Raw genomic sequence first — 72,089 nt, forward strand, 5'->3', positions numbered from 1 at the left:
TCGTCAAACGAAGAATATCAAGTCTGACGCAGATCTGGCCTGGCCATATTTCTCCACAACAGGTAGGCCTAGCCTAGGCTAAACTTCATCTGCATCGCTAACTTCAGCTAAATATGTTACGTTGGTTAGAGAGGTATTTTTTGTTTTCACTGTTTCCGTAATGTGTAGCTAGGTCATGGTTGGAGAAAGGTTAAAGCAGCTGCAGGTCAACTAACGTTAGCTAAGTCTTCATTACATCTGGCAACCCAGAAGAGGCTCGCGTCTGGTAGTCTTCAGAACGTTCACCAGTGTTTTGATTTTGGCCTACAGAACGTTCGGTAACAGTCATACAAATCGCACCTTTTAAGCTTTTCTCTGATATAAATATCTAGTTCTCTCAAAATACTCAAAAGTAGCCTACCAGGTTAAGGACACCTGCTTACATAATCCAATCTCTCTTTCTCTGATGATTTACAGACATAACTGCATAATTATAATAGGCCATAGGTATTGTAATAGGATGTTTACATGAGTTAAATGTGTGGACTTACCTCACTGGCGAGGCCTATGGATGCCTTTGCTGACGGGAAAGTTATGTCGTGCATGGTCAGTTTATAGCCCTGAGCTCTCAGTGTATGCCACAACTCTTGCACTTAACTTTACACACACACAAACACACACAAAGAGAGAAAGACAGATAGAGAGAGAGAGAACATACATATTAATACAAACACATACCTACATGGAGGGAAACATTGTACACTTATATTGAAGAGAGGAAAACAAGCAAGGGTGCGGGTGAGATGCTGAGAGAATACTTTATGGATTTAATTCACATCTCTAGTCAACTACATCATCATCAAAATGAAGCTCATTACACTAGACCTCAACAGTTCTCATGGCCTTGTCCAGGGAAAGGCCCTGGTGGGTGAATCAGTAAGGGAAATGTCTTGTTGGTGTGATGGCTGAGGCACAACCTCATGCATCTCCACCTGATTTTGGCCCTACTGGAAAAACAACGGCTCCTCAGGGGTCTGTGGTTGATCGGTTTGATGTATTTACTGCACTCACTCACTTTCATTTATTCATAATAGCCCTACAATTAGAATAGATGACTAATAACAATAGTTAACAAACATATTTGGGATACTGCACTGTCACTGAATACAGAAAAAATGCATTTCCAAAATACAGTATATTTAGTATTAGTATGGTAATTAAAAATTAGGCTAAACTTTTCAAACCCAGTTAACCTGTTGATTTAGCAAAAAAAGAGCTCTTAAAGTCTTTCCATTAATTAACAGTAACATTAGCAGGTTTAGGTTATGTAAGACCAAGTTGGTGGACACATCTCTAGTCCAGTGTGTCTGGAGAGTCAAGTATACTATAGTCACATACATGCTACACAGCATGAAGCAGACAGACTTAGCTTCTGCCTTTTTTCCCCCTCACGGACTGAAGATCTGACAACCTTGGATAAGGTAGACATGGCAACTGGACACAGGGTCAGTCATTAACATATGGAAGACACGCTGACACACACTGACGTTTTAAACAAGTTTTGCTCTACACTATACTTGTCCATGGCGATAGCACAAAAAATCTATGGAAAACAGTGGAAAAATACAGGTGAGTACGACTTCCATCATTCCAGAACATAGCAGTCTACCTGCACTCTGTACAGGTGTTAGGATAGGTTAGGCACACAATAGGGAAATCACTGGTTTACAGGTGGGGCTTTAGTGATGTAGCTAATTGGGTTAAATGAACACCTGTCCACACTTCAGGGCTCACAAGTAGTTAGTAGTTAGTTTTAGGCCGCCGCCTTTGTGAAGATAGCGTCCTGAGTTTTACTTTCGAGGCAAACTTGAACTCACTCCTGCTGTTTTCATTTATTTGGACTATCATACCACCACAAAGAAAAAACTGAACTTAACAAACAACTGATGCCAATATGCATTGAGATTTTTGAGGCCCCAGTTGAACTGGAGCACATTGCATGGTTATAAAGATTTACTTCCTAACTTTAGCTCTTTTTTTATTGTATCAGAGATAATGTTTTTAACTTCATGAGGGAACAATCCCTTTCGGACAGAATCTGTGCTGGGAACATTATGTAAAGTAGGAGAGTAGGATACTTTCATTATGGTACTGTACGTTTCTTTCTTAGCCTACTGAATGTACATCTATTCTGAACAGCCTACTTTTTCAAGGACATTTTCATAGTATTGGTTCATTTGAGATACTTTGTTTCATTCGACTGGCTCATGTCCTTTACAAGTCAAGTCAAGTCAACTTTATTTCTATAGCACATTTAAGAACAAGAACAAATCAGGGTGTGTTCATCTTGCTATACTGTATGAGCACTCTTTAATAAACCCATAACAACGTAGTTAACGAACCCAGAGTTTATTACCGAAGACTGTAATAAGCTCTGTAGTGGCTGATCAACGAAAAATACTCCACGGCTTATTTGATGTGTTTTAATGCAGAAAAACACCCTTGGGTAAATTTTCGCTGGAATTACACTTTAAATTCAGATTAAAGACAACTCTACCCTGGGTGAACCCAGATAAACCTGTTATCAAATTTGAATGTGTTCTGCAGGTCCGTCTGGAAAGGATCCCATTGACACCCATTTCTGACTTTCCCATTTTATGACTTCCAGGGTCGTTAAAAGCAGTAAAATTAAATTTAAATGTGTGCTTTAAAGTCTTACCAAATCATTTTAGAAGTGCAGCAAAAATAGCTTTCTTGTGAAATATCTAAATTCACTTGTTTATTCACTTCCAAAGAAGACTCATTCCTGGGTTTTTGGTGATGAAAATGGTCAGTGAGCCCCTTTCCAGATCGACCTGCAAAAAAAATTCAAATTCCTTAATACAAGCTTAATACAGACACAAGACATAAACCCATACATGGCCATAAACCTGGAACTGAGTGCAGGTGAGTGTGTTTGGTTGCAGTTCATGCAGGTGTGGCACAAAGCAGGCTTTCAAAAGGTTGTTATAGGGGAAGAGGAGAGAGCTCCTTTTTCACAGTTCACCCAAGCTAAGACAACTCAGCTGTTTAGTTGTTTTCATCAGGGTCACATGGCTAAATAAATATGTTCTGCATCCAAATATGTCAACTTCAGAGCAGTCTTGTTTGAGGCATTATTTATTATTCACAGCATCAAGTCACGGCATTAGTCATAATTTATGGTGCCACAAAATTTAATGCATCTAATATTTAAGTATATATACTCTTTTGATCCCGTGAGGGAAATTTGGTCTCTGCATTTATCCCAATCTGTGAATTAGTGAAACACACACAGCACACAGTGAGCACACACTAATCTCGGCGCAGTGAGCTGCCTGCTACAACAGCGGCGCTTGGGGAGCAGTGAGGGGTTACTGTAGATGCATTGCTCAAGGGCACTTCAACTGCTTCCTACTGGTCGGGGTTCGAACCAGCAACACTCTGGTTACAAGTCCGAAGCACTAACCCATGGCTGCCCTTAGGATTCACTCCTGCTTTGAAATATGTTTGAAGTGTGGATATTGTAGTTTTTTGCCGTGTGTGAGGAGAGCCAATTTTCTTGACATGACTCCAGATTATCCGAGTGCTACTGTCAGCAGGGCACAAACAAGGTACACACTGTATTGTTTTTACACATTCCAGAGCCAGGGATGTAACCAACAGGGATGTAATCATCAGTGATGACAGAGAGGACAGAGGAGGGAAGCCTATAAAATGCAGTTTGCATGGTTAGACTTGACAAGAATCAAGGGAGAGAGTTAATTTGAGTGGGAAGAAGAGAGTAAGGGAGAGACATATAGAGTGAGACAGAGATCTTCTCATAGAGTGAGACAGAGATCTTAGGGAGAAGGGGATAGAGAGAGATAAAAAGAGTGAGGTGTAGACAGAGAAGGAACGAGATAGAGGGATAGAGAGAGATAAAGGAAAGAAAGTGTAAGTAAGAGGGTGATACAGAGATTGAGAGAGAGACCACTGTCTGTGTAACCCTGTCCAGCAGAACCATGAGTGGATGCCCGTACTTCCAGAATAGAGATGTGTAAGTACTGTGAGGGGTCTGACCGGTTCAGACCTACTCTTACCTGTCTGTCATGTGACACTGATATGTGTGTGTGTGTGTGTGTGTGTGTGTGTGTGTGTGTGGACCGCTGTTCCTTTAGCCTGTTTCAGAGCCGCCTTCAGCAGAAGAACGAGGAGGAAAGGGATGACTCTCAGGAGGGAAACAACAAAGCCAGTAAAGGAGGGATCATCTATGGAGAATACCTGCAGGTACATCACACAAACACACACACACACACAAAGACTAATAAACCACAAGACATGCTCACAGTACTGTCAAGACTGTCCACTAGTGTTACAGTGTATTCCCAGTGTATTCTGCTTTCAAAGACATTAGACAAACTAATGTATAATGCTGATTTTTTCCCCAGCTGGATAAGATTGTGGCTGCTCAATCTCTCCAGAGTGAATTGAAAGGCAATAAGATTCATGATGAGCACCTATTCATAGTTACCCACCAAGGTAAATACAGTATACAGTATATCTGAACCAACACAGTTCTCATTTCTCTCCATCTGTTCTGAAGCACATTCTCCATATTTGCATTGATCATCTCTGCCATCTTTGCATTAGGTCCAATCATCTGTTGGCTAATGTGCCTTGCATATAAATAGCGAAAAGAATGCACACCCTCCGAGGTGCTGGCAAGGGAAAATAAACTAAGAAAAACTTGGTCGCCGCACACTCTATCTCTTAGTTCTTTTATTTAATTCCAACGTTTCGGCTAAAGGCTGACAGGCCGAAAAGTTGGAATTAAATAAAAGAATTGAGAGATAGAGTGTGCGGCGACCAAGTTTTTCTTAATGTGCCTTGCAATCAATCAACAACAGAAAATCCTGTTATGTCAATATGGGGTTAAGGGTCATAATGTGTAACTGCTTACTCTTCTTTTCTTGGGTGAAGCGTATGAGTTGTGGTTTAAGCAGATCTTGTGGGAGCTGGACTCAGTGAGGGATATCTTCATAAGCGGAGATGTAAGTCTTTTTAAAAAGTCTTTGTGTGCATTGTGGGTGTGTGTGCATTGCAGTGGCTAAGTTCGACAAATATTTGTAGATAATGCCTTAATTACCACCAGTCATTAATCATTCAGAAAGTTTTTCAACAAATTGAGTTTTTGTTTTTGAAAGTGAAGGCCCTTATAAGATTTAAAATAAATACTACTAAACATTTCTAAACCAGTGCTCTCTGATATAATGGATAACAGTGGATAGTTTAATTATTGGAGTACCATGTTTTAGTGGGTGTCCTAATGTTTCACTTGACTTCAGGTGCGAAATGGACGTAACATGTTGAAGGTGACCACACGTACCCACAGGATCATCACAATCTTTAAACTCCTGGTCGACCAGTTTGCTATTCTAGAGACTATGACTGCTTTGGACTTCTTTGACTTCAGGTCAGCAGATGATAATCTTTCATTATTTATTTGTTTGTTTGCCAAGTTATGTAACCTAGTTTATGACCACATTCCAATATTTTCATTCTGTAATTTGTGTCTTTCTGGCAATATGAATTTAGGTGCATGCATCTGTAACATATACTTAAATTGGCGTGTGTGTGTGTGTGTGTGTGTGTACATGTGTGTATTCTAAACCAGGGAGTACCTGTCTCCAGCCTCTGGATTCCAGAGCCTGCAGTTCCGTCTCCTGGAGAACAAGTTTGGCGTTCCCAATGACCGGCGGGTTCCCTACAACCGGCAGCACTACCGGGACAACTTCTATGGCCAGGACAGCGAGCTGCTGCTCTGCTCTGAGCAGGAGCCCACGCTGCTCCGGGTGGTGGAGGTGATGACCTGTGGAGCGCCACCATACACATCACATCACACAGGAACATTTGTGTGTTCTTGGTTGTGGTTTATATACATGCATAGTATTGTAAACATAGAACAAACACATGACCTATAGCTACTATAAGCCACTATAGGACATCTTCCATGCCAACACACCATACAGTATGCTACTTTAATAAGGTTTCCTGATGTTTAATTTGCACAGCTGTCCCAGTAGTAATGATATGGATATAGTGATACACATGGAATCATGATGTATGTTCTCCAGTATCAGGTATTGCCTGAGGCTATGGTGTATGAAACTTATATCCTGCTTTCTGTGTACTGCAGCAATGGCTGGAACGTACCCCAGGCCTTGAGAAGAAAGGATTCAACTTCTGGGGGAAACTGGAGGCCAACATCACTGAGGGACTGAAGAGGGAGAGAGAGAAACTAGAGGTTTGTTTATCACCTCCTGAAAATCATCAACTCTGCACAGACATCTGTGGTAATCATGGATTCAAATCATTATTATGCTGTCAACAATGATCTGCTGTGCTGCAACATTTGGGAGAGTCATTCATTCATTCATTGAGTTACATTCAGTCAGACTGTGCAATCAGACAAAAGGGCCATGGAAACAGTGGCATATATAATTTAATTGGACAGATGAGACCAGAGTCAGAGGACAAAGATGAACAGATGAAGGATTTCATAAAGCAGAGAGACCTATTTACATCCCTGTTTGATGAGCAAAGACATGATGACCTGATGAGTAAAGGTGAGGATTATCATTGCATACAGACAGACACGCACACACACAAACACACCATGCCTAAGTCAAAGTTTAGCTACTCACTCTCTCGCGAGATCAGGATGGTCTCACGAGGCTATAAGAATTGAACACCAGTCAATGTCTTGTTGACCAGTTGGACCACTTCAGTCCAATCCAGTTTTATCTCCACGTTTTTTTTTAAAATGTTCTAAACAGTCACATCCTTACAAAAATCCCATCCAAATAAAATGTCAAGATCCCATGCATTTGCTTTATACTGTCTTTGCTGTCCTTAGGTGAGAGGCGGCTCTCATATAAAGCTTTGCAGGGCGCTCTCATGATCTACTTCTACAGGTGAGATGTTCTCTCACTCGTTGTCCACCTGTCCATTCACCTCTCACAGTTTTGATCATCTGTCCTCTCACTCCTCATCTTCTCACGCTTAATGTGTTGACTCACTTCACCTGTTCGAAGTCCACCTGCTGGACACTCACTTGTGGTCTGTTCTGACAGAGAGGAACCTCGCTTCCAGGTGGCGTTCCAGCTGCTGACCTCACTGATGGACATTGACTCCCTCATGTCCAAATGGAGATGTAGGTGTCTCAGATGAGTCAGTGTGCGTTGGATTAATCCTTACGACAGAAGCTAGAGTTTGCTATCTCAGTGAAGAAATTAATGACCCATTTTATTTGACTTCTTAAAATACTTTTTAGCATCTGTGCAGTTGTTGTGTGTACATATCTGTGGCTCTATACTCTGTTGTATTCTATACTGTATCTCTTTCTCATACCACGGGATAGCTCAGATAGGAGCCCTCAAAGACCAAACACTAGTCATGATTGTTACCACAGCCCAAACAACACTCCAACTGAAAAAGTCCAGTATCAAACCCGACAGCACAGCAGCAAGTTGTATTAGTGAAAGAACCAATCTATACAGACTGAAATGGTTATATTTTTACTCAGTTTCTTATTATGTTCATATCATTGTTATGGACACAACATTATGCATTATTGTTAGTGACTATGAAAGTGACTGTGAATGCTTCCATCTTCCAGACCACCACGTGTGCATGGTGCACAGGATGATTGGCAGTAAGATGGGAACAGGTGGATCCTCAGGGTACCATTACTTGCGTTCCACCGTGAGGTAAGCCCAGCCTGGTCAAAATGGCATACACCACACAACACCACATTGATCACAGCCATCGTTTAAGTCAGCCACAATTTTCCCAGAAAATTAAACACAAACAATAGATCTTTCATCCCTATTGACTAATGATATCACAACACACATATGCACATTTTGTAAAATATCATCAGCAGCAGAAAATGTCTTATGTATATTTTCCCAATAATAAGTTTGTTTGTGTTTGTGACTGAAACACATAGAGACCAACTTGCTCTCTAATTTTAACAGAATATATCACTAATAAGATTAGACCCAAACTTTCTTAAAGAGCTTTGTTGTTGTGTTGTTCTTGCCAGTGACCGTTATAAGGTGTTTGTGGACTTGTGTAACCTGGCCACCTTCCTGGTGCCGCGCCACTGGGTGCCCAAGCTCAACCCCACAGAGGACTCCTTCCCCTCCACCGACACCTGCTGTGACAGCTCCTACTGCAGTAACAGCAGCGAAGACTCCGACTAGGCATGGGTCGGGGGGCGATAAGACTGGGTGAAAGGGGTATCAGATTGCTGAGTTAAGTTAACAGTCACAAAAATAACTGTTATGATCATTTAAATTTGATTTAATGTTTACTCTGTTTTATACTTTTACACTGAACTTTTCTAGAAAAAGAAATGGGACAATGAGAAATTATGTCACTGAAAAATAAAAAGCAATGAAATAATTTAAAATTCTATTTTGTCTTTTGTCTAGATTGTGTCTGAAATATAAGCCGGTCCGGATGTATTGCATGGTGATAGGATGTTCAACATCGTAATTCTTCCTATAGGCTTTCTTCCATATTAGACAGAAAGACTTATTTCACATGCTAAAACTGAATTGAACTTTGCATTTTGATTGGATTTGAAATCTACTCAAGAGTTTACTTACAATCAACATGATCAGAGCTAAATTACATACCTCTCTCTCCCTCTTGCTCTTTGCATTGCTGAAGAGTTGCTCTCGCCATCAAGCAGTTGCTGTTGAAAAACATTTATTTTCCTTTTGAAACTCATAACTCTGTGGCTTATAGGCTAAGCTTATGTCATAAAGCTGAACCGACCACCAGTGATCCAAATAAATATCACATACAGTACGTCGTCTAGACTGTATAAAATAGGTTGTCTAACACAAGGCCAACCATTTGCAAATCGCCACAAGGGGGCACTAGACACTTTGACAGTGCTCAAGTCTGTGGCATGTCGCATCAAAGCCTACTCCAAGTAAAACTAGAAATGTAATGCCAGAGGAATTACAGTAGTGGATGGAAAGCTGCTGGCCTAATGTTGGTGGGAGATTCCTGAAAAAAAAAATTGAATCACTTAATATTTGGGTTCATACAAACCCTCGTACCAAAAAACCTTGTGTGTGTCAAGGCGTTCTTGAGATATAACACTCAAGGTGTTTTTGACCTTGACATTTGACCTCCAACATCAATTCACTTCATCTTTGAGTCCATACAAACACTCATACCAAATTTCAGGCATGTATGTCAAGGCATTCTTGAGATATTGCACTCAGAGTATTCATGGACTTGACCTTTGACCTCCAACATCAACTCACTTCATCTTTGAGTCCATACAAACACTTGTACCAAATTTGAAGCATATGCGTCAAGCCGTTCTGGAGATATAATGCGCAAAGCATGAGATATGGCTGTGACTTTTATTTTGACACACAGGAAACACTTACACAGGATATGTAGTTCAGGGAGAGCCAGATTGTATGCTAAGAAGCTGAGACAGTTGGATTCACAGGTGACACCTGTGCCAGTGTTCTGATTAGCCTGGGACCAAACTCTGGGAGCTTAACGAGCGCAGCTGGCTTTAGGCCATTATGACATCACAGCCTCCATTCAAGTCTATGGGGGGGATTAGCTTTTTAACATTTTTAATCCCCTATTTCTCAAAAAGTATAAACTTTAAAAAAATAATAATAATGAAATAATAACTCTTTTGTCCAACTCCAGACCTACACAACGGTTATTTCAACATATCTGTACGTTAAGTGGTTAGAGTCGCATTCATCCTTGAAAAGGTAAAAAGAAAAGGTTATAAGAAGAAGAAGCCAGGAGATTTCAAGATGGTGGATTCCATCCACTATAATAATACTTTCTTGCGGAGTGTGAGAACGTATTGCAGTAGTACTTGAACTGGCAGCCAGTCATCCTAGTAAAAGTCTCATACACTACGTTTTCAAGCAAGGCCAACCATTTAAAAACATGCCAGGGAGGGAGCGTAAGACACTTTGCCAGTGCTTACATTGACATGTGAGACCATAATGCTTGTCATGCTCAAAGTCTGTCTTTTGTGAAATGATACATTTACATATTGTTACAGTATCATGGGGTGACAGCTGCCAGTGCATTGTAAATTAGAATATATGAAGAATCAATATAATTTTTTATACATATATATATATATATATATATATATAGATTCTTCATTTAGATCGCATTTCCAGTATTGGCGTTACGTAGTTTGTCCACCAATGATGGTGTTACAAGGACAACACAAGAAGAGTATAGCTTACGGCAGAGAATGTCTAATAAGGGTTGGACGATTTTCACATGAAATGTAATTCCCATTTCTTCTTGAAGCCAAGATGAACTTGAGAATGTTTATCGGACATGCTTGGTTTTTACTGCAGGTACAATACATTGCAATGTAGATTTATTAATGCACCCGTGATGATCAACATTAGACAAGTGCTATTTTTGAGATATGTGCATAAAGAGGCATTCCTTAGTAAAAGTTGAGAACAGGACTTTTTATGCTAATTAGCAAAAAACAAAATGGTTGCCAAAATGGCAATTTGTGGCACTTTCTTTGGGCTGGCATTAGTAAATAAATTAATATTGTTTGCATGTGTGCATCTCAGAAATCTCTCTTGGGCAATAGATCAAAAGAACAGGCTGTGAAAAATCTATTATAATGCCTATGCTAATTATCTACAGCTATTTTATCTCTAATTTCTCTACGCCCAGGTAACAGTATTTGCCTTGGAAATCGCCTCAATCTGCATTGCCATTTTGTGCTTGTTGTGAATACACATAACAGGCCACAAGAAGTAATTAGGGTTTGTTTTTTGCTCACTTTTACTCGTCATGCTATCCGGATGACATTGGATTCCATTCACTGTGCTAAGCTAACCTAGCAGTGGGGCTGCCAGTCTAAGACAATGCATGCCCTGAAACAAAAATGCTTTTGCCCACTTATCTAACTCTAGGGTAGACGGTGAATAACCCAATTTCATAAAACGGAGGCATGTTCCTTTCAAAAATGTTTTGGGTATTTCTGCTATTTCCCACACAAAGTTACAAAATTGTTACATTTCAAGCACTTGCACCTGTTCTGCTTAACTTCTAAAAAATAAGCATCAATAATGATCAAAAATCTTGTTTCTATCCCTCCCCCCCCACCCACACCTTGTTTATAATTGAATGTCCTTATTTTCTCACAAAAACATTCATATGATCATAAATGTGATACAGGGTATGGCAAATATAAACCATAAATTATGTCTTTATTGTTAGTAATTGAGCTAAAGTAAACATCTGATAAGTATTTTTACATAAATTGATATGGCTGTATTGATTTAAAAACCTAATAATGTGGTGGGTCCACCAGACCAGGAAACATTGGCTGAGTAACACAAATATGAACACCTTACAAGGGTTAATCTCATCACTCATCAAGACAAAAAAAATACCCATGTTATATATTATTATATTATTAAGGTATATATTATTATACCTAGTTCCTCACTGAAAGACCCACTTCCGGCTTCTTTGGGCTCCATATCTGGATTTCTGAAGTTTCATTTCCTCTTATGATGCTGTTCTCTGGTAGTTGAAAGTTTTATGGGTGTAGTAGGGAAGCACGTTAACAGAGTGAAACTGGGTAGGGAGAGGATGTAGGAGTTACATCCTAATTTCCTGCATTTGCAGCGTTGAGTCTTGCAAGCACATGCTAGCATCTCAAGGCAATTGTCTGGAATGGGACTCAGAGGTGTCAGTATGGGCCGCAGAGCTGATTCCCCAAGTCTCCATCCCAGAGGGTGCAGGAAGCTCAAGTGTGGGGGATTGGGCATTTGTCCATATCACTGTTAGTATACTGTTTGTGTGACTTACAGTAAGTGCGACTCGAGTCCGAGTCTCAGACTCGAGTCCCCATCTCTGTGCAGAACCAATCTCTTCATAAGAAGAGTGCCTTGGACCCCCTTTTTTCTATTTCCATGGCATGACCTCTCTTCTTGAACTGACAAGGATTGTTTTGTTTAAAAATAAATAAATAAATAATAATAAAACATCATGCTGATACCTTCTGCTTTTCCCAAATACAATGTAGCCTACAGGTGTACATGACCTTTTATCAATCCAGTTGCAATTGATGAACTGTGATGAACTGCCATACTTGTGATTGTTTTTAGATATTTTAAAGGTTTTACAACGATGCTACAGATTTTGTGGCTGGTGCTACATCTATTCACCTTTGCAGCACCAGTACTATGTACAAAAAAAGTTAACATACAGCCCTGGTATCACACATATGCATATATCATGTAGGCTATTCTGTCTGATACGCCATGCTGATGTTATAACCCTAAAATAACTAGCCCTTCTCACCTCACACATGAAACATAAAAAAGTTAATGCAAAAAAAGGTTAATGCAATGAAATGTTAATGAGAAATGTTCTGACATTTGGGAAGGGGAAAATAATCGCTAATGGACCAATTAATCGTTAGATTAATCAAAAAATGAATTGTTAGATTAGTCGACTATTTAAAAAAAAAAATTGTTAGATTAATTGTTTATAAAATAGTCGTTTGGGACAGCCCTAAAAGTAACTGATATTTGTAAAATGCTTTGCTTGCATAAAGGGGGAGTCATTAAACATAAACTGCTCACAATGTAGTTTGTGGCAATGTACAGAACAAAGACCTCTTTTATTCTTACTCTTTCTATTATTCTTATACAACAAGAAGAGCCTAGCCTTTCATTAGGAAACTCGATAGTTAGGCCTATTCAAATACAACGCCCCATCTTGATTAGAACCTTGTTATGGGAGAACATTTTTACATTGTGATTGTTAAAAATGACTATTGGCCAATATATCGGTCGGTTTTTCGGCCCTCAAAATCCCATATCAGTCAGGCTCTATAAGGAGATGGAGACAAATTGACATAGGCCTACACACACACACGCACAAACACACATACACACGCCCACACATATACAAACATGCACACACGTGCGCGCAAACACACAATCATGTACATACAAGCAAACAGAAACGTTTCAAGAGTGGGGGATGGAGTAGATGGAGACAAATTGAAAAGTGTGATTTATTTTAACTGAAGGGATGTACAGGACTTAGCGGTGGTAATATTTTGTATGCTATGTGGTACATCTAGTGATTACTATATTAATTAATAATAGCTTATTTCATTTGAGCTATTTCCATGTTGAACTACATTTATATTGATATGGCATGGTGTAAATATAAAATAAACACAGCAACAAATTTGACTCTATAGCCTACTATCCGCAATTAGTTTCAGGCCTTTGCGAAGAGTCCTGAGCGTTTGCCCGGTGAGCGAGGCAAACTTGGACTGTTGTTTTCATTTATTTGGACTGTCACACCACCACAAAGACAATACTGAACGTAACAAACAACCGATGCTAATATGCATTGAGATTGTTTAGGCTCCATTTGAATTGGAGCACATTGCAGGGTTATACAGATGTAGCCTACTTCTTAACTGTAGGACTTTTTTATTTTATTAGTGATAATGATCACTAATCACTAATTCAGAGCAGCCTAAAGAGAGAAGGGGGGCATGGTGGTGCCAATTGGGCAGGGATAGACGGTGGCATGGGGTGAGTAAAAGTGCAAAACTGACATTTAGTTAACAACAGCTTAGTCTAGGGTGCAATTGTTTTGGTTTGAATATTAATTGCATGATCACATCAGACAGATGGCAGGAAAATTATGGCCTTAGAATCTACTATTGTTAATTCTATAGTGTAGTAGATAGCAGTTAAGCACTACTTTAGTTCAGCTTAAAAAAAGCACTGATCAAATGGAACAGGAGAGGAAGGGCGAAGAAAGAAGACGGATGTTTGTCTGAGAAATAATGACCAATCTGTAGCTACTGTATCTGCGTTTTGCTATTGGTATTTTGTAATTCCGATGGGTTAACACTTTACGATAAGGGTACGTGAATTATCATAAATTCATACATTATTTATAACTTATGAGTCATCAGGAATTTACCGTCAGGAGTTGACATGACATAAGACGTTACCTGCAGGCTGGCCTATGATTTCATTGCTGAGTTTGCGGCAAAGAAAGCAAGAAAAGGTATATCTGAGTCAGGATATGGTGAGTCAATGTTATTTATTTGTCCAATGTTGACCAGTTTCCATAGGCTTCGTGCATCTTTATTACATTAATACACAGGATTAGATGTTAAAATCCCTTGTGCCAAAATCCAAGGTAAAAACACATTCAGAAGCCCCTGCTCAAGTTTAACTTTAAAAAGCACACTACCCACAAATCCGCCAACAAATGGTCACAAGCACAATACAAATGACCTATCCAACAGCAGTAGCCTATATAGTATGCGGCATGTCATTGGGGTTATCAAGTGGGCACCCTCATTCACCGATGTTTCGTTAAGTTAGGCCCACGACACCTCATGAAGGCTTAACAGTGAAACCAGCGTCCTGGAGACACTCCCCTCCATGCTGCCACCATATTACCACATTGAAATATCCAATACCCAAAATACTCTTAACCAGCCCAGGCATGGTCAAGGTTGGCTAGGTTGGTCCGTCCCGTTGATGTGGACTGAACCATAACCATAAAAACATTGGCCAACCATCCATCACCCTAGGCACAGCCCATCACAAACACAAAACAAATTAGCCAGTTAGCTTAGCCCGTTAGCTTAGGCCCCATCCCAAACACAAAACAAATTAGCCAGCAGTTAGCAGTTAGCTTACGCCCCATGCTGCCCCATATTACCACAACAAGCATCCAAATACCCTTAACCAACCTAGGCATGGTCTAAGTTGGCTAGGTCGGTCCGTCCCGTTGATGCGGACTGAACCATAAACCATAAAAAACCTTAGCCAAGTACCATCAACCTAGGCACAGTCAATCACAAACACAAAACAAATGAGCCAGTTAGCTTACCTTAGCTTGCGCCCCAGGAAGGGTAACTTCTCCTTACCCACAACCAAAACAAATGAGCCAGTTAGCTTACCTTAGCTTGCGCCCCAGGAAGGGTAACTCCTCCTTACCCACGACCAAAACAAATGAGCCAGTTAGCTTACCTTAGCTTGCGCCCCAGGAAGGGTAACTTCTCCTTACCCACAACCATTCGCTTGCCCGTTCTGCTGCTAAAGACATGTTACTAACCACCTGCCTTAGACTTCGACCACAAATGCCCAATTCAGACAGCAAGCCAATAGCAGATCGATCTGGCCACAAACCCACGTGCACCGATTTCAATAGGCCTTAATCGTGCACTCCAACCTCGCTTAGCTGCCTCCTCTGCTATTTCAGTATATTTAGCTCTCTTCAGCTCATTGGCCACTTCCACTCTGTCTTCCCAAGGAACAGTGAGTTCAATGAAGTAAACTATCTTCTCTGAATCCGACCATAGAATTACGTCGGGACGTAGCTTAGTACTCACTATATGTGGAGGTACCGCCATCTGCTGGCCAAGATCAACCTTCATTTCCCAGCCCGCCCCATTTTTCAACTGGCCGGTTTTACACCTGGCCTTCGCGGAACAAGGTTTATCCCCCTGACATACAAAGTTAATTTGCCTTACCCCTTTACTAGCTGCTAATGAATTTACTTCTCTTCTTTTATCCTCTATTGCCGCTGCCACACATTTCAATACCTGGTTATGACGCCACGTATACCGCCCCTGGGTGAGACTTACCTTGCATCCCGATAGGATATGGTGGAGACTGCCCACACACGAGCAAAGTATGCATTTATCATCCTCACCAAACCATTGACTTAAATTCTTGGGAGATGGGAGCACATCATATGTAGCACCTAACATAAATCTGATCTTACCAGCTTCCATGCCCCATAGATCTTTCCATTTAATCCGTCTTTTTTCCACCCCTTCCCAGTTCACCCACTGCCCTTGTTTTGCCTGCGACACTGCCTTAGTACATCTTACAGCCTCCTCCTGTCTATGCATTTCCTCCACTACCATTTTCCTCTTTTCTCCTGCAGAAGCCTTACTCCACAAGGGTTTACTTGCTAACTTCTTATCTGTTACCTTCCCTTTAATAATTGAGAGACTCCTAGACTTACTTGGTTTCACCTTCATTCTGGCCCATTGCAGATTACTATTTAACTTACCCAGCAACCTGTTGGTGCATGGAACGGTTGTCGTCAAGGTTGTCATGTCGTCCATGAAAGCCCGAATCGGGGGGAGGCGTGGCCCTCCCTGCAACTTCTCCCCGCCCACTACCCATTTTGAGGCCCTAATGATGACCTCCATTGCCATTGTAAAAGCAAGTGGGGAGATGGTACATCCGGCCATGATTCCTATCTCAAGTTGTTGCCAACCTGTGGTGTAATCAGCTGTAGTAAAACATAATTGAATATCCAGAAAGTATGCTTTTACTAGGCTTTTAATGCTACCTGGGATTCTGAAATAATCAAAGGCCTCCCACAACAGACTATGCGGCACAGACCCAAAAGCATTAGCCAAATCCAAGAACACAACGTGCAGGTCTCTCTTCTCACGCTTTGCTAATTGAATTTGGTGCCAAATCATGCTGGTATGCTCTAAGCACCCGGAGAAGCCAGGAATTCCAGCTTTTTGCACCGTGGTATCAATTAGTTTATTCCTTTCAAGGTAATTTGTCAGTCTCCACCACACTGAAGAAAACCTTCCCTTCAACATTCAGTAGACTAATTGGCCTAAATTGATTAATCTCCACTGCGTCCTTTTCTTTGGGAATAAATATTCCCCCAGCCCTCCGCCAAGCCTTGGGAATACTCTGCTTTTTCCAAACTATCTTCATTAATTGCCATAAAAATCTTAAAACATCTGGTGCACTCTTATACAACCGGTAGGGCACTCCATTAGGTCCCAGGGCTGAAGAGGCCCTTGCACGTTTTATTACTTCTTGCACCTCTTTCCACCTTGGTGGACTATCGTCGCATTGGCTACTTAATTCACCAATAGGTGGGATATCAGCAGGAAGTACCATCTCCCTGAACCTCTCCCTATCTTTGTGCACTCCCTCTAAATACTCCTCAAGCTTCTGCTTAGGTTCCAAAAGACTGCCACTCTTCTGCATTACGAATAAAGACTTAACAAACTTAAATGGGTCTTTATAGAATGCTAGTCGGGCTCGTGATTTCTTCTTCCTATTTTTCCTAATATTTTCAGCTCTTCTTAGCACTACTAACCGCTCCCTCACATCTGCCTGTAGACAGTCAATACCTTCCTTCTCATCATCTGTAGCTTTTCTCCACTGCTTCTTAAGCTGCCTCCTCTCCTTGATAAGTTTATCTATCTCCTGCTGGCGCCTAGATTTAACTACCTCATGTTGCCGTTTTGTCCTTCTCTCAATAGTCCCAAATCTTTCCTTACCATAGCTATAAATAATGTCTCCCATTTTCTCTAATTTGCTTTCAGCCGTCCCCTTGAGCTGACCCAGGATACTGACCAAATCACTATTAACATCTTCCCACATTCTACATTCTGCTGCGCCTGGCCATCTAACCCCAGGCCTATGACCATTAATCTTCTCCCTCCTTGGCTGACTGGCCTCTCTCTCTGCCTCAGTGCTAGAACTTACCTCAACAACAGGGGTACTGATGTCCTGCGAACTGTGGGTTTCTTCCTGTCGCTGAACTTCAACCGACTGACTTGATGCACTTCTTAAGAAATAGCTATCAATGCGGGGACCCTGTGTTCCCTCTACCAAGCACTTCTTTTTCCCTTGATGAATTTTCAGGCCCTTTAGACTTGTAACCTTCTGCCAACCACACACACACATCTGCAGCTTTTTCTCAGTTTTCTCTGAACTAGTGGCTTCCACAAACATGTTTTCCTTACTCGTAATCAAATTCGTTCCAGGGTCAGTAACCATGTCTATCACAAGTGAGTCATCTTCCGCCCCTACTCTCGCTGACTCTAGGGGTATTTTTTCATTATGTCGTACTGTAGCTTAGTAGGGTGCAGCCCATAGCTTAGTGAAGCCTGGGCTATTGCCACAATGAGCTGCTAACCCATTGTAGCCCCAGCGGGGTCTATTCCCTCCTGTCAGCCGTCTTTCCGTGCTGTCACAAGGTCTTTCCCTAGTTGCCAGCTGCCCTATTCACAGCAGTCACTAGCCTGCGCTAGCTTCAGCATTACATTAATACACAGGATTAGATGTTAGAATCCCTTGTGCCAAAATCCAAGGTAAAAACACATTCAGAAGCCCCTGCTCAAGTTTAACTTTAAAAAGCACACTACCCACAAATCCGCCAACAAATGGTCACAAGCACAATACAAATGGCCTATCCAACAGCAGTAGCCTATATAGTATGCGGCATGTCATTGGGGTTATCAAGTGGGCACCCTCATTCACCGATGTTTCGTTAAGTTAGGCCCACGACACCTCATGAAGGCTTAACAGTGAAACCAGCGTCCTGGAGACACTCCCCTCCATGCTGCCACCATATTACCACATTGAAATATCCAATACCCAAAATACTCTTAACCAGCCCAGGCATGGTCAAGATCAATAGTTATCAATAGTTTGAATGTCGTGTGTTTCTGCTCATTGACAAATAACGTTCAGTGCAATGATTCATGCCCAATTAATGTCCCCTGTTAAAGCGTTTGCCTTACACCAGTTTGGTTTCCATTTGTATGCGATTTTGTGATGTAGCCTAGGAAACGGCTTATATGGCCAAATATTTATGTGACTCAGTTATTGCCATACAATTTCCCCTCTTAAAGACAAGCTTTTGCCTATATTAGCCTATTAAACATGCACCGACCGTAGGCTATGTGTAGCCTAGGATATCGCATGATTTCCTGCAACTAAGTGAAAAGGGCCTCGCATCCGTCAAGTTCGCACAGGGCCTTTATGTGTGTTTATGTGTGTGTGCGTGCGTGCGTGCGTTTGTGTGTGTGTGTGCATGCGTGTCAGTATTTCCCTAGCAATTCTGAAGTGTGATGTTCTGTTTCCATAGGCTGCATTGTCACTTGATCAAAACAAACCGCATTAGACATAACATGTGGAAATGATCCATGATTCATGCAGGGTTTCATCAAAGATTTTCTAGTTACCAAGATGAATCATATTTTTCTCTGAATAAGCAATAAGAGAATGTAAGTATATAAGCATATAAGACTTATACAAATATAAGTGCTTTTAACACCATACAGCCTGCTGCTACGTGAGAAGCTGCAAAGGATGCAGGTAGTCACCTCCACAACTTCATTGATTATTAATTACCTGACTGGCAGACCACAGGTTGTGACACACTGTACACCTCAGACTTCAAGTACAACTCTGAGTCATGTCACCTGCAGAAGTTCTCAGATGATTCTGCAGTTGTGGGGTGTTCAAATTCAAGTTCAAGTTTATTTATATAGCACATTATCATACAAAATGTCATTCAATGTGCTTAAAAGAAACAAAAATAAAAATAAAAGATTAACAGTAATAATAATAGTAATTAATACAATAAAATAATAAAATAGATCAAGGGGGTGTGTCAGTGATGGTGAGGAGACGGAGTATCCTACAGGCAACTGGTGGACCGCTTTGTGACATGGTGCAGGAGCAACCACCTTGTCTTGAATGTGGCTAAGACAAGGGAAAGGGTGGTGGACTTTAGGAGAGACAGGCCTGAGCTAAATACTATTTCAATACTGGGTGAGGAAGTACGTAGGCATTGTAGAGAACTACAAATATTTGGGGGTTCTTATAGACAATAAACTGGATTGGAGGTACAACACTGAGGCTGTATACAAGAAGGATCAGAGCAGACTCTATTTCTTGAGAAAGCTCAGGTCATTTAATGTGTGCAGCAAAATGTTGCAGAGGTTTGTTGCAAGTGCCATCTATTGGGGCAGTAGCATTACAGCCCCAATGACTCCCCCTGAGTAGAGAGAGAGGAATTTTATTATTTTTAGAATCATTTATGTTTGTATGCATGCATGCATGTATGTATGTATGTATGTATGTATGTATTAGGGGTGTAACGGTACACAGAAGTCACGGTTCGGTTCATACCTCGGTTCGGACATCACGGTTCGGTACGAGTTCGGTACAATGGAGGGAAAAGCAAAACAAAAATGCAGAAAGCATTTTTTTTTTGTACATGTCTCAGGCTGTACCACCTAGTGTCATACAGTCTCTTCCCTGAGCTATATGCAACAGCCTGAAGTGTGTAAGATGTAGGCTAAACAGTACAATAAGTACCTAGACTCCATCTGTAACTTGTAAACAAAATAAGACAATCAGCTATAAAACTGAAAATAGGCCTACAGCATCTCTTATTTCTGAAAGTGCAAATTACATAGAAAAATTATTTTTAAAAATCCACTTAAGCAAGACCTTCAACATCTGTGTTTAGTTGTATATGGAAGGGTCTACAATTTGCCTCAATATTTTTTTTTATTGTGTGTAAAGTAATAATCTAGCCTAGGCTACTAACTGTGAAAATATCACACTATTTTGCCTTTTTTTTAAAAACTAAATTGCTCCTTTCATTTCATAAACAGACTACAACTAGAAGTCACGTGACTTTGCCCTTTGACGTTAACTCACCGTAGCATGGTTTGTTTATTAGCCTGGTTATAGCGTTGTCACTTTATTTTGCTGTCTATGCACTTAACACTAGCAGCTCCTCATGTGAGAAGTTACAAGTTACCCCAACATAAAGGTAATTACCACGCGATTTACATAGCTTTCTGTCATTACGAAATCATTTAATTTAAGCCATAGGTTTTGGCCCTATTTGTACGTGTATCCAAAGGCTGCTGAAGCGCAGGGAAAGTGTTTTCCCCTCGTTTCAGTGATTGGTAGCCTACATCATCTGGGTGATGGCTTCGAATATGTGTAGCATTTTTTCCACTCACATACCCAACAACTGCTGAACAACGTCGACACACAGTTTCATCTTATCCACCACTCTTTCGCCTGTACTAACGTTACTGTAACTGAAGTTCTCAAACTTGCGATCTTAAAGAGACCAGCGGATCCTCTAACTCTTGTGGGTCTAACCTTAGTGCTGCTAATGACTGACGGACTCGACCGACGACCTGACAAAAAAAACATAAGCGCCAATCAGAGCTTCATAGCTAAGGCGAGGCTACAGATTAGCGTTAGGTGTCGCTAAAGAACTCCCGTAACTCTCGCTACTTAACAGTAATTGCGCATGACATTAATTAATCCGCACACGAGTTTTATGTATTTTTATACCGTGTATTCTCCGTGTAAATTCATGCACCGAACCGTGACGCCCGTACCGTTTCGGTTCAATACGAATACATGAATCGTTACACCCCTAGTATGTATGTATGTATGTATGTAAAACATGTATTTATGTATGTGTCATGCTCCCTTTAAAGATATGTTTTTAGCATTTACACAAATATACAGTATTTTATTTTGATATATGGTGTTGCTGTATTTTGTAGTTTATTTAGATACACTTAAAACTAGAGTACTTGATATTTTAATTTAAAATACATTTTGATGTATCTTTGCTCATCTCTGATTAGCAGAATTATTTACAATTCCTTTTAATTATTCTGTTTTTAACAGAGAGGAAAAAATGCATTTTAAGTATTGTTTTTATTTTTATATATAGTTTTTCTCCTTAACATGCAGTGCCGCTGGTACCACCACACGCATCACTGTGCATAGGGCACCAAGGGGTGTCGGGGGTACCAACATTTAGCCAATAAATATAAGTATCATAGCTTTACTTCAAACTGCTTTTCATTCTTTCGAACATATAGCCTACAATGTCAAAATGCAGCATGTTGCATGCAATGATGATATTGGTCCTCTCAATCTCCACTATGCAACAGATCTAATTTGAACGTTATACTCCACTGAATTGCGCATCTTGAGTGCGCACGAGAGGAGAGAGAGAGGGGAGAAAGAGAAAGTGGCAGGTTCCAGCTGCCTTGTTATTTGCATCGATGCATCCTCGATTGTCTGCGCGATTGACTTTGTTGTGATAAGAACAAACTATTTCATTTGCATGCATGAGTAGCCTATTCAACCTAATTTGCACTGTGGTGTTGATAATGCTAAACTTTACACCGACTGTACAACGGTCATTCTGTGCTGCAACAATCTTGGATTGTTCTGATTCAAGTAGCCTGGATCTAGGCTACGGAGGCGAGTCTCCGTTGTGTGTGTGAGAGAGTGAGTTTTCTGCCGCTGCATGTAGCCTATGTGGTGGTCACACTAGGGGGGCACAGATTTCATTTGAGGGGGCACCGCCCACTTTTGCCCCCCTCTAGCGACGGCTCTGCATCAAATCATCTAGTTTTGATACAGTTGCCATATGTTGATTGAAGAGTTCGTAAGATATTTCACCATTCCCATGCAAGTCAATGTTAATTTCTTCACAAACCATTTATCAGAGCAACTTGGCGCTATCAATGAAAAGCTTAAATTCCGTTCATCGAAATTTCTGTGTGACGAGTAGGCCTAGGCTACTCCGCAGGCATTAGTTGAACCTGGACTTGATATTTTACTGGGGCACAGTTCAGTAACGGGGCACATGCTGTGATTTGTACTCTGTGACCTGATTTACACTGGTTTCCTTTGTGGACTGTGACTGTGTGACATTAATATTACCAATGTGTTTTCCAATTGGGATTCATGGACAATATTTTTTCTCTGTTAATATTGACAAGCTGAAATGCTAGCCTGCTACCTTGCAGTTAACTTAACGTTTGTCATTGACCAGCAGATGAACAGCTAAACATAAACCGCCCTTCAAAAAGTCTAACTTTCTTTGTCCTGAGTTTTGTTGAGTTGTATTTGTTGTCATGTTTAAATTGTAATCCTGAATTGGAGAGGCAGGCTGCAATTTGATGGTGCCCGCATTTTTTTTTAAACAATACCATTGTGGAATATTGTTGGTATGAACTAATATATTTATTTATTAATCTATCTGAGGTGCCGCAGTTCCAGACCGTTCTGGCCCACTTTAACCCCTGCACACACACACACACACACACACACACACATGCACATACACTAATAAACCACAAGACATGCTCACAACACTGTCAGGACTTCCCACTACAGTGTATTAGTTTGGATGGGACTTCTGCTTTCCAAGGCGTTTACTGTAACAAACCCAGTAACCAAACTAGCCTAATACAAAACTAATGTGAACTGCTGATTTTTTCCCCAGCTGGATAAGATTGTGGCTGCTCAATCTCTCTTGAGTGAATCGAAAGGCAATAGGATTCATGATGAGCACCTATTCATAGTTACCCACCAAGGTAAATACAGTATACAGTATCTGAACCAACACAGTTCTCATTTCTCTCCATCTGTTTTGAAGCAAATTTTCCATATTTGCATTAATCATCTCTGAATCTGAAAGCATAATAAAATAAAATAAATACAGTAAGCACTGCCATCTTTGCATTACATCCAACCATCTGTTGGCTAATGTGCCTTGCAATCAAATAACAAAAGAAAATCCTGTTATGTCAATATGGGGTTAAGGGTCATCATGTGTAACTGCCTACTCTTCTTTTCTTGTGTGAAGCGTATGAGTTGTGGTTTAAGCAGATCTTGTGGGAGCTGGACTCATTGAGGGATATCTTCATAAGTGGAGATGTAAGTCTTTTTAAAAAGTCTTTGTGTTCATTATGGGTGTGTGTGTTGCAGTGGCTAAGTTGGACAGATATTTCTAGATAATGCCTTAATTATCACAAGCCATTAATCATTGAGATACTGTTTTTCATCAAATTGAGAATTTGTTTTTGTGAAGGCCCTTATAAGATTTAAAAGAAATACTACTAAACATTTCTAAACCAGTGCTCTCTGATATAATGGATAACAGTGGATACTTTAGTTATTGGAGTACCATGTTTTAGTGGGTGTCCTAATGTTTCACTTGACTTCAGGTGCGAAATGGATGTAACATGTTGAAGGTGATCACACGCACCCACAGGATCATCTCAATCTTTAAGCTCCTGGTCGACCAGTTTGCTATTCTAGAGACTATGTCTTTCATTAACTTGTTTGCCAAGTTAGGTAACCTAGTTTATGAGCACATTCCATTTTTTTCATTCTGTAATTTGTGTCTTTATGACAATATGTGTGTGTGTGTGTGTATGTGTATATGTGTGTGTGTGTGTGTGCGTGTGTGTGTGTGTGTGTGTGTGTGTGTGTGTGTGTGTGTGTGTGTGTGTACATGTGTGTGTTCTAAACCAGGGAGTACCTGTTTCCAGCCTCTGGATTCCAGAGCCTGCAGTTCCGTCTCCTGGAGAACAAGTTTGGCGTTCCCAATGACCGGCGGGTTCCCTACAACCGGCAGCACTAACGGGGCAACTTCTATGGCCAGGACAGCGAGCTGCTGCTCTGCTCTGAGCAGGAGCCCACGCTGCTCTGGGTGGTGGAGGTGATGACCTGTGGAGCGCCACCATACACATCACATCACACAGGAACATTTGTGTGTTCTTGGTTGTGGTTTATATACATGCATAGTATTGTAAACATAGAACACATGATACAAGAAACCTATTGCTACTAATAGGCCACTATAGGACATTTCCATGCAACACACCATACAGTATGCTACGTTAAGGTTTCCTCGTGTTTGTTTTGCACGGCTGTCCCAGTAGTAATGATATGGATATAGTGATACACATGGAATCATGATGTATGTTCTCCAGTATCAGGTATTGCCTGAGGCTATGGTGTATGAAACGTATATCCTGCTTTCTGTGTACTGCAGCAATGGCTGGAACGTACCCCAGGCCTTGAGGAGAAAGGATTCAACTTCTGGGGAAAACTGGAGGCCAACATCACTGAGGGACTGAAGAGGGAGAGGGAGAAACTAGAGGTTTGTTTATCATCTCCTGAAACCAGTGATCTGCAGTACTGCAACATTTGGGGTAGTCATTGAAATCATTCATTCATTCATTCATTCATTCATTCTTTAATTGAGTTACATTCATTGAGACTGTGTAATAAGAAGTTAGGGCCATGGAAACAGCGGCCTATGTAATCTTGCTCTAAAAGTGGGTACTGTAGGTTACCATGCAGTCAGCTGGAGTATTATTCTGATTGGACAGATGAGACCGGAGTCAGGATTTCATAAAGCAGAGAGGCCTGTTTACATCCCTGTTTGATGAGCAAAGACATGACGACATGATGAGTAAAGGTGAGGAATGGATGATCATTGCATACAGACAGACACACACACCATGCCTAAGTCAAAGTTTAGCTACTCACTCTGTAAGAGATGGACACCCATCAGTGTCTTGTTGACCAGTACTTCAATCCAATCCAGTTTTATCTCCATGTTTTTTTTTTAATGTTCTAAACAGTCACATCCTTACAAGCTGATGATCCAGATGAAATGTCAAGATCCTAGACTCTCAAAAAGGATGTGTTGGAAATAACACATTGATGTGCATTTGCTTTATACTGTCTTTGCTGTCCTTAGGTGAGCGGCGGCTCTCATATAAAGCTTTGCAGGGCGCTCTCATGATCTACTTCTACAGGTGAGATGTTCTCTCACTCGCTGTCCACCTGTCCATTCACCTCTCACAGTTTTGATCATCTGTCCCAGGGGCGGAGCCAGACATTGTAAACATTCGGGGCTTAGCTCATTTTTTTTTTTTTTTAAATAACCCCTTAAATAATGACTTCTAGTGAATTTTGTGTAAACTAATGGACACATTGAGACTTCAAAAATGAGAAACTAACATTCAACAGATTCAAGGTATCTGACTGGCACTACACTGTGTAAAATTATAGTTTTGGGTCTTTCAAGAGGCAATATCTGTTCATATCTGTTTAGCATGTACTTAGTTAATTAAGCGTTTCTTATGGTTTGTATATTATAGTATTTGTTTATTTTCATTAGGCTATTGTTTGATATGACATTATTGTTTATTATTGCTATTCTCCTTCTTCCTCTTCCCTGATCTCATCTGTGTGATGTGACAAATATATAGAATATCTTATACTATAATATACATAATATTATGATATATTTTACAGTATGGCCAGTCATCATGATACAAGGGTATTTTAGAAGGAATGCATTATCATCTTGATATAGGCGTTTCTAAATTATATTAATTTTGTAATTTAGCAAGATTATTCATAGGTTTCATCAGGTCCCTTTACACAGGTGCATAAAATCAAGCACCTAGATTATGAATGCAGACTGCATGGTGCTTGATTAACACACTTATGGAAAGGGCCCTTTCCTCTCAATATATCATTGTAATGGTTTTTTTTTAGTTAATAATTAGTTAGGTAGCCAAAACAACATAACATGACTTTTATATTTATGTGGACTCTTGGATTATAAGATCTGTGGTGGTGGATAGGATATCAACAAGGTTTTAAGGTAGGCTAACAGTTAACATTCTTTTGTGCAACATATGACCTGTATATTAAGGATCTTTGATATGACACTGAAAAGTTGACATGGGCAGATAACTGTTAATGGGGTTTTCTGACATTTCAAAACAGTGTAGCCTAATTTATTAGCTACAAGACGAGGATCACTTTGTTTTGGGAGCTGTAATTTCTTATTCTGCAGTAGGCTTAGCTAGCCTATGAGAGTACTGAATTTGCCTTTTCCGCCGACGAACGAGGACATTTAACGTTAACGTTAAGTATTTAGTGCTAGGGAGCTAGCCAAGTAGCCTAACGTTAGCCTGCCTAACTGACTGAAAGCTCTTAACGTGAAATCACCAACCTGAAACAACACTATCCGTCAGTTCACTGGGCGATGCTGTTGCTTGAACGGAGCTGGGTGGTCTTTTGAAAAACGTTCTAATATCCATAACGTTTCAACAACATGTACACAAAGTGTTTTATCACAGACTGTAAAAGTGACAGACTTCTGACAGAGGCTTTTTGGAACACCGATTCGAAGCCAGGACGTAGCGTTGTCAAGGCAGCATTTTCACTGGATCTAAACAAATCAATCTAACCATTGAAATCACCATAGCGGATATAGCCCAGAGACCTGGCATAGATCGTGTAGCAAGTCAAATTATTTTTCAATATTGGGCTTTGAAAATAAGGGATATATTTCCTCAGTAATAGAGCATTTTGTGACATTTATAGAGAAACCGAGGGGAAGTTATATTGGAAATAAGAATTGCCGGGAATTTAAAACACTAAAAAAAGATTCGGGGCTTTTGAAAAAAGATTCGGGGCTTAGATGCTAAGCCCCCTAAGCCACCCCCTAGCTCCACCACTGATCTGTCCTCTCACTCCTCATCTTCTCACCTGTGGTCTGTTCTGACAGAGAGGAGCCTCGCTTCCAGGTGCCATTCCAGCTGCTGACCTCACTGATGGACATTGACTCCCTCATGTCCAAATGGAGATGTAGGTGTCTCAGATGAGTCGGTGTGTGTTGGATTAATCCTGACGACAGAAGCTAGAGTTTGCTATCTCAGTGAAGAAATGAATGACCCATGATCAATTTCATTTGAGTGAAAGAACCAATCTATACAGACTGAAATGGTTATGTTTTCACTCAGCTGCATTAGTGCTGGTGACTATGAAAGTGACTGTGAATGTCTCCATCTTCCAGACCACCACGTGTGCGTGGTGCACAGGATGATTGGCAGTAAGATGGGAACAGGTGGATCCTCAGGGTACCATTACTTGCGTTCCACCGTGAGGTAAGCCCAGCCTGGTCAAAATGACCGTCCTGCATACACCACACTACACCACATCGATCACAGCCATATGTCAGGCACAATTCCCCCAGAAAATAAAACAAACAATAGATCTGTCATCCTATTTGACTAATGATATTGCAACACATATGCACATTTTGTAAAATATCATGGGTAGTGGAAAATGTTTTATTTGTATATTAATATTTTCCCACATATATTTATGCTTTGTGTGTGTTTGTGACTGAAACAGGGGGAAATTTGCTCTCTGATTTTAACAAAATAAATCACTGATACGATTAGACCGAAACCTTTGCAGACAGGTCATTTGGATTTCTGTCTTTCTTTTTTTGGGCTTTTTTTTATGCCTTTAATGACAGGACAGTGGAGAATGACAGGAAGTGAGTGGGAGAGAGAGTCAGGGTGGGATGCAGAAAGGACCACGGGGCGGGAATCGAACCCCGGTCGCCAGCGTACGGTGCAGGTGCCCCAGCCAGTTGCACCACAGCTGGGGCCGATTTCTGTCTTTCTGAAAGAGCTTTGTTGTGTTGTTGTTCACGCCAGTGACCGTTATAGGGTGTTTGTGGACCTGTGCAACTTGGCCTCCTTCCTGGTGCTGCACGACTGGGTGCCCAAGCTAAACTCCTATCGGCGACGCTTGTTTGGACAGCTGGTGACGGAGCACAGTGCATCTGTCACTGCCACTGGAAACTTGTTTGTGTTACTCATGCAGGAAATCAAAGACGCGGTATAAGGTTTGAAGCGTAATCTATGTGAAGAGTTTGGTCAGATTGCTGAGCTAAGAGTAAAATGTCACAAAAATTCTATCTTAAGCTTTTCTCTAATAGAAATATCTAATTTTCTCATAATACTCAAAAGTACCAGAAAAAAGGGCGCCTGTCTGTGGTATATAGCATCTGGCCTGCACAGGAGTATGACACCATCTGTTATTTTGTAAATTTGTTTGTCTATGTCTATGTTTGTCTATTGGTGTTGCGGGTACACTGGCAACTACGCCGCTCTGTCCGGCATCTTTTGTCTTATGTGTCAATGTCTTATGTGTGGAGCGCTTTGGGTTGCACTCTGGGTGTGAAATGTGCTATAAAAATAAACTGACTTGACTTGACTTGACCATCAAACTATATAACCTCCTTCATTTTCCCCATTCATTCTTTATGGCGATACACATGTAATGCTTTTATTGTCCACTGGCGGTTGTTTTGGCGCTGTTTCAAGTTTGCCATTGAAAACGGTTGTCATTTCAGATGGGGGTTTTTTCAGCACTTCATAAGACTTGTTCAGAACTTGAGCTGTGTATGCAGACACAGAGTTCATAGAGTTCACAAATGTTTAAATAAAATATCATACTTTTGGGAATGCTTAAACAAGTTTGTTTTTTAATTATTATTATTTAATTTGAGCTATTTCCATGTTGAACTACATTTTATATTGATATGGCATTATTCATTCATTCAATCTTTATTTATTCTCAGAGGTTCATTGAGGGTAGTCCTCATTTTCAGTGAACCGAGCCGAACAATGAAATAACAAGATATATAGTATAATAAGTGTGGTAAAAAAAAAAATAAATAAAAAAATAAGATTAACATTACATAACATACACTATAACATTACAAAGGAGGAAGGGAAAAATAAAAACACAGAAAATATGAATAATAAAATAATAACAATAATAAAATAACATTTACATAAAACAGGTACAAATTGACGTAGGAAGGTTTGTGATTACAGATCTGAATTGATTATAAGAAAGTAAGGAGTTCATTTTTATGTTACATTCAAGACAATGCCAGGAAGTAGGGGCACCAACAAAAGGTTGACTTTCCCAACTCAGTGTGGATATGAGGAATCTTGAGTATCAAACAGTCATTTGATCTGGTCTGATAGGGTCCAGAATTCCAAACAAGCATGTTTGAAATATAACCTGGTAATTTTCCAACAATACCTTTGTAACTAAACAGATACCAATGATTATGTCTCCTCTCTGTCAAAGATGACCAACCCACTTTACCATAGAGGACACAATGATGAGTGCTGTAGCCATCACCAGTGATGAATCTCAGGGCAGAGTGGTAGACTGAGTCCAGGGCTTTAAGTGAGCAAGCAGTAGCATTTATATATATCACATCACCATAGTCTAGAACTGACATAAAAACTGCTTCAACAACTTGTTTCCTAGGCTGTCTTTGTTTCTGTAGAAGAAACCATCTTTTGTCTCAGTTTACTAGGATTAATGGTAATTAAATGTGAGTTTGTCATCCAGCCATACCAAGATATTTGTACTTAGAAACTCTATCAATGCTGGAACCATTTACAGTGGTTATTTGCACATGCACCATTAACCTCAATGTTCCTTGCTCTAGTAAATAGCATATATTTAGTTTTCTTTTCATTTAGTACTAATTTAAGATTAATGAGAGCTTCTTGAAGAACATTAAATGAAAGCTGAAGATTATCAATGGCAAGTTGAACAGAGTCAGCAATACAATACAAAATAGTGTCATCAGCATAAAGGTGGACTTGACAACCATTTAAAGAAGAGACAATATCATTAATATAGATGGTGAATAGAACTGGGCCCTTGTGGAACACTTTTTGTGATTGGCAAAAACTCTGACTTGACATTTCCTGACTTCACACACTGAAACCTCTGAGACAAATAATTCCAAAACCATTCAATGCCTTATCATCCAAACCAATATTATGTAATCTTTGTAAGGGTAAGGGATGATCAACTGTATCAAATGCTTTTGACAAAACAAAAAGGGCAGCATAGTGCTTCTTAACGTCTAAGGCAGATATTATTATTATTAGTAGTAGTGACTAATGTGGTAGCTATGATGGTGCTGTGGTTTGTTCTAAACCCAGATTGTTGTGGATTTAATATTTGATGACTTGAAAGAAATTACTTGAGTTAGTTATATAATTAACCAATGATGAAAAAATATTTGATAAACAGGGTAATTTGGAGATTGGACAGTAATTATTTAAGTCATCTCTATCACCCCCTTGGTTCAAAGGTGTCACATGCATGGGCTAGTGTCACATGCACTAGGAAATATGCCCATCACAATGGAAAGATTAATGATATGCACTATATGTTTTGTGATAATAGGGGCAGACAATTTAAGGAAAAAAGGATCTAAATGATCTTCTCCAGCAGCACTCCTAGTGCCAGCGTGTAATGCCATATAGTTGATATGGGTGGGCAGAGAATTAGTGTTTGTTTGAGTTTACTGCTTTCCAAAATTGTGCAGAGCTGGAGTTTGCTATCAAGTCTAAGTAATAATCAGATTTAGCTTTCCGCACAGATGATGTGCATTTATATGTAAATTGTTTAAAAGCTAACTATTATAAAATAAGAAATAACAGAAATGAATGCAGGGTTGACAGAAATTAATGCAGGGTTGAGATTGTAAAACGGCCCCGACGCGAAGCGGCGGTTTAAACCTCGTAAGTGCATTAATTTCTGTTAACAGACCACCGTGGAGTCCATTATTCCACTGTTGCCACTTGCGTTGTGGTCACTTCCTGTTATAATTTAAACGTTTTAATTGCTAAAACTGTCATAGGCCTATCAACTAATTTCACAACTAGTTTGGCGAATTAATATACAAGTGTGATACGGCCAAATTGATCTACTTCATAGGTGTTCAAATAACATAATGTTAATGGTTATTCTAAATTATGTAGGACAATGGAAAATGAAGACCTGACAACCTTGGATGAGGTAGACAATGGTCAACTGGACACAGTATTAGGAAGACACACTGACACACACGTTTTAAACAAATTTTACTCTACACTACTCACAATTAGTTTCAGGCCTTTGTGAAGAGTCCTGAGTTGTCCCCTTGAGCGTTTGCCCAGTGAGCAAGATAAACGTGGACACACTCCTGTTGTTTTCATTTATTTGGACTATCACACCACCACAAAGGAAAATCTGAACGTAAACAACCGCTGCTAATATGCATTGACATTTTGTAGGCCCCATTTGAACTGGAGCACACTGCAGGGTTATAAAGATGCACTTCCTAACTTTAGGACTTTTTTATTGTATTAGTAATAATGATCACTAATCACATGTATTCAGAGCAGCCTAAGAGAGGGGGGGGGGGGGGGCATGATGATGCCAATTGGGCAGGGATAGATGGTGGCATGGGGTGAGTAAAAGTGCAAAACTGACTTATTAAAAATAGCTTAGTAGGGTGCAATTGTTTTGGTTTGAATATTAATTGCATGATCACATAAGACAGATGACAGGAAAATGATATGGCCTTAGAATTGATTAATTCTAGTTAACAATAGCTTGTAGTAGCAGTTAAGCACTAGTTCAGCTTAAAAGGAGCACTGATCAAATGCAACGGAAGAGGAAGGAAGAAGAGAGAAGACAGATTTTGGTCTGAGAAATATTGACCAATCTGTAGCTACATCTGCTTTTTGCAATTGGTATTTTGTAACTCCATGATGAGGTAACACTTTACGGTAAGGGTACATGATTTTTTTTTTATCATAAATGCATTCATTACTATGAATCATCAGAAATTGACATGAGTTCACAGTCTCTCATTCATGACCTTATGCATGAACAACACATTAAGCACTAGGTATGGTGGGTACGTCAATATGATTTATGATTTCTTGATCAACAGCATGATCATCATGATTACCTGAATTTAAGGTTAATTACTCATGAGTTCATCATGTCTGTGGCCCCTCAACTAAATTTGTGAATAATAGCATGTGTTTAGAGAACTGCACAAGTTGTGTTCAAATCAGAATTTGAGTAGTGCTGACCACATTTTTACAGGGTTGCCAACTTCGGGGAATTTGGCTGGTGTGAGATTTTGTGAAGTCGTAGTGAACACACACAGCGAAGAAATATCCTAAACCTGACCCTAATTTTAAAATATGATATAATGATGATGATAATAATAATAATAATAATAATAATAATAATAATCCTACACTTCAAATTTCATGCAGTTTTGAACATGTCAGCCAGAGATACCTGCGATTACCACACCTCATTTTTGCTTTTCATTTTTAATGTCTGTCCCCTGACTCCTTTATGTATAATCCCTGATCTATGAAAAAAAATAATAGAATGTAAAAGTTTCTTCAAAATGTACGATTAATTTATTGATTGCACTTGAAAACAAGACCAGTCTTTTACCCCCGGCAACCTTAACACATCCCACCTTAATTAAGCTGGGATAGCTATCAGGCAAATAATTAGTCAACAGATCAAAATAAAAATAAATGGTTCCGTTTTTATCCTTGTGGGGCTACATGCCCACCAAGTTTCATTCAGCCTGGTCTTTCAGTGTCCCGGGAATTATAAAAAAAAAAAAATCCAGAAGAAAAAAAACTCTAATTAAACCTATATGACAGCTATGCTAGCTACACTAGCAGCAGCGGTCATAATTATCTGACGAGTGATAGAAGCATCAGGTAAAATTGAAGAAACATTGATCTAGGCCTTAAACTTGTCTCCTGTCATTTAGAAACAATATGCTGTGGTCTATTCATCAACAGAAAATGAACGGTTTGAAAAAAAAGAAGAAGAATGGATTTGGTGTGACATTTCTTGCTTTTGTGTGAGAGCGTGAGATTGAAAGTGTTTCACGCCAGATGACATCATGCAGATGATAGATAGATAGATAGATACTTTATTGATTCCCAGGGGAAATTCGAGAGATTCAATGAGAGTGGCAAGCCTGCATCATGATGATGTTCTACAACTATCAGTTTCACATACAGTAAGCAATGGCTCAAGAGTGGATATTGTGCAAGTCAAGTCAGTATTTCCCTAGCAATTCTGAAGTGTGATGTTCTTTTTCCATGACTGCATTGTCACTAGATCAAAACAAACCGCATTTAGACATGACATGTGGAAATGCAGGGTTTCATCAAAGATTGTCTAGTTACCAAGATGAATCATGGAAAGAAATGGCAGTAGTTCCGGACTCCTAAAAAGGCGTGTTAAAACATATGCCTTACCTTTTCTCTGAATAAGCAATAAGAGAATATAAATATACCAGCCTATGCTGATACGTGAGAAGCTGCAAAGGATGCAGGTAGACACCTCCACAACTTCATTATTTTTTCGGAGTGTCTATTTACACAGCTGAGCTATTCACACATTGTGACGTAACAACAAATAGACGTTGCTCACGTGCACAAAAAACATGGCGGACATTCGTTTTTTCGTCAGCAGAAAGTGAAGAATTCTGAAAGGTTTTGGCACTAATATCTGTTCAGATTAAGTTTTAGATTGAAAAGTTGTGTTTTATTTTCATAATCTTGGTTCAGTGAACACATACAACCGTCAGTTTCTTAGTTAACAGAAATTTTGTGAATATGACGTTCAGGCCTGTAAACTATACCTGCAAACACCATTTACTTTTAGAAGACGATAGTGCAGTGGTCACAGACTAGGGTTAGCACTGTGGGAGGCCGGGGTTCGATTCACGTGTGATTAGGGCTGTGACTTTAGGTTCGAAAATCGATTGCACAATCGATTGGACCAACCAACACAAGTTTCGAAAACTAAAATAGGGAATCGATTTTAACCAAATATGTACACTATTCAATTTAAACGAATTAAACAAATAAAAAATCTAGATGTAACAAAACTCACAAACAAGCAGTAAGCATTGCGAAAGCTAAAAAGAAAATTCCCACCAATTTTACGCACCGGAAACAGCTGTTTCAATCGGCTGCTGTGCTGCTGGTGTTTTGCCAAAGAATTGAGGACAACGCGATCAACCGCTGCGACATGAGAGAGACGAGTGATAGGCCCTAATAACTTGAGGAGTTCGATATGGAAGCACTTCGGGGTTTGGGTATATCAAACTATGGAGAAGGACAAAGCGGTATGCAAACTGTGTAGTCGTGAGTTCTACGTAGGCGAAATTTGTTTGACATTTCTAATTGTAAACGCAGCCACGTTGAAGCCTGCAGCAGGGGCGCAGGAGGCACGGGGGACGTGGGGGATGTGTCCCACGCAGTGCTGAAGAGACGGCCGTCGTCCCCCTCACTTTTGATAAGGAAAAAAAGCCTTATATACGCTAAATAAATAATAACCTATAGGGTTTGCGCTAACTATGTAAAACTCCCCATTAACAGCATCACATCACTAACCACAGCCATCTACAGTACTGTAAGACTGCACAATCTCATATTCACTCTGTTGGTTATCTGAAGCCAGTTTGTCTACTAACAACCATCATTAGAGATGCTTTTCGTTTGGAGCGGCATACTGGTAGGCCATCAAAAGCATAACATTTTCGGTTTGGTTTGGGATCTAATTTACTTTTGGACTGTTTGATTATATTGCTAAATGTTGGGACTGATGGGCACTGAACTCTGGGAGATATTTGATGGTTCACTGTTATGTTTCATGCAGTTGAAAAAGTGTCGGGATTTCCACCGCTGTTTATTGCGAGACAAGGCAGCCATTCATTGAATAGGGGCTGTGCTGTAATAGAAACCTTTTTGCGTAGCCAAGTAGCCTAAATTGAGTTATTGTTTAATTATGCATGATTTAGTAGGCTACTTTTTATTAAATTCGTAGGCTGGAATGCCTTGAGTAGTCACGCAACAATTAAATGTAGTAGGCTTCAGCCTCTGGCAATTAGCTCGAAAGGGGCGGCAAGACAATGAGCTTGAGAACGTGTGTTGGAGACCCATGGTAGGAAAACGACTTTATTAATCCAACCAACAATATAATAAAATATTAAGAAGAGGTGTTATTTCATCGACTTAAATCGAAGCAATGTCTTCTAGTGCTGGTGGACTGATGGCAATTGCTGGTATGGTATAGGCAAATATGGGAACCTGCCTTTATTTGTCCGGCCAGGGCTCAAATTACGAGAGGGAGCCGAGCTCCAGAGTGATGACTGGCTCCCATGAAAGCAACAAAGTCAAAAATCTGAGGGGGTCTCTGATATCTGAAGATGTCTGGCATTGTAATTTAATCTTAAACAACCGCTCATTATCCATCCCTGTGCGATCTCTTACCATTAAAGACGTTAAATTAAAATATAGGCTACTACGGGACGTAGACCTACACTACGCTCTTGAACGCAGCATGACACTTCACCATCACACCACTAGACTATATGAGCAAACCGTATTGATTTGACAGCACTCGCAAATCTGAAGAAGTCACCCTGCTTTGATGTGAGTGTTTTGTCTATTTGCATAGGCGTTCATTGGGCTAGCCTACGTGGTTTGATACGTGCTGAAAAGTCCTGTTTGCTGTTGAACTTGCGCTTTACCTATATATGTTGATTGACAAAGCCATACATTATGGCCCATAATGCAGCCTACAATGATTGTGTTGTCTGGTGATCTAGCTATCCTCTGCCATTCAGACCTCCGGAAAGTTCCCAGCTATTTTGAAACACCTGTTAGCAATCTCTAATGTCGGAATATTCAATGGCTACCCGACAATATCTCAGTGCAAACTCCAAAATTGTTCGTCTATTAATTTTCCACGGTTCAACACATTAGCCTAAAACATAGTTTGGCTGGCTTTATTCATTTCTGCCAGTTAGTGCTTTTTCCCCTGTGTATAAGTTGCACTACATGCATTATTGTGTTTGACACTGAGGATAGCCTATCTGAGACGGTGGTCTGGTTTAAATGAGTTACGTTGTGAAATTGAGAATGGCACAGACTAAATCGTTTAGTCTATTTCTTTGTATTGTGAAATTGAAATGAGATATGGACTATTATAATCAATAATATGTTGAAATTAATTAAAAGTAATCAATTTCTATGAAAAATCTGTCTGTTGTATGCGTGTGTCAAGGTAAAGCCTAGGCCTACCGTGCGCATATACTGTAGCCTACTGCGCAAAAGCGCCACTTGCGCCTAGGCTATTTCATTGTATCGCCTTGTTAGGCTATGCGCGGGGTGTGTCAACTTTTTATGAGATAGAGAGACCCCCTTAAAGACAAAAAGATAATTCGAGCCCTGTGTCCGGCTATAAATAGAATCAATCCCGGGCATAATTTGAGGATTTATGGTAGCCTATCTCCTGCTCAACATGACATTAGCTGTTATGTTTATTGATAACAAACTCAACTAGCCTACTGATCAACTCGTTTTCACTAGCCTAACTATAAAATACAAGTATACAGGCCTACCCAAAGTTTTTGTTCTAAGACATTTATTTCAAACATAATTTCAAGACACAAATTGGATACTTCAGTTACCTTGGTGCATAAATCCCAGAGAGTAGGCGACCACACCCCAGAGTGATGGGCCTTTCTTACGCGTTCAGTGTGGGGTATAAACAAGCTGAGAATTTAGCGGTGTCACGTCTGGCTGTCACATACATGAGGAGCTCTTTGAAGCTTGGGATAATGTGGTACAGTTACTACAGTAACAGTATTTTATTTTACTTATGTAATATATATTTTTTTTTTTCAATTTTATAAATGCTTTGTTTAAATGCTGTTGGAACAAATAGTTGATTATAAAGGCAACTTTCTGTTGCAATTTTCTGTGTGTTCTGGACTGGTAACTTGTTAAGCCAACATGTTCTAACATTGCATAAATATTAACTGCAGACACATAGTGGAGAGTTGATTTGGTTTATAGACAATTTAGGTACTGTAGGCCTAACAATAGGCTATTTGATCATGTAGTCTATGTTTGGATCATAGGCATGATGATTCATTCATGGCTTCATAAAATATCAACATCATGTTGCTTTTAGAGTATTCTACCATTGGCCCAAGTAGTGTAAAATAAATCCAAAAAAATTTGTAGAATTGCACATAGCACATAGCAAGAAGCTGGTCTGAGGGCAGATCTGGTGTTGGGCTCATCTCACAGTTTTGACAATTTTAATCAAACAATATTTTGAAAACAATCAATGGTATTATCTTAATATTCTGGCAAGTTTAAAATATGATGGTCGAAAGTGGGCCAGAGGTGGCGATCCGATATCTGGAAATCTGATTTCACTATGGGTTTGTGTTCACAATTTGGTCCCCCTCACTTTCAAAATATCTCCTGCGCCCCTGGCCTGCAGTAATGTTTTTCACCGATGTTATGGCAGTCCACTCTGCTTATTGTTTTTCGAGAATGTTGCACTCCTGTTTATCATTGTGCACGAAACTTCACGCCAAGAAATTATCAGAAATATTGCTGGCTTGTGCGTATTCAAGCGCCCCCTTTACATTCGTCCTAATGACTGTTAGTTGTTCGTGGATATTGGCCAATGAAAATTGAAACGTCTTTAGACATGAAAAATCGATTTTACAATCGATTCAATGAACAATTATGTCTCAAGAATCGAACAGGATTTTTTCACAAAAGTGACAGCCCTACGTGTGATGCATTTTGGCAGAGTGAGTGTGCATGTATACTGTACCAACGTCTCTGGAGTGAAGGCGCGCAATTTGAGTTTTTTTTTGAGCATACAGTACTATAAACACCAGGGTAGGAATAGCATCCACTTCTAACTGTACATTGATGCAAACAGCATACCTTATTCAGAGTGTCTATTACACAGCTGAGCTATTCACACCCTGTTACGTAACAACAAAAAAACATGTTGCTTGTTTTAAAAAAAAATATTATTACATTGTGTGATCAATATGCCAGAATAAATGCACAGGGGTGCAAATAGCATACACTGATATTTGTACCAGACAGGGTATTAATAGAACACATTGCTGTGTGCACCAGGGTATGAATAGCATACATTGATATTTGTACCAGACGGGGTACTAATAGAACACGTTGCTGTGTGCACCGGGGTACGAATAGCATACATTGATATTTGTACCAGGTATTTTTTTTAAGTATAGGCCTATATTTTTTGGGCATTATTAATAGTGGAGAATGACAGGAGGCGATCCGGAAAGGACCACAGGTGGGAATCAAACCCGGGTCACCAGCATACAAGCAGGTGCCCAAACCAGTCGCGCCACAGCCGGGTCCAACTTCATGGATTATTGATTACCTGACTGGCAGACCACAGGTTGTGAGACTGAAAGGGTGCGTCTAAGCAGGTATAGAGCACCACTGTGCTGTCTCCTTTTTTCTTCACACTGTACACATCAGACTTCAAGTACAACTCTGAGTCATGTCACCTGCAGAAGTTCTCAGATGATTCTGCAGTTGTGGGGTGTGTCAGTGATGGTGAGGAAACAGAGTACAGGCAACTGGTGGAACTGGTGTTTTTGTTGGGCGACAGGCCACACAATTTATTTTGTTCTTAACTGAATGTACAAATTCATAAACACATTGGAAGATGTCTATTTATGTTTTCTTTCCGACAAATAGTACTGTTTTTCCATTTCCGTGTGTCATTCATCACAATGGGCTTTTGCACAATGCATTGCATTTATGCATTTACACAATGGGCTTTTGAATAGGCCTAGTTATGTATAGAATGTATTCTATTTTACAATAGTTCAATTCAGTTTGTAGTAGCTAGTAGTTAAGCACTACTCAAGTTAAACTTAAAAAGAACACTGATCAGCTGCAGGGTCAAACAGGATGAGAGAAAGGGTGGACAAAGGGCAGAAAGCAGTGCGTCGTGTCATAGTCATACTTTCATTTTATGATGGCCTCATACAGAAAACGATGACTCAAGAGAGGAATGTTCAAGTTCAAGTTCAAGTAGTTTATTGTAAAAGGAACAATTAAAAGTAGTAATGAAAAGGTATATTGTGTGTGTGTGCGGGGGGGCAGTAATGGGGTTTGTGGAAGGGGGATGATGAGATGGTGTTTGTGTGAGGGGGGGTGGGGGTGATGAAATGGGGGGTGGGGGTTGTGCACCAATACATATTTTGGTAACGCTTTAGAATAACATGTGCTTATTAGGTAGTAACAGTGCATAATAAGCAGTTAACAATTCATTACTAACAGTTAGTTAACTATTGTTATCCTTTAATAACATTAACTAACTGTTAACATGCAGCTTGTAAGTGTTAATAAGCAGCCTTTTAAGTTACTTACAAGCATATTTGTTAACAGTTGTAAGTGGTCTTCTGGGCACTGAAATGTGTAGTGCCAATTAACCTGACCAGATGCCTTGCAGTTGCCTAATGCTTGCTTAGCCTACTAGCAGGGCTCAAAATTGCACCAGATTAATGCTGGTAAATATTGAAGTTGGCTAGTAGATTTCAGACAGAAAATACGGATTGCCTTTGAATGGCGGGTGAATTTCGCCACTTCATTTGTCAGTGACTGGTAGATATTCACATTTCAAAAAGTTAATTTTGACTCCTGCTTAGTGTTTACTAATGATAGCTAGCTAGCCAGCTAGCGATAGGATAGGTAAACAACACTAATAGCTGGCCTTTATGGTGTCGGTCGGACATGAATTCTTACCCTTTGCCTTTCGTTTGAAAAAGCCAAACAGTTTAAATTGTTTTTTGCTGGCCATGTCACGTCTGCTTTCTCAACATACTGCAACCTATGATGCTTAACCACCCAGTGAGTTGACAGCAGTAACGTTAGTTGAGAGCACAGATTTCACAGACCAGACCGTGAAGCCATAGCCTAGAAATCTAGACGCACCCCCAGCCCCGCCCCGCCCGTTCTGCTTCTCCTTGTCAGAGTTTAGTGTTCGGGATTCCTGGTTCTAACAGGCTACGAGGGATAGAACGCACAACAAAATAAAAAAGTTAAATAACAATTTTGGCTACCCGGGCTGAGCTCAATTTACCCCGGGCTGAAGCCCCGGTAAAATCGGCTGGCGACGCCCCTGGTCATTGTCACTCAAGTATTTATCCTCACCACTGTCACTGTCTTTTTAATATTGGTGCTCATCTCCTCACACTCTAAAAAATGCTGGGTTGAAAACAACCCAAACTGGGTTGTTTTCAACCCAGCCGCTGAGTAAAATGTGGTCCAACACAGCATTGGGTTATCTTAACCAAGCAAATTGGGTTACTAAATTTAACCCAACAACTGGGTTGAAATTTAACCAATATGTTGGGTTATGTTGACACAACTGTTTAGTTAAAGTTACTTAATGTTTGGGTTATGTAACCAAATCTCCCAAAACTACTGGTTGATTTTTAAAATACTCTGCTTTTACAAACTTTTAATAACTCAAGGTTTGTATTTACTTACTTGAAAGTCACACCTTCTGTTGACAGCTTTAGGCCTGATATAAATAGTCTATATTAAATGGCCATCAAAAGCCATGCAATGAAATAAAACAGTTCGACACAATTATTTATTTGATAATTTTCTTTATTTTTGAATAGATAGCCTAGTATAAAATGCATGTGATACTTCCATGAAGGCAGGCAGATTCCAAAGTCCGTTTTGGGGGTCAGCCCTGTCAATCAAACAAAAAAAGAGTGCATTTTAATCACTGTTAGCCTAACATTACAGAACTTTATATCAAGACTTGCATGAACCATTACCAGTGAATGATATTGACAGACATAAAAATCCACCAGGAGACAAATTATTAGTGCAACACACTCGGAAACCATGACCACCTAATATTATGGAGTTGTTTTAAACATAATACCGGTAATAGCCTACAAAACGTGCGTTTATGTCAGATGAGCTTGATAACAACATTACCATTAGCCTAACATTAGGCTGACAAACGTTCAGCAGTGCTAACGTTAGCTAGCTAATGTTAACACATTATTCAATTAGTGAATCCAAGTTAATGTTACCACCAAGAACCACCCAGTAAGTTACATGGCTATAATATGAGGCTACCCTGAATGATTTAATAAGATGTTGTTTGGCATGATTATTATCGTAAGTTACGTGTTACTGTGTTAGCTAGTTGACAAACGTTAGCCACGAAGCATATTTAATTAGCATAAAGTTTCCAAGTCTGCTAACCTTACCTACCAGCTGCTGGTATGCTAATTGTAGTTCGTTGTAAAAGTTCGTTTTGTTTCTGTTCAGCAGTTCCTACCCAGTGAATACAGAACTATGTTTTTATGAGTCTGTATTTGTGTAGATTTAACATTAACAGTAGCTAATATTAGTGGAATGACACCTGCTAACCTGCTTGAAGCTGAACGAAATGGCAGGCAGAATATTCCTTGATATCACGAAGGGTATGTCTCTGGGTGGACTTTTAAAATCCGTCTGGATAAAAATAAATAAATAAAAGCAAATACATACCTTCCGAAATCACCTGATTTCCATTGCATGTTGACAGCTGCTGGACTTGACGGTTGAAAGAATGTTTTTTTTCTCAACCTTCAAATAACTATGCAGCTGTGTTGAAGTCACCCTGGTGCTGGGTAGTGTACTCCACGTCAGGTGGGGGACAGGAGGGAGCACAGCCCTAAACTATCAACCCAGCAGTGATAAACTATCAACCCAGCAAGCTGGGTTACAGAAATGACCCAATATGAGTAAAAACAACCAAACAAAATGACCCAACAGCCTCAACCCAGCGTTTGGGTTGAAAAAATAACCCAGCATTTTTTAGAGTGCAGAGCCTTCACACCTGCAGTTGCGTGAATGGTAAGAACACCTTCTACTGCATTGGCTGGCAAGACAACAACACTTCACAAGTTCCACAACAGCCTCTGGTGCTGGTGGAAGTTTTGACAGAACAGGAGCCCATTGCCCATCAACAATTTGACTCCATCCCAGTGATAGTGAGTCAAGAATCTTTGGAGCAGGCACTATAACTTCATGGATTATTGATTACCTGACTGGCAGACCACAGGTTGTGAGACTGAAAGGGTGCGTCTAAGCAGGTATAGAGCACCACTGTGCTGTCTCCTTTTTTCTTCACACTGTACACATCAGACTTCGAGTACAACTCTGAGTCATGTCACCTGCAGAAGTTCTCAGATGATTCTGCAGTTGTGGGGTGTGTCAGTGATGGTGAGGAAACAGAGTACAGGCAACTGGTGGAACTGGTGTTTTTGTTGGGCGACAGGCCACACAATTTATTTTCTTCTTAACTGAATGTACAAATTCATAAACACATTGGAAGATGTCTATTTATGTTTTCTTTCCGACAAATAGTACTGTTTTTCCATTTCCGTGTGTCATTCATCACAATGGGCTTTTGCACAATGCATTGCATTTATGCATTTACACAATGGGCTTTTGAATAGGCCTAGTTATGTATAGAATGTATTCTATTTTACAATAGTTCAATTCAGTTTGTAGTAGCTAGTAGTTAAGCACTACTCAAGTTAAACTTAAAAAGAACACTGATCAGCTGCAGGGTCAAACAGGATGAGAGAAAGGGTGGACAAAGGGCAGAAAGCAGTGTGTCGTGTCATAGTCATACTTTCATTTTATGATGGCCTCATACAGAAAACGATGACTCAAGAGAGGAATGTTCAAGTTCAAGTAGTTTATTGTAAAAGGAACAATTAAAAGTAGTAATGAAAAGGTATATTGTGTGTGTGTGTGGGGGGGGGGGCGGTAATGGGGTTTGTGGAAGGGGGATGATGAGATGGTGTTTGTGTGAGGGGGGGTGGGGGTTGTGCACCAATACATATTTTGGTAACGCTTTAGAATAACATGTGCTTATTAGGTAGTAACAGTGCATAATAAGCAGTTAACAATTCATTACTAACAGTTAGTTAACTATTGTTATCCTTTAATAACATTAACTAACTGTTAACATGCAGCTTGTAAGTGTTAATAAGAAGCCTTTTAAGTTACTTACAAGCATATTTGTTAACAGTTGTAAGTGGTCTTCTGGGCCCCCTGACCCCTTGGGCCCCTGGGCCTGGGCCCAGTAGGCCCGTGCAGTAATCTATCTCTGTGTGTGTGTGTGTGTGTGTGTGTGTGTGTGTGTGTGAGAGAGTGTGTGTGAATGAGTGAGTGAGTGAGTCTAAAGTGCTTCAGTCTTTTGGGGACTTGTCTTCAGTGTCTTCATCTGTGTGTGTGTGTGAGTAAGTGTGTTGCTTACGTCAATGTCACATCGAAAAAGTTTGCAGAAGCCATGGAAGGAGTCTCGACTGTTTTTCGATATAAACTCATGCACTTTCGTCCATTCTGAGGTTTGACATTTTGGCATGACATTTTTCTGTCAATGAAGCCGGAATACATATGACGTAGTAGCACATGGAGCCTTGTTTAGGCTACGTTTTTAACCAATAATATCTGCTCAGATATTTATCTGACACATCTCTTAGCCAATCATTTGTTAGACTAGATATGTTATGGCAATGGACGTTGTGTTGCGTCCCAGCAAAGATTCTAGAACTCCGCTCTTCAAGCCTGTCTCAAAAAGGAGGACAAATACGCGTCCTGCTTGATGTTGCGCGGGACGCAGGACAGGGCATTGAAAATCCTCCCTAAAGCAGGACCTCTGGCCACCCTTGGACAGGACAGACAGGAACCTCGCTTCCAAATGCCGTTTCAGCTGCTGACCTCACTAATGGACATTGACTCCTTCATGTCCAAATGGAGATGTAGGTGTCTCAGATGAGTCAGTGTGCGTTGGATTAATCCTGACGTCAGAAGCTAGAGTTTGCTATCTCAGTGAAGAAATGAATGACCTATGAACAATTTCATTTGATTTCTTAAAATAGTTTTAGCATCTGTACAGTTTATGTGTTTAAGACCAACTCAAAGAAGAGCAAGCCAAACACTGGACCTGCTAGTTATTTCAGCCTAAACAACACTATCTCAGCCTAAACAACACTATCTCAGCCTAAACAACACTAACTAAAAAAGTTCAGTATCAAACCAGACAGCACAGCAGCATATTGTATTCATAGTGAGAGATCTGATCTATACAGATAGAATGGTTATATTTTTACTCAGTTTAATTATGTTCATATAATTGCTAAGGACACAACATATATTGCTACGAGAGAAGCTACACAGGATGCAGGTGGGGACATCCATAACATCATGGATCGTTGATTACCTGATGGAAAGACCACAGTTTGGGCAGATGTGTGTCCAAGCAGGTGGTTAGCAGCACAGGAGCACCGCAGTGGACTGTACTCTCTCCTTTCCTCTTCACATTATACACCTCAGACTTTCACCACAACTCTGCAACTTGTCATCTGCAGAAATACTGTCGAAACAACCTCTTAAATGTGGCCAAGACAAAGGAGATGGTAGTGGACTTTAGGAGTGCTATACAAAGTTGAACACTGCTTCCATCATGGGGAAAGAGGTGGAGATAGTGAAAAACTATATCTGGATAACAAACTGGACTGGAAGTGCAACACTGAGGCTGTGTACAGACTATACTTCTTGAGAAACTTAGGTCTTTCAATGTGTGAAGCAGGATGTTTAACTTTACCAGTCTGCTGTTTCTAGTGCCATTTTCTTTGCAGCCATCAGTTGGGGTACCAGTATCAGTGCAAATGACAACAAAAAACCTTAAAGTGTAAGTTCAGAACTTACACAAAGTTGATTAACAGAGCTGGCTCTGTACTTGAAAGTACACTTCAGCCACTAGAGTTAGATAGATAGATAAATAGATACTTTATTGATCCCCAGGGGAAATTCAAGGTCTCAGTAGCATACAGACAACACACACACATTCACTAACAGCAGAAAAAGTAATTAAAGTATATAATATAAAAACACAACTAAGCAATAATGATAGTAGAAGATAAAGAATATACTAAATATACTAAAATACAAATTATACTAACTAACACTTAATCTAAATCAATTCTAAAAAACAGTATCCACATAGTGGTGATTAATCAATCAAGAGGCACTTGTAATGACTGAGGCAGGGACTGAGCCTGTGATTCTCTGTGCATAGTAAGGTAAGGTAAGGTGCTCTATGTGAGTGAGTGTCATGGTGATAGTGCAATAGTAATAGTGGTCATGGTGATGCAAATGAGTAAGTCCAACAGTGCAACAATGCAGAAATAAAGTCTAGTGGACAGACAGTATCCAAACATGGGGGGGGGGGGGGTGAAGAGGCAGACAGACTATGCAGAGTTGGTTGTTGAGAGAAGGAAGTTGCAAAAATTCCATAACATTATGGACAACACCTCACGTCAACTGAATGAGGTGCTAAAATGGCCTGTCAAATTAGGTGCATCATGGAATGAAAAACATGATTATACTGTAAATCCTATATCGGGCATGCAGTAATGGGACAACATTTAATTCTCAAAACTCTAGCAACTGGTCTTCTCAGTTCCTAAACATTTACAGACTTTTGTTAAATGAAGAGGTGAAGCAGCACAGTGGTAAACATTCCCTGTCCCAACTTTTTTGAAACATGTTGCTGACATGAAATTCTAAATGATCATATACTTTCCATGAAATAGTCAACATTTTCATTTTCAACATTTGATATGTTGTCCTTTTTGCTGCTAAATATTGGTTTACAAGACTTGTATATTATCACGTTTTATTTTTATTTGTATTATACACAATGTCCCAACTTTTTCTGATTTGGGGTTGTACAAAGAATGAGTCGAATTGTCTACTTATCTAGACGTTTGCTACGTTTGCTGACTAACAGTCATTCGAATATGTTGCAATTGCTAGATTTAGCAGAGGTGAGACACCACCCTTTCTGTTGTTTAGCACTAAAATAGCATCTCCTTTCTCAATCTGTGAATAATGTCATAACTTACTTTTGTGCTCAGCTCATGAATACTTGTATGTATGGGAAAGTATAAGGGCATATGAAGACCCATTTTAGCCTATATTAATGTTTGTGACATTCCTAGTGAGTAACCATAAGTTGGTGTGCCTTCCTTGGCATAATGGTTTGACCCTTGGTGTGCTTTAGCCCTACCCTGGAAATCCAAAGTTCTCACGAGAGCACAATGGAATTGTCTCTGCGAGACACTCTGCCAATGAGCAATGATGCACGTTACTTTTACCCCTTGCATCCCGTGGAACCAATCAAATCGGCGTATCTGATATAGGCGGGCCAGAGGCAAGCTAAACTGATAACGACAGCGCTGCAACATTGGAGGTCAGTAAACATTGATCGTAGTGTTATCCAATTGTGTCGAAGTCCGGAATCATTCAGAGTAAACATTGGTCTAGTGTTATCCAATGGCGTGGAGTGAGATTTTGAAATGCATGCTTGGTGCCGCCCCTCGGGTTGGGCCATTACATTGTTCGTGGCCAGACCCTTCTAGATTACCAGGGTCTGGATTTTCCAGGCTTCTTTAGCCCCAGAAAAGTTTGAGAACCTCTGGTGTAGATGACCATAATATACTGTACAGTACTTTGTCCAGAAGAGTAGCGGCATCCTCCACACCACGGCCGGCCAGACAGACAAATTGCATTTCATCAGATGTTTTTTATGCGATTTTGCATTCGTTATTTTAGGCATTGGTTGCCATTTCCAGGCCTAGGGGATAAAACTGACGTTGGAGCATCTGGAAAAGCTGGGTAAAGAAAGGCAGTAGGGTGGTGGTATACATTCTTTTGGGACTCACTCTTCCCCAGGAGCTTAGTGGGGGTTGACTCGCTGGAGGAGTCACATTTATCAGTGTGTTCATAAAAGCTAGAATAGAACACATTCAGGTAATTTGAAAGGTGAACAGGGTTATCACACTGAGGGGCTACTTTGTGTTTTCTTCCCGTCATTGTGTCCCCATCCAAAAGCATCCAAAAACTCCCTATTTACTGCTTCAGAGCTCTCAGTTTCTGAAAGTGTCCCTCCACAGTAGTTTAGTTTCAGTCCTGCCTTAGTTTGAAAATGAGTAAGACAAAAGATACATTCTTCTCCAAAACTAATGCACAAAATGCACAATTTTTTATTAAAATGCATTTCAGTATCATCACAAGATACCAAAAAAGGTCTCGCTCCTTCCTCTATGTATGACTGCTCGATGAAAGGTAGGGTAGATTATTTCTGAAGCATTTTTTGCTATTACCTGAAATCTTACATTCCGGTAGCAATGTGTTAATTAAGCACTATGACATATGACATCCAAATAAATAACATCACCCGTGGAAGCCACAGGGCTGTAAAAAGCCCATTCATTCATTTTTAGTGCCATAATTGATTACTAATCTGTCAATTTAGTTTGCCTACATGCACACGCTCATCTCATGTGTGCATTGCGTGTCAGTGACTGAAGCCTCTTGAATGCTCTTCTATATCATGTGTATTAACCAGTGCAGTGTGTGTGGGAATTAGAACTGCTATGGTTATCATATCTGCTAGGTACGTCATGCAGATATAATAACCCCAGCGGATTTGACACCGACACAGTGCAGTGAGCAATTTAGCAGTTGAGCAATGAGAAAGGGAATGGAGAAGTAAGACACTCGAATACGAGAATTGGCGGAGCAAGTTGAAAAAAGCTGATTGTACTGATCAGGTCATTATTTCTGAGAAGTGTCTCCTCTAATTGGCTGATGGACAGAGGAGGGAAGCTACTGTATAAATATACACTTGACCAGGATATAAATGAAGAGTTAATTTGTGTGAGAAGAATACAGAGTAAGGGAGAGACAGAGCGAGAGCGAGAGAAACAGAGAGACCGTAGTCTGTGTAACCCTGTCCAGCAGAACAATGAGTGGATGCCCGTACTTCCAGAATAGAGACGTGTAAGTACTGTGAGGGGTCTGACCCCTGCTCAGGTCTTCTCCTACCTGTCTGTCATGTGACACTGATATGTGTGTGTGTGCGCGTGTGGACTGGCTGTCCCTTCAGAAAGAAGAACGAGGAGGAGAGGGATGACTCTCAGGAGGGAACCAACAAAGCCAGTAAAGGAGGGATCATCTATGGAGAATACCTGCAGGTACATCACACTCACACAAACACACACACACACACACACACAAAGACTAATAAACCACAAGACATGCTCACAGTACTGTCAAGACTGTCCACTAGTGTTACAGTGTATTCCCAGTGTATTCTGCTTTCAAAGACATTTAACCCAGTAACCAAACTAGCCTAATGTAAAACTAATGTGAACTGCTGATTTTTTCCCCAGCTGGATAAGATTCTGGCTGCTCAATCTCTCCAGAGTGAACTGAAAGGCAATAAGATTCATGATGAGCACCTATTCATAGTTACCCACCAAGGTAAATATATCTGAACCAACACAGTTCTCATTTTTCTCCATCAGTTTTGAAGCACATTCTTCGTATTTGTATTGATAACCACTGCCATCTTTGCATTACGTCCAATCAACAACAGAAAATCCTGTTATGCCAGTATAGGATTAAGGGTCATCATGTGTAACTGCTTACTCTTCTTTTCTTGGATGAAGCGTATGAGTTGTGGTTTAAGCAGATCTTGTGGGAGCTGGACTCAGTGAGGGATATCTTCATAAGCGGAGATGTAAGTCTTTTTAAAAAGTATTTTTCTGCATTGTGGGTGTGTGTGCATTGCAGTGGCTATATTGGACAATTTTTTCTAGATAATGCCTTAATTACCACCAGTCATTTATCATTGAGAAATAGTTTTTCAAAACTGTTTTTTTTTTCCCCCAAAATGTTATGTGTTTGAAAATGAAGGCCCTTATAAGATTTAAAAATAATAATAATAAATTATATAATGGATAACAGTGGATACTTAAGTTATTGGAGTACCATGTTTTAGTGGGTGTCCTAATGTTTCACTTGACTTCAGGTGCAAAATGGACGTAACATGTTGAAGGTGACCACACGCACCCACAGGATCATCACAATCTTTAAACTCCTGGTCGACCAGTTTGCTATTCTGGAGACTATGTCTGCTATGGACTTCTTTGACTTCAGTTCAGCAGATGATAATTTTGCATTTTTTATTTGTTTGTTTGCCAAGTTATGTAACCTAGTTTATGAGCACATTCCACTTTCATTCTGTAACTTGTGTCTTTATGCCAATATGAATTTAGGTGTATGCATCTGTAACATATACTTAAATTGGTGTGTGTGTGTGTCTGTGTGTGTGTGTGTGTGTGTGTACATGTGTGTGTTCTAAACCAGGGAGTACCTGTCTCCAGCCTCTGGATTCCAGAGCCTGCAGTTCCGTCTCCTGGAGAACAAGTTTGGCGTTCCCAGTGACCGGCGGGTTCCCTACAACCGGCAGCACTACCGGGACAACTTCTATGGCCAGGACAGCGAGCTGCTGCTCCGCTCTGAGCAGGAGCCCACACTGCTCCGGGTGGTGGAGGTGATGACCTGTGGAGCGCCACCATACACATCACATCACACAGGAACATCTGGTGTCGTTTATATACATGCATAGTATTAGACCTATAGGCCACTATAGGACATCTTCCATGCCAACACACCATACAGTATGCTACTTTAATAAGGTTTCCTGATGTTTAATTTGCACGGCTGTCCCAGTAGTAATGATATGGATATAGTGATACACATGGAATCATGATGTATGTTCTCCAGTATCAGGTATTGCCTGAGGCTATGGTGTATGAAACGTATATCCTGCTCTCTGTGTACTGCAGCAATGGCTGGAACGTACCCCAGGCCTTGAGGAGAAAGGATTCAACTTCTGGGGGAAACTGGAGGCCAACATCACTGAGGGACTGAAGAGGGAGAGAGAGAAACTAGAGGTTTGTTTATCACCTACTGAAACTTATATATCAACTCTGCACAGACATCTGTGGTAATCATGGATTCAAGATAAGATAAGATAAGACTTTATTAATCCCACAGCTGGGAAATGTACTTGTCACAACAGCCCAGTAGTATTTAAATAATTTCAAGTCATGATTATTCTGTCAACAATGATCTGCAGTGCTGCAACATTTGAGTTAGGCATTCATTCATTCATTCTTTAATTGAGTTACATTCATTGAGACTGTGTAATCAGACGTTGGGGCCATGGAAACAGTGGCATATGTAATCTTGCTCTAAAAGTGGGTAGGTTAACATGCAGTCTGCTGGAGTATTATTCTGATTGGACAGATGAGACCAGAGTCAGAGGACAAAGAAGAACAGATGAAGGATTTCATAAAGCAGAGAGACCTATTTACATCCCTGTTTGATGAGCAAAGACATGACGACCTGATGAGTAAAGGTGAGGATGATCATTGCATACATACATGACAACAACCAGACACAAAGTTTTGCTACTCCAATGTCTAAACAGTCACATCCTTACAAAAATCCCAACAAGCTGATGATCCAAATGAAACCAAGATCAAGTCAAGATCCCATGCATTTGCTTTATACTGTCTTTGCTGTCCTTAGGTGAGCGGCGGCTCTCATATAAAGCTTTGCAGGGCGCTCTCATGATCTACTTCTACAGGTGAGATGTTCTCTCACTCGTTGTCCACCTGTCCATTCACCTCTCACAGTTTTGATCATCTGTCCTCTCACTCCTCATCTTCTCAAGTTTAATGTGTCGACTCAGTTCACCTGTTCAATTCACCTGCTGGACACTCACCTGTGGTCTGTTCTGACAGAGAGGAACCTCGCTTCCAGGTGCCGTTCCAGCTGCTGACCTCACTGATGGACATTGACTCCCTCATGTCCAAATGGAGATGTAGGTGTCTCAGATGAGTCAGCACTAAACAACACTGTAATTCAAAATGTTCAGTATCAAACCAGACAGCACAGCAGCAAGTTGTATTCATAGTGAGATCTATACAGACTAAAATGGTTATGTTTTCACTCAGTTTCTCATTATGTTTATATAATTGTTATGGACATAATATTATGCATTATTGTTAGTAACTATGAAAGTGACTATGAATGCCTCCATCTTCCAGACCACCACGTGTGCATGGTGCACAGGATGATTGGCAGTAAGATGGGAACAGGTGGATCCTCAGGGTACCATTACTTGCGTTCCACCGTGAGGTAAGCCCAGCCTGGTCAAAATGGCAGTCCTGCATACACCACACTACACCACATCGATCACAGCCATGTGTCAGGCACAATTCCCCCAGAAAATAAAACAAACAATAGATCTGTCATCCTATTTGACTAATGATATTGCAACACATATGCACATTTTGTAAAATATCATGGGTAGCAGAAATGTTTTATATGTATATTAATATTTTCCCACATATATTTATGCTCTGTGTGTTTGTGACTGAAACAGGGAGAAATTTGCTCTCTGATTTTAACAAAAAAAAATCACTTATACGATTAGACCCAAACCCTTGCAGACAGGTCATTTGGATTTCTGTCTTTCTGTCTTGCTTAAAGAGCTTTGTTGTTGTGTTGTTCTTGCCAGTGACCGTTATAAGGTGTTTGTGGACTTGTGTAACCTGGCCACCTTCCTGGTGCCGCGCCACTGGGTGCCCAAGCTCAACCCACCAGAGGACTCCTTCCCCTCCATCACCAACACCTGCTTACTTAAGTCTGGGTAAAAGAGGTGTCAGATTACGGAGTTAAGAGTAAAAAGTCACAAAAATAACCTATGACGTGGGTCAATTAAATTTGACTTAATGTTTACTATGTTTTTCATTTTTATACTTTTTTTAATATAATATTTTTAAGACTGGGTGAAAGAGGAGTTAAGAGTAAAAAGTCACAAAATTAACCATTATGACACGTATAATTTAAATGTTATTTAATGTTAACTGTTTTGCACTTTTACACTGCACTTTTGTAAGGGACAATGATGAAGAGTTAAGAGTAAAGTCTCAAAAATAACCATGACATGTATAAATTTAAATTTAATTTCATGTTAACTATGATTTTAACTTTTACACTGTCCTTTTGTAGAAATTATTATGAGAAATTATGTCACTGAAAAATAAAAAGCAATGAAACTCTATTTTGTCTTTTGCCTTGATTTTGTCTGAAATGTAAGACGGTCCGGATGTATTGCATGGTGATAGGATGTTCAACATAGCAAATCTTCCCTAGAAAAGCTTACTTGCAAATTAGACAGAAATTACCCCTTTACCAACACCAATAGATTTGCTGACCTTCCCTCCATCCAGGACCTGTATGGGCCCAGGGTCAGGAAAAGGGCAGCACAAATCTCTGCAGACCCCTCACAACCTGGTCACAAACTGTTCAACCTCCTTTCCTCTGGTAGGCGATACAGCATACAGGGCACTGTTCGCCAAAACCAGCCGACACAAAGAGACAAGGTCTTTCCTCAAGCAGTCATGGCCCTTTCCATTAGACTTGTAAATCCGTCGCCCGAGTTGGAAAGTGTAAATACCCAGCTTTCTTCATAGACAGTAAAAGATACAGTGGCTTTCTTGGCATTTTGCGCAGGCACGCCCACTTTAGGTCGTAGGCCTAATGGTGCTTTCGAGATGTCATGGAAATCCGCCGCCCGAGTTGCTCTGACGCGCAAACGTGACGTAATTGCCTGGCTCGTACCACTTATATAGTGTTCCAAATGCGTCTTTGAGCATTTGCTACAGGATGAGTTGGAAAGAACATGGACGCTACCAGTGCAGCAGCTGCCATGCTAATGCTGGACGTTTTCCTAGAACATGAGAATAAGCTTTTAGCTCATCTAAACAAGCTCCTGGAGCTCCAGAAAGAGGCGACAGAAGTAGAAAATAGAATACGAAAACGAAAACGGTACGTTCACATTTCAGTATGTTTGGTCGTGTACAGACTTGTTTGCATCGTTATAAAAATGCATTTTTAGCTCGAAGGCTAGCAACTAGCTACCAGTGTGCTAAAAAAATAGCGACGTGACTGTTGTCTGTGAGTGTTGATCTGCTTCTAGTATTCTATGCAATGCATATCTTCTAACAGTTTTAGAAGAAAATGCATTTTAGAAGCTTAATGTTTGACGAATGTGAATGTAACCTGTTTAAGGCAATTACATGCTACTGCGAAAAGTACAATGGACATATCTGTTGATTTTGTTTTGTTGCTGATATGAGTTATCTATATTAATCACAGTTTAACTCAAATTCTCTCTCCCTCAAATAGGGCTAGGGCTGTGGCTGTGGCTGTGTTGCGGTCCAGAAATCGGATTATCCTCAAATCTGGCACAGAATGGCAGGTAATGCTGGAGATGGATGACCACACATTTGCTGGGCATTTCAGGATCCCCAGAAGCCGGTTTGAGGTCCTGCAAAGGTGCCTACAGGAGGGTGGCAGAGCTCCCTCTCCAGTGCAGTCCACCAGCTCCTCTTCTCCATCTCCAGCTTCACCCTCAGCCAGGCGCACTCCAGCTCGCGTCCCCACCAGACCCTCTGGCACCCCGAGGGCGCGGAAGCGGCAGAGGCTCGAGGATGGCCTCTTGGCCTACCTCGAGAGGTCTGATTCTGCTGACACACGTCTGCTGACTGCTGCACAGAGGCTTGCACAGAGCCATGAACAGACCCTGGCGGAGATGAGGACTGAGATGAGGGCGATGAGGGAAGATAGAAGTGCCCTCATCCAGTTGTTCAGCAGGATGGTGGAGAAGCAGTGAGGCGGGAAGATTTCTGAAGATTTTTTGACTATTTTTTGACTTTTTACTTTTTTGACTTTTTTTGTAAATGTTTTTTTGATACAATCGTACTATTGTACAACTTTTTTATTCAAAATAAACACATATTGTGTAACTGAGCCTGAGTGTTTATATGTCACCCAAGTATGTTTAGTTACAAAGGCACCTCACTGCAGTCATGCAAAGGATACCTTGCATTGTTATCACACCCATAAATCATATGAGCCATCACACCTGCAGATAGTGGGAACCATGTCAGTGCAAAGTTGTGGCCAAGGATTTCATAATGGTATGTATCTACATAAGAGTGCCATGACAATGCCACTGTATGGCCCATTGAGTCTGGAATGTGAACTTTCAATTCCCCCCATTAAATAGAGTGGTCTACAATGACAGAAACATTAATTGTAAGTAGGTGTGATGAAGCTGGAAGGATTTCATAATGGTATAAGAGTGACATGACACTGCCACTGTATGGCCCATTGAGTCTGGAATGTGAACTTTCAATCCCCCCCCATCAAATAGACTGGTCTATAATGACAAAAAACATTAATTGTAAGTAGGTGTGATGAAGCTGGAAGGATTTCATAATGGTATGTATCTACATAAGAGTGACATGACACTGCCACTGTATGGCCCATTGAGTCTGGAATGTGACCTTTCCATGTCCCCCCATTAAATAGACTGGTCTATAATGACAGAAACATTCATTCTAAGTAGGTGTGATGAAGCTGGAAGCATTTCAGAATGGTATGCATCTACATAAGAGTGTCATGACACTGCCACTGTATGGCCCATTAAATAGTGTGAACTGTATATTGCCATTGAGTCTGGAATGTGACCTTTTCTGATGCACACACAGACTTAAGTGCTTATGCCTCTAAACATTAATAGGTGCAAATGGCTGAAATGGCCCATTTTGAGTCTGGAATGTGACATTTTCATACACATTCATTGAAATGGCTTTATATGGTTCTACAATGCGACACAAGCCTTTCCATTTCCCCCTCATTAGTTAGGGGAATCGTGTAATTTTAGGAACGGTTCATATAGATTTTTGCAACTGGTGATTTTTTACTTGCTAGGACCCCATTGAATACAAAATAACCTGTTTCCATTTTTTTCTTCATTTTCACTGCCAAAATTCAAGATGGCGGACAATATGCGAAAATAATAATATAAAGGCGTAAAGTGGTCAACTTTTTGATAAATATACACCTAATAAGGTAGACAAGTGAGATACAGACTATTTTCAAAAGATGTATTTCATGATGAAAATGCCAAACAATTTGGAGAAAAAATGAAAAAATCGGCATCTTGTTTCATTATTGAAGAGTTCAACAAAACATTGTCATTGTCAGGGGCGTTTCTAGACTTTAAGGACAACCTGGGCTTAGCCCGGCTGGACCGGATGTAAATGTAAAGATTAGCTGAGGATTTTTTTAATATATATACCATACATAAAAGGTGTTATTATAGTAGACAAAAGACTACATTAGACTGCCCAAATGATTTATTATTGAATTACTAGGTACATACACATTTAAGTGTGAGGTTGCATGCAATGTATCATTAAGCAAATGTTCAGCACCTCCTTCTGTTGATCTCCCTTCCCTCTACATTACCTGACTGCTCTTTTGTTGTTTGATCTATGCCAGAGATCTACCAAAAAGACAGTAAATTGTTTGATGTTGAAGTTCTGTCTCAGTCGGTTTCTCTGTCTGTTCTTATCACTTACTCTCTTCTTTCATCACTTACTGCTGTCCTTCTCATCATTTGCTATTTTTGCTTCTCATCACTTACACTTCTCTCTTTTCCTCCTCATCACTTGCTGTTGTCCTTCTCATCACTTGCTGTTGTCCTTCATCACTTACACTTCTCTCTTCTCTTTCTCTGAATAATGGTTACCAATGTCCATGCCTGATCCTGACATAGGCCTATCTGCTCCTGCTGTTGGCTCCTCCTCCTCTGTTTGTAGCCCATCTTTGCTGCTACCCTCTACAAAATCATGGAATCAGCTCAGTGTGTGGCAAACCAACAAAAATATACTACATTGCCGGATACAAAGAACTTTTGAGATTGCAATTTTCAGCTCTAATTAAATGCTTTGCTTATGCATAGGGCATTTGCATACATTTCAGTGGACATTTAAAAACATTCCCATGAAACATGTTCATCCCCATGAAACTTGGTTTTTTTTAATGCTGTTTATGTCATCAGCTTTGTAATCACTTTGATGGTTAAATGGCTCATTACAGGGTGAATGAAAGCTGTCTCAGCCCCCTCTAGATATTTAATGGTTTATAGTTTGTCACTGTTAAAACATCTCCCTTACGAAAAAATCCTACATCGCAGGCCAACTGTGTATCAAAACTGCAATTTTTTGCTATAGTGTTAGAGCATACATGGGCAACATGGCCCGCGGGCCACATCCGGCACATCCGGCTAATTGTACGCCCATACATTTGTGCGTGGATGCAGGCGCGCCTGCAGGTGTACAGTCTATGGTCCGTACGCACTGTGCGTACCATCAGGCTCAACAGCGAGAGAAAATTTCCCTTGTGTGTGTGTGTATTCACACCAAATTGGCCTACCATACCTTCCCAACTATGCACAGTATCCCATTAGCTGCATGCCATCAGGCTATTTACCATTTTCTATTACGTAAAGTTAGTGAACACGTTATCAAAATTAACGTGCACACATTTTGTTTGAGCAGGAGAGAGAATACGCACGCAGGCACGCAATAGGCTACTTGTTTTATTTTACTCGGCGTGGGTGTGCGTTAATTCCTGCAGGCAGGCCCGTCGCTAGAAGGCAAGCAAACCAAGCAATTGCTTGGGGCCCCGAGCTGGCCAGGGGCCCCAAGACAACGACTGGTTAAGAATAAAATGCAACGACAAACTGTGAGCGCCCCTTTGATAGTCAATGCAGTAAAGTGCAACGACACTGTTACCGGCAATACCGGGATCCCCCTCAAGGGGACCCCTCTCAGTAGTCGCTGACAGCAGCCAGCCAGCCTGCTGCTGCGAAAATATAAAACCTCGGCAGTCATAATGAAGCGGAGTTATGCGTCCGGAAGCCAGAAGAGAAAGGAAGACGATGACAAGAAAAAACAAGACAGTGGTAAGTACACTGGATAAAATAGCTCTACTTGTCTTGTACAAATGGTGTAATGTCGCAGCAGGAAGGCTAGCCTAGCAAAAAATGTTTATGTTAACTACCTGCCTGAAGGCCCATGCTGCTTGTAACAAACTAGAACAGTTAGCTCAACTTTTTTTTCCGAACGGACGGAATATGGTTACATACTGTAATATGTTTATTAACGGGATAAGGAAGACGCAGATCTGTTCCAGAATCACTGTTTATCGTATTTAATGACATAACATTGCTATAGCTTTGTAATAGGTTTTGATGAAAGTGGCATAGCTTCTCTGCTATACTAACTATTCGACCGTGATAATCTATTTACCAAATGGGGGTTAGGAAAACCACACTATAAATTCCGTGCATCAAAGCAGACTGGAACTTTCATGTCTAGTAGTATTCATGCACGCCAGCTTTTTACTGTCTTTAAAGCACCGGGTGCGTACGTCTGTCTAATTCTCAAACAGCAGAATGCTTAAATGCTATGTTAAGCTACAAGTAGGCCTAGGTCAATGTATAACATTAGCTTTGGATGTTTTTACAGTAAGCATTGGTAGTTGTGAAAGCAGCTGCATCCCTTCTAAATATCAAAATATGGAAATGCTAACATATCTTTGCTTTGCTTTGCTTAAATTTCTCAGCCCTCAGGCTCTTCCTAAGGATACCTCCACTGATGAAGATGGCCTGAAAGGTTAATCTTATGTGTGTGTACTTGTATTTATGTTGGATTTTTAAATTGCTATACAACCTGCACTCTTTATAGTTTGAACAATGCATCCTTTTTCTGCATAAGATGGCAGTGTTTTATTTTCTCACTTTGTGAGAACTGAATAATGTGAGTGTGTGTGTGTGTGTTTAAGTATGTTGGATTTAGTGTGCACATTTAGTGTGCACTTTTTTACATTTATATTGGATTTTATGGTACGGTGGTGTTTTTGCAAATGTTCAAATGTTCAAAATGTTCAAAACTAATGCACAGTATATATATGCAACTGCAGTATTTGCACTGTCAAAATTTTGTATTTATATAAACTGTGGGTGAACTTAAACTGTATGGCTATGCGGTGGTTCCTGTAGGCTTTGCATGCGGGGGGGGGGGGGGGGGGGCCCTCCATGTCCATTTTGCTTGGGGCCCCCAAATTCCTTGAAACGGCCCTGCCTGCAGGCGCCCCTGCGTGGATGCATAGGCTACTCGTAAACACCCTCACTGATGTGCTGGTGAATATAATTTATGCTTCTGCGTCGACACAATGCAGCTGCCTTCACGTCGGCTTAAGCCTTTCAAAGTTTTGTGTCTCTTATGTCTGCGTGGCTCACCACCGCAAAGGTTGTTAGAACGAACTCCTATACTACTGCTCGTTGGCGATACGAAGTGTTCATTTCAAAACGTTACTGGCAGATAGACAGTTTACAATCGGATAACCCCGTCATTGTAACCAAAATATGTCTGAGTTTATTCGCAAAGCTTATGTTAGCGAACTGGTATGATGCTATACCCACAGGTTGCTTGAAGCAGCCTGCTCAACACACAGGGCGAGTTGACCAATCACAGTTTTGTGCATAAAGTTAAGACAAAAACAAAGCCTACATTTTCGAAATAGTTTTATTTGTGCATGTTGATTAACTAATGACAGCCTACTATTGTCTGCTCCACATTTTCATAGTCTAATTCGGCATAGAGTTAATTTAATGATGGTAATGATTTAATGATGAAATATTGCTGAGTGTTGATGAAATGGTGGCACAGACCTGGTTGTACTGACTCCTTCACATTAGGCCTAGCCTAATTATATAGATATTGTAGTACTTTTTAATATCAGTCTTTGAAAACTGAAAAAAAAAATGTCAAAAAATAATTTTCGAGAATGAGGATTAAATACTGGACATAGATTAAATATTGCTGTTCTCCTTTATCTCCCTCACATTTTCATCTGTTTTTACGAGTAGTAAACAAAACCATATAATTTACTTAATGTTATACAAGAACAGAATAGAATTTAACAGAATTGAGTTCAGACTTGAGTTTGGTATTTTGGGTCCGGCCCTCCTCAACAGTCCCAGTTTGTCATGTGGCCCCTTGGGGAAATTAGTTGCCCACCCCTGTGTTAGAGAGTGTAACATCCTCGTCTGCTCCTCAGAACATCAGTACAAATGTTCAACAACGGGGGAAAGCATTTAGCCCTTCTGACTAAATTTAGTTATTTAGAGCTGAGTGTAATAAATCTCTCTCTCTCAAAACGAGCACTGAAATGTGTAGTGCCAATTAACCTGACCAGATGCCTTGCAGTTGCTTAATGCTTGCTTAGCCTACTAGCAGGGCTCAAAATTGCACCAGATTAATGCTGGTAAATATTGAAGTTGGCTAGTAGATTTCAGACAGAAAATACGGATTGCCTTTGAATGGCGGGTGAATTTCGCCACTTCATTTGTCAGTGACTGGTAGATATTCACATTTCAAAAAGTTAATTTTGACTCCTGCTTAGTGTTTACTATTGATAGCTAGCTAGCCAGCTAGCGATAGGATAGGTAAACAACACTAATAGCTGGCCTTTATGGTGTCGGTCGGACATGAATTCTTACCCTTTGCCTTTCGTTTGAAAAAGCCAAACAGTTTAAATTGTTTTTTGCTGGCCATGTCACGTCTGCTTTCTCAACATACTGCAACCTATGATGCTGAACCACCCAGTGAGTTGACAGCAGTAACGTTAGTTGAGAGCACAGATTTCACAGACCAGACCGCGAAGCCATAGCCTAGAAATCTAGACGCACCCCCAGCCCCGCCCCGCCCGTTCTGCTTCTCCTTGTCAGAGTTTAGTGTTCGGGATTCCTTGTTCTAACAGGCTACGAGGGATAGAACGCACAACAAAATAAAAAAGTTAAATAACAATTTTGGCTACCCGGGCTGAGCTCAATTTACCCCGGGCTGAAGCCCCGGTAAAATCGGCTGGCGACGCCCCTGGTCATTGTCACTCAAGTATTTATCCTCACCACTGTCACTGTCTTTTTAATATTGGTGCTCATCTCCTCAGAGCCTTCACACCTGCAGTTGCGTGAATGGTAAGAACACCTTCTACTGCATTGGCTGGCAAGACAACAACACTTCACAAGTTCCACAACAGCCTCTGGTGCTGGTGGAAGTTTTGACAGAACAGGAGCCCATTGCCCATCAACAATTTGACTCCATCCCAGTGATAGTGAGTCAAGAATCTTTGGAGCAGGCACTGTAACTTCATGGATTATTGATTACCTGACTGGCGGACCACAGGTTGTGAGACTGAAAGGGTGCGTCTGAGCAAGTATAGAGCACCACTGTGCTGTCTCCTTTTTTCTTCACACTGTACACATCAGACTTCGAGTACAACTCTGAGTCATGTCACCTGCAGAAGTTCTCAGATGATTCTGCAGTTGTGGGGTGTGTCAGTGATGGTGAGGAAACAGAGTACAGGCAACTGGTGGAACTGGTGTTTTTGTTGGGCAACAGGCCACACAATTTATTTTGTTCTTAACTGAATGTACAAATTCATAAACACATTGGAAGATGTCTATTTATGTTTTCTTGCCGACAAATAGTACTGTTTTTCCATTTCCGTGTGTCATTCATCACAATGGGCTTTTGCACAATGCATTGCATTTATGCATTTACACAATGGGCTTTTGAATAGGCCTAGTTATGTATAGAATGTATTCTATTTTACAATAGTTCAATTCCGTTTGTAGTAGCTAGTAGTTAAGCACTACTCAAGTTAAACTTAAAAAGAACACTGATCAGCTGAAGGGTCAAACAGGATGAGAGAAAGGGTGGACAAAGGGCAGAAAGCAGTGCGTCGTGTCATAGTGATACTTTCATTTTATGATGGCCACATACAGAAAACGATGACTCAAGAGAGGAATGTTCAAGTTCAAGTTCAAGTAGTTTATTGTAAAAGGAACAATTAAAAGTAGTAATGAAAAGGTATATTGTGTGTGTGTGTGGGGGGGGGGGGGGGGCGGTAATGGGGTTTGTGGAAGGGGGATGATGAGATGGTGTTTGTGTGAGGGGGGGTGGGGGTGATGAAATGGGGGGTGGGGGTTGTGCACCAATACATATTTTGGTAACGCTTTAGAATAACATGTGCTTATTAGGTAGTAACAGTGCATAATAAGCAGTTAACAATTCATTACTAACAGTTAGTTAACTATTGTTATCCTTTAATAACATTAACTAACTGTTAACATGCAGCTTGTAAGTGTTAATAAGCAGCCTTTTAAGTTACTTACAAGCATATTTGTTAACAGTTGTAAGTGGTCTTCTGGGCCCCCTGACCCCTTGGGCCCCTGGGCCCAGTAGGCCCGTGCAGTAATCTATCTCTGTGTGTGTGTGTGTGTGTGTGTGTGTGTGTGTGTGTGTGTGTGTGTGAGAGTGTGTGTGAATGAGTGAGTGAGTGAGTCTAAAGTGCTTCAGTCTTTTGGGGACTTGTCTTCAGTGTCTTCATCTGTGTGTGTGTGTGAGTAAGTGTGTTGCTTACGTCAATGTCACATCGAAAAAGTTTGCAGAAGCCATGGAAGGAGTCTCGACTGTTTTTCGATATAAACTCATGCACTTTCGTCCATTCTGAGGTTTGACATTTTGGCATGACATTTTTCTGTCAATGAAGCCGGAATACATATGACGTAGTAGCACATGGAGCCTTGTTTAGGCTACGTTTTTAACCAATAATATCTGCTCAGATATTTATCTGACACATCTCTTAGCCAATCATTTGTTAGACTAGATATGTTATGGCAATGGACGTTGTGTTGCGTCCCAGCAAAGATTCTAGAACTCCGCTCTTCAAGCCTGTCTCAAAAAGGAGGACAAATACGCGTCCTGCTTGATGTTGCGCGGGAAGCAGGACAGGGCATTGAAAATCCTCCCTAAAGCAGGACCTCTGGCCACCCTTGGACAGGACAGACAGGAACCTCGCTTCCAAATGCCGTTTCAGCTGCTGACCTCACTAATGGACATTGACTCCTTCATGTCCAAATGGAGATGTAGGTGTCTCAGATGAGTCAGTGTGCGTTGGATTAATCCTGACGTCAGAAGCTAGAGTTTGCTATCTCAGTGAAGAAATGAATGACCTATGAACAATTTCATTTGATTTCTTAAAATAGTTTTAGCATCTGTACAGTTTATGTGTTTAAGACCAACTCAAAGAAGAGCAAGCCAAACACTGGACCTGCTAGTTATTTCAGCCTAAACAACACTATCTCAGCCTAAACAACACTATCTCAGCCTAAACAACACTAACTAAAAAAGTTCAGTATCAAACCAGACAGCACAGCAGCATATTGTATTCATAGTGAGAGAACTGATCTATACAGATAGAATGGTTATATTTTTACTCAGTTTAATTATGTTCATATAATTGCTAAGGACACAACATATATTGCTACGAGAGAAGCTACACAGGATGCAGGTGGGGACATCCATAACATCATGGATCGTTGATTACCTGATGGAAAGACCACAGTTTGGGCAGATGTGTGTCCAAGCAGGTGGTTAGCAGCACAGGAGCACCGCAGTGGACTGTACTCTCTCCTTTCCTCTTCACATTATACACCTCAGACTTTCACCACAACTCTGCAACTTGTCATCTGCAGAAATACTGTCGAAACAACCTCTTAAATGTGGCCAAGACAAAGGAGATGGTAGTGGACTTTAGGAGTGCTATACAAAGTTGAACACTGCTTCCATCATGGGGAAAGAGGTGGAGATAGTGAAAAACTATATCTGGATAACAAACTGGACTGGAAGTGCAACACTGAGGCTGTGTACAGACTATACTTCTTGAGAAACTTAGGTCTTTCAATGTGTGAAGCAGGATGTTTAACTTTACCAGTCTGCTGTTTCTAGTGCCATTTTCTTTGCAGCCATCAGTTGGGGTACCAGTATCAGTGCAAATGACAACAAAAAACCTTAAAGTGTAAGTTCAGAACACAAAGTTGATTAACAGAGCTGGCTCTGTACTTGAAAGTACACTTCAGCCACTAGAGTTAGATAGATAGATAAATAGATACTTTATTGATCCCCAGGGGAAATTCAAGGTCTCAGTAGCATACAGACAACACACACACATTCACTAACAGCAGAAAAAGTAATTAAAGTATATAATATAAAAACACAACTAAGCAATAATGATAGTAGAAGATAAAGAATATACTAAATATACTAAAATACAAATTATACTAACTAACACTTAATCTAAATCAATTCTAAAAAACAGTATCCACATAGTGGTGATTAATCAATCAAGAGGCACTTGTAATGACTGAGGCAGGGACTGAGCCTGTGATTCTCTGTGCATAGTAAGGTAAGGTAAGGTGCTCTATGTGAGTGAGTGTCATGGTGATAGTGCAATAGTAATAGTGGTCATGGTGATGCAAATGAGTAAGTCCAACAGTGCAACAATGCAGAAATAAAGTCTAGTGGACAGACAGTATCCAAACATGGGGGGGGGGGGGGGGGGGGGGGGGGGGTGAAGAGGCAGACAGACTATGCAGAGTTGGTTGTTGAGAGAAGGAGAAGTTGCAAAAATTCCATAACATTATGGACAACACCTCACGTCAACTGAATGAGGTGCTAAAATGGCCTGTCAAATTAGGTGCATCATGGAATGAAAAACATGATTATACTGTTGAGCAACAGAAATCCTATATCGGGCAGTAATGGGACAACATTTAATTCTCAAAACTCTAGCAACTGGTCTTCTCAGTTCCTAAACATTTACAGACTTTTGTTAAATGAAGAGGTGAAGCAGCACAGTGGTAAACATTCCCTGTCCCAACTTTTTTGAAACATGTTGCTGACATGAAATTCTAAATGATCATATACTTTCCATGAAATAGTCAACATTTTCATTTTCAACATTTGATATGTTGTCCTTTTTGCTGCTAAATATTGGTTTACAAGACTTGTATATTATCACATTTTATTTTTATTTGTATTATACACAATGTCCCAACTTTTTCTGATTTGGGGTTGTACAAAGAATGAGTCGAATTGTCTACTTATCTAGACGTTTGCTACGTTTGCTGACTAACAGTCATTCGAATATGTTGCAATTGCTAGATTTAGCAGAGGTGAGACACCACCCTTTCTGTTGTTTAGCACTAAAATAGCATCTCCTTTCTCAATCTGTGAATAATGTCATAACTTACTTTTGTGCTCAGCTCATGAATACTTGTATGTATGGGAAAGTATAAGGGCATATGAAGACCCATTTTAGCCTATATTAATGTTTGTGACATTCCTAGTGAGTAACCATAAGTTGGTGTGCCTTCCTTGGCATAATGGTTTGACCCTTGGTGTGCTTTAGCCCTACCCTGGAAATCCAAAGTTCTCACGAGAGCACAATGGAATTGTCTCTGCGAGACACTCTGCCAATGAGCAATGATGCACGTTACTTTTACCCCTTGCATCCCGTGGAACCAATCAAATCGGCGTATCTGATATAGGCGGGCCAGAGGCAAGCTAAACTGATAACGACAGCGCTGCAACATTGGAGGTCAGTAAACATTGATCGTAGTGTTATCCAATTGTGTCGAAGTCCGGAATCATTCAGAGTAAACATTGGTCTAGTGTTATCCAATGGCGTGGAGTGAGATTTTGAAATGCATGCTTGGTGCCGCCCCTCGGGTTTGGCCATTACATTGTTCGTGGCCAGACCCTTCTAGATTACCAGGGTCTGGATTTTCCAGGCTTCTTTAGCCCCAGAAAAGTTTGAGAACCTCTGGTGTAGATGACCATAATATACTGTACAGTACTTTGTCCAGAAGAGTAGCGGCATCCTCCACACCACGGCCGGCCAGACAGACAAATTGCATTTCATCAGATGTTTTTAATGCGATTTTGCATTCGTTATTTTAGGCATTGGTTGCCATTTCCAGGCCTAGGGGACAAAACTGACGTTGGAGCATCTGGAAAAGCTGGGTAAAGAAAGGCAGTAGGGTGGTGGTATACATTCTTTTGGGACTCACTCTTCCCCAGGAGCTTAGTGGGGGTTGACTCGCTGGAGGAGTCACATTTATCAGTGTGTTCATAAAAGCTAGAATAGAACACATTCAGGTAATTTGAAAGGTGAACAGGGTTATCACACTGAGGGGCTACTTTGTGTTTTCTTCCCGTCATTGTGTCCCCATCCAAAAACATCCAAAAACTTGAAAATTGAAAATTGAAAATGAGTAAGACAAAAGATACATTCTTCTCCAAAACTAATGCACAAAATGCACAATTTTTTATTAAAATGCATTTCAGTATCATCACAAGATACCAAAAAAGGTCTCGCTCCTTCCTCTCTGTATGACTGCTCGATGAAAGGTAGGGTAGATTATTTCTGAAGCATTTTTTGCTATTACCTGAAATCTTACATTCCGGTAGCAATGTGTTAATTAAGCACTATGACATATGACATCCAAATAAATAACATCACCCGTGGAAGCCACAGGGCTGTAAAAAGCCCATTAATTCATTTTTAGTGCCATAATTGATTACTAATCTGTCAATTTAGTTTGCCTACATGCACACGCTCATCTCATGTGTGCATTGCGTGTCAGTGACTGAAGCCTCTTGAATGCTCTTCTATATCATGTGTATTAACCAGTGCAGTGTGTGTGGGAATTAGAACTGCTATGGTTATCATATCTGCTAGGTACATCATGCAGATATAATAACCCCAGCGGATTTGATACCGACACAGTGCAGTGAGCAATTTAGCAGTTGAGCAATGAGAAAGGGAATGGAGAAGTAAGACACTCGAATACGAGAATTGGCGGAGCAAGTTGAAAAAAGCTGATTGTACTGATCAGGTCATTATTTCTGAGAAGTGTCTCCTCTAATTGGCTGATGGACAGAGGAGGGAAGCTACTATATAAATATACACTTGACCAGGATATAAATGAAGAGTTAATTTGTGTGAGAAGAATACAGAGTAAGGGAGAGACAGAGCGAGAGAAACAGAGAGAAACAGAGAGAAACAGAGAGACCGTAGTCTGTGTAACCCTGTCCAGCAGAACAATGAGTGGATGCCCGTACTTCCAGAATAGAGACGTGTAAGTACTGTGAGGGGTCTGACCCCTGCTCAGGTCTTCTCCTACCTGTCTGTCATGTGACACTGATATGTGTGTGTGCGTGTGGACTGGCTGTCCCTTCAGAAAGAAGAACGAGGAGGAGAGGGATGACTCTCAGGAGGGAACCAACAAAGCCAGTAAAGGAGGGATCATCTATGGAGAATACCTGCAGGTACATCACACTCACACAAACACACACACACACACAAAGACTAATAAACCACAAGACATGCTCACAGTACTGTCAAGACTGTCCACTAGTGTTACAGTGTATTCCCAGTGTATTCTGCTTTCAAAGACATTTAACCCAGTAACCAAACTAGCCTAATGTAAAACTAATGTGAACTGCTGATTTTTTCCCCAGCTGGATAAGATTGTGGCTGCTCAATCTCTCCAGAGTGAAATGAAAGGCAATAAGATTCATGATGAGCACCTATTCATAGTTACCCACCAAGGTAAATATATCTGAACCAACACAGTTCTCATTTTTCTCCATCAGTTTTGAAGCACATTCTTCGTATTTGTATTGATAACCACTGTCATCTTTGCATTACGTCCAATCAACAACAGAAAATCCTGTTATGCCAGTATAGGATTAAGGGTCATCATGTGTAACTGCTTACTCTTCTTTTCTTGGATGAAGCGTATGAGTTGTGGTTTAAGCAGATCTTGTGGGAGCTGGACTCAGTGAGGGATATCTTCATAAGCGGAGATGTAAGTCTTTTTAAAAAGTATTTTTCTGCATTGTGGGTGTGTGTGCATTGCAGTGGCTATATTGGACAAATTTTTCTAGATAATGCCTTAATTACCACCAGTCATTTATCATTGAGAAATAGTTTTTCAAAATTGTTTTTTTCCCCCAAAAATGTTATGTGTTTGAAAATGAAGGCCCTTATAAGATTTAAAAATAACAATAATAAATGATATAATGGATAACAGTGGATACTTAAGTTATTGGAGTACCATGTTTTAGTGGGTGTCCTAATGTTTCACTTGACTTCAGGTGCAAAATGGACGTAACATGTTGAAGGTGACCACACGCACCCACAGGATCATCACAATCTTTAAACTCCTGGTCGACCAGTTTGCTATTCTGGAGACTATGTCTGCTATGGACTTCTTTGACTTCAGGTCAGCAGATGATAATTTTGCATTTTTTATTTGTTTGTTTGCCAAGTTATGTAACCTAGCTTATGAGCACATTCCACTTTCATTCTGTAACTTGTTTCTTTATGCCAATATGAATTTAGGTGTATGCATCTGTAACATATACTTAAATTGGTGTGTGTGTGTGTGTCTGTGCGTGTGTGTGTGTGTGTGTGTGTGTGTGTGTGTACATGTGTGTGTTCTAAACCAGGGAGTACCTGTCTCCAGCCTCTGGATTCCAGAGCCTGCAGTTCCGTCTCCTGGAGAACAAGTTTGGCGTTTCCAGTGACCGGCGGGTTCCCTACAACCGGCAGCACTACCGGGACAACTTCTATGGCCAGGACAGCGAGCTGCTGCTCCGCTCTGAGCAGGAGCCCACGCTGCTCCGGGTGGTGGAGGTGATGACCTGTGGAGCGCCACCATACACATCACATCACACAGGAACATTTGTGTGTTCTTGGGTGTGGTTTATATACATGCATAGTATTGTAAACATAGAACACATGATACAAGAAACCTATTGCTACTAATAGGCCACTATAGGACATTTCCATGCAACACACCATACAGTATGCTACGTTAAGGTTTCCTCGTGTTTGTTTTGCACAGCTGTCCCAGTAGTAATGATATGGATATAGTGATACACATGGAATCATGATGTATGTTCTCCAGTATCAGGTATTGCCTGAGGCTATGGTGTATGAAACTTATATCCTGCTTTCTGTGTACTGCAGCAATGGCTGGAACGTACCCCAGGCCTTGAGGAGAAAGGATTCAACTTCTGGGGGAAACTGGAGGCCAACATCACTGAAGAACTGAAGAGGGAGAGAGAGAAACTAGAGGTTGGTTTATCACCTCCTGAAACTTATATATCAACTCTGCACAGACATCTGTGGTAATCATGGATTCAAGATAAGATAAGATAAGACTTTATTAATCCCACAGCTGGGAAATTTACTTGTCACAACAGCCCAGTAGTATTTAAATAATTTCAAGTCATGATTATTCTGTCAACAATGATCTGCAGTGCTGCAACATTTGAGTTAGGCATTCATTCATTCATTCTTTAATTGAGTTACATTCATTGAGACTGTGTAATCAGACGTTGGGGCCATGGAAACAGTGGCATATGTAATCTTGCTCTAAAAGTGGGTAGGTTAACATGCAGTCAGCTGGAGTATTATTCTGATTGGACAGATGAGAACAGAGTCAGAGGACAAAGAAGAACAGATGAAGGATTTCATAAAGCAGAGAGACCTATTTACATCCCTGTTTGATGAGCAAAGACATGACGACCTGATGAGTAAAGGTGAGGATGATCATTGCATACATACATGACAACAACCAGACACGAAGTTTTGCTACTCCAATGTCTAAACAGTCACATCCTTACAAAAATCCCAACAAGCTGATGATCCAAATGAAACCAAGATCAAGTCAAGATCCCATGCATTTGCTTTATACTGTCTTTGCTGTCCTTAGGTGAGCGGCGGCTCTCATATAAAGCTTTGCAGGGCGCTCTCATGATCTACTTCTACAGGTGAGATGTTCTCTCACTCGCTGTCCACCTGTCCATTCACCTTTCACAGTTTTGATCATCTGTCCTCTCACTCCTCATCTTCTCAAGTTTAATGTGTCGACTCAGTTCACCTGTTCAATTCACCTGCTCGACACTCACCTGTGGTCTGTTCTGACAGAGAGGAACCTCGCTTCCAGGTGGCGTTCCAGCTGCTGACCTCACTGATGGACATTGACTCCCTCATGTCCAAATGGAGATGTAGGTGTCTCAGATGAGTCAGCACTAAACAACACTGTAATTCAAAATGTTCAGTATCAAACCAGACAGCACAGCAGCAAGTTATATTCATAGTGAGAGAACCGATCTATACAGACTAAAATGGTTATGTTTTCACTCAGTTTCTCATTATGTTTATATAATTGTTATGGACATAATATTATGCATTATTGTTAGTAACTATGAAAGTGACTATGAATGCCTCCATCTTCCAGACCACCACGTGTGCATGGTGCACAGGATGATTGGCAGTAAGATGGGAACAGGTGGATCCTCAGGGTACCATTACTTGCGTTCCACCGTGAGGTACAGTAAGCCCAGCCTGGTCAAAATGGCAGTCCTGCATACACCACACTACACCACATCGATCACAGCCATGTGTCAGGCACAATTCCCCCAGAAAATAAAACAAACAATAGATCTGTCATCCTATTTGACTAATGATATTGCAACACATATGCACATTTTGTAAAATATCATGGGTAGCAGAAATGTTTTATGTGCATATTAATATTTTCCCTCATATATTTATGCTCTGTGTGTTTGTGACTGAAACAGGGAGAAATTTGCTCTCTGATTTTAACAAAAAAAAAAAAAAATCACTTATACGATTAGACCCAAACCCTTGCAGACAGGTAATTTGGATTTCTGTCTTTCTGTCTTGCTTAAAGAGCTTTGTTGTTGTGTTGTTCTTGCCAGTGACCGTTATAAGGTGTTTGTGGACTTGTGTAACCTGGCCACCTTCCTGGTGCCGCGCCACTGGGTGCCCAAGCTCAACCCACCAGAGGACTCCTTCCCCTCCATCACCAACACCTGCTTACTTAAGTCTGGGTAAAAGAGGTGTCAGATTACGGAGTTAAGAGTAAAAAGTCACAAAAATAACCTATGACGTGGGTCAATTAAATTTGACTTAATGTTTACTATGTTTTGCATTTTTATACTTTACTTTTGTAAGGGACAATGAGAATTTTTTTAAGACTGGGTGAAAGAGGAGTTAAGAGTAAAAAGTCACAAAATTAACCATTATGACACGTATAATTTAAATGTTATTTAATGTTAACTGTTTTGCACTTTTACACTGCACTTTTGTAAGGGACAATGATGAAGAGTTAAAAGTAAAGTCACAAAAATAACCATAATGACATGTATACATTTAAATTTAATTTCATGTTAACTATGATTTTCACTTTTACACTGTCCTTTTGTAGAAATTATTATGAGAAATTATGTCACTGAAAAATAAAAAGCAATGAAACTCTATTTTGTCTTTTGCCTTGATTTTGTCTGAAATGTAAGACGGTCCGGATGTATTGCATGGTGATAGGATGTTCAACATAGCAAATCTTCCCTAGAAAAGCTTACTTGCAAATTAGACAGAAATTACCCCTTTACCAACAATAGATTTGCTGACCTTCCCTCCATCCAGGACCTGTATGGGCCCAGGGTCAGGAAAAGGGCAGCACAAATCTCTGCAGACCCCTCACAACCTGGTCACAAACTGTTCAACCTCCTTTCCTCTGGTAGGCGATACAGCATACAGGGCACTGTTCGCCAAAACCAGCCGACACAAGAGACAACTTCTTTCCTCAAGCAGTCATGGCCCTTTCCATTAGACTTGTAAATCCGTCGCCCGAGTTGGAAAGTGTAAATACCCAGCTTTCTTCATAGACAGTAAAAGATACAGTGGCTTTCTTGCGGCATTTTGCGCAGGCACGCCCACTTTAGGTCGTAGGCCTAATGGTGCTTTCGAGATGTCATGGAAATCCGCCGCCCGAGTTGCTCTGACGCGCAAACGTGACGTAATTGCCTGGCTCGTACCACTTATATAGTGTTCCAAATGCGTCTTTGAGCATTTGCTACCGGACGAGTTGGAAAGAACATGGACGCTACCAGTGCAGCAGCTGCCATGCTAATGCTGGACGTTTTCCTAGAACATGAGAATAAGCTTTTAGCTCATCTAAACAAGCTCCTGGAGCTCCAGAAAGAGGCGACAGAAGTAGAAAATAGAATACGAAAACGAAAACGGTACGTTCACATTTCAGTATGTTTGGTCGTGTACAGACTTGTTTGCATCGTTATAAAAATGCATTTTTAGCTCGAAGGCTAGCAACTAGCTACCAGTGTGCTAAAAAAATAGCGACGTGACTGTTGTCTGTGAGTGTTGATCTGCTTCTAGTATTCTATGCAATGCATATCTTCTAACAGCTTTAGAATAAAATGCATTTTAGAAGCTTAATGTTTGACGAATGTGAATGTAACCTGTTTAAGGCAATTACATGCTACTGCGAAAAGTACAATGGACATATCTGTTGATTTTGTTTTGTTGCTGATATGAGTTATCTATATTAATCACAGTTTAACTCAAATTCTCTCTCCCTCAAATAGGGCTAGGGTTGTGGCTGTGGCTATGGCTGTGTTGCGGTCCAGAAATCGGAATATCCTCAAATCTGGCACAGAATGGCAGGTAATGCTGGAGATGGATGACCACACATTTGCTGGGCATTTCAGGATCCCCAGAAGCCGGTTTGAGGTCCTGCAAAGGTACCTACAGGAGGGTGGCAGAGCTCCCTCTCCAGTGCAGTCCACCAGCTCCTCTTCTCCATCTCCAGCTTCACCCTCAGCCAGGCGCACTCCAGCTCGCGTCCCCACCAGACCCTCTGGCACCCCGAGGGCTCGGAAGCGGCAGAGGCTCGAGGATGGCCTCTTGGCCTACCTCGAGAGGTCTGATTCTGCTGACACACGTCTGCTGACTGCTGCACAGAGGCTTGCACAGAGCCATGAACAGACCCTGGCGGAGATGAGGACTGAGATGAGGGCGATGAGGGAAGATAGAAGTGCCCTCATCCAGTTGTTCAGCAGGATGGTGGAGAAGCAGTGAGGTGGGAAGATTTGTGAAGATTTTTTGACTATTTTGACTTTTTTTGTAAATGTTTTTTTGATACAATTGTACTATTGTACAA

General features: G+C 40.6%; 3 protein-coding genes and 1 pseudogene across 3 annotated transcripts; all 4 read left to right on the forward strand.

Moving 5' to 3' along the window:
- Positions 1-4,001: 4,001 nt before the first annotated feature.
- Positions 4,002-8,375, forward strand: LOC143138519 (tryptophan 2,3-dioxygenase A-like). The gene is made up of 12 exons (XM_076298968.1): positions 4,002-4,036; positions 4,158-4,266; positions 4,428-4,518; positions 4,960-5,030; positions 5,325-5,452; positions 5,654-5,840; positions 6,176-6,283; positions 6,494-6,605; positions 6,896-6,953; positions 7,113-7,192; positions 7,658-7,748; positions 8,087-8,375. Exons 1-12 carry the CDS (start codon positions 4,002-4,004, stop codon positions 8,244-8,246), a joined length of 1,230 nt encoding a protein of 409 aa, XP_076155083.1. The 3' UTR covers positions 8,247-8,375.
- Positions 8,376-19,223: 10,848 nt separating this feature from the next.
- Positions 19,224-28,427, forward strand: LOC143138283 (tryptophan 2,3-dioxygenase A-like; annotated as a pseudogene).
- A 19,699-nt stretch (positions 28,428-48,126) lies between these two features.
- On the forward strand, positions 48,127-51,954 carry LOC143138520 (tryptophan 2,3-dioxygenase A-like). Its single transcript, XM_076298969.1, has 12 exons — positions 48,127-48,184; positions 48,291-48,378; positions 48,577-48,667; positions 48,856-48,926; positions 49,218-49,349; positions 49,560-49,742; positions 50,038-50,145; positions 50,501-50,612; positions 50,786-50,843; positions 51,001-51,080; positions 51,307-51,397; positions 51,780-51,954. Exons 1-12 carry the CDS (start codon positions 48,150-48,152, stop codon positions 51,913-51,915), a joined length of 1,185 nt encoding a protein of 394 aa, XP_076155084.1. The 5' UTR covers positions 48,127-48,149; the 3' UTR covers positions 51,916-51,954.
- A 14,135-nt stretch (positions 51,955-66,089) lies between these two features.
- Positions 66,090-69,998, forward strand: LOC143138521 (tryptophan 2,3-dioxygenase A-like). The gene is made up of 12 exons (XM_076298970.1): positions 66,090-66,170; positions 66,273-66,360; positions 66,553-66,643; positions 66,832-66,902; positions 67,192-67,319; positions 67,546-67,732; positions 68,069-68,176; positions 68,532-68,643; positions 68,817-68,874; positions 69,032-69,111; positions 69,345-69,435; positions 69,829-69,998. The coding sequence occupies exons 1-12, from the start codon at positions 66,136-66,138 to the stop codon at positions 69,962-69,964; spliced, it is 1,185 nt and encodes a 394-aa protein (XP_076155085.1). The 5' UTR covers positions 66,090-66,135; the 3' UTR covers positions 69,965-69,998.
- The last annotated feature ends 2,091 nt before the right edge of the window (positions 69,999-72,089 follow it).

This window comes from Alosa pseudoharengus, unplaced genomic scaffold, assembly GCF_046254945.1.
Source record: "Alosa pseudoharengus isolate Yale_2024_CS ecotype anadromous, Long Island Sound unplaced genomic scaffold, YU_APseudo_1.1 YU_APseudo_1.1_scf_21, whole genome shotgun sequence".
Classification (NCBI taxonomy): Eukaryota; Metazoa; Chordata; class Actinopteri; order Clupeiformes; family Clupeidae; genus Alosa; species Alosa pseudoharengus.

Excerpts from the sequence above, each read along its gene's own strand:
- LOC143138519 (XM_076298968.1), top strand. The coding sequence starts at position 4,002 with ATGAGTGGATGCCCGTACTTCCAGAATAGAGATGT. Across the intron at positions 6,606-6,895 it reads TGATGACCTGATGAGTAAAG|GTGAGAGGCGGCTCTCATAT; the intron begins GTGAGGATTATC and ends TGCTGTCCTTAG. Across the intron at positions 7,749-8,086 it reads TACTTGCGTTCCACCGTGAG|TGACCGTTATAAGGTGTTTG; the intron begins GTAAGCCCAGCC and ends TGTTCTTGCCAG.
- LOC143138520 (XM_076298969.1), top strand. The coding sequence starts at position 48,150 with ATGAGTGGATGCCCGTACTTCCAGAATAGAGACGT. Across the intron at positions 48,379-48,576 it reads TCTATGGAGAATACCTGCAG|CTGGATAAGATTCTGGCTGC; the intron begins GTACATCACACT and ends TTTTTTCCCCAG. Across the intron at positions 48,927-49,217 it reads ATATCTTCATAAGCGGAGAT|GTGCAAAATGGACGTAACAT; the intron begins GTAAGTCTTTTT and ends ACTTGACTTCAG.
- LOC143138521 (XM_076298970.1), top strand. The coding sequence starts at position 66,136 with ATGAGTGGATGCCCGTACTTCCAGAATAGAGACGT. Across the intron at positions 66,361-66,552 it reads TCTATGGAGAATACCTGCAG|CTGGATAAGATTGTGGCTGC; the intron begins GTACATCACACT and ends TTTTTTCCCCAG. Across the intron at positions 68,177-68,531 it reads GGGAGAGAGAGAAACTAGAG|ATGAGAACAGAGTCAGAGGA; the intron begins GTTGGTTTATCA and ends CTGATTGGACAG.